The sequence below is a fragment of the Mixophyes fleayi genome, chromosome 6 (genome assembly GCF_038048845.1).
Source record: "Mixophyes fleayi isolate aMixFle1 chromosome 6, aMixFle1.hap1, whole genome shotgun sequence".
In the NCBI taxonomy this organism is placed as follows: Eukaryota; Metazoa; Chordata; class Amphibia; order Anura; family Limnodynastidae; genus Mixophyes; species Mixophyes fleayi.
In genome coordinates this window covers 137,738,993-137,811,081 of record NC_134407.1, presented here as the reverse complement: position 1 = coordinate 137,811,081, position 72,089 = coordinate 137,738,993, and the positions used below count along the sequence as shown (strand labels likewise).

General features: G+C 41.4%; 2 protein-coding genes across 4 annotated transcripts in view; both read right to left on the bottom strand.

The window, feature by feature from the left end:
• Positions 1-33,858: 33,858 nt before the first annotated feature.
• On the bottom strand, positions 33,859-52,495 carry RBM38 (RNA binding motif protein 38). The gene is made up of 4 exons (XM_075176499.1): positions 52,052-52,495; positions 47,305-47,428; positions 46,664-46,718; positions 33,859-37,607 (listed from the first exon to the last, which is right to left on the bottom strand). The coding sequence occupies exons 1-4, from the start codon at positions 52,217-52,219 to the stop codon at positions 37,307-37,309; spliced, it is 648 nt and encodes a 215-aa protein (XP_075032600.1). The 5' UTR covers positions 52,220-52,495; the 3' UTR covers positions 33,859-37,306.
• A 13,602-nt stretch (positions 52,496-66,097) lies between these two features.
• Positions 66,098-72,089, bottom strand: part of RAE1 (ribonucleic acid export 1) — an 11,077-nt gene continuing 5,085 nt past the window's right edge. For 2 of the 3 annotated variants that reach the window (XM_075176496.1, XM_075176498.1), the window contains exons 8-13: positions 71,104-71,211; positions 69,354-69,460; positions 69,173-69,248; positions 67,829-68,023; positions 67,614-67,741; positions 66,098-66,474 (exon numbers count right to left, since the gene is read on the bottom strand). In XM_075176496.1, coding sequence (XP_075032597.1) covers positions 67,655-67,741; positions 67,829-68,023; positions 69,173-69,248; positions 69,354-69,460; positions 71,104-71,211 — 573 coding nt within the window. In that variant the 3' untranslated portion in view covers positions 66,098-66,474; positions 67,614-67,654. The remainder of the gene's footprint in view (positions 66,475-67,613; positions 67,742-67,828; positions 68,024-69,172; positions 69,249-69,353; positions 69,461-71,103; positions 71,212-72,089) is intronic. The other variant, XM_075176497.1, reaches the window with a different exon arrangement.

Sequence of the window (72,089 nt, the reverse complement as noted above, 5' to 3'; positions counted from 1 at the left end):
AGCACCACTGGACTCAGCAGGACAGAGCACAGGACAAAGCACCACTGGACTCAGCAGGACAGAGCACAGGACAAAGCACCACTGGACTCAGCAGGACAGAGCGCAGGACAGAGCACAGCACCACTAACAAAACCCAACCTCCCGCTTCCCTGATCAATGCAAGAGTGAAGATGGCGGTGGCAAGCGGGGAATTTATAGAATCCGAGTATCGCGAGATTCGACGGCGGGATTTGGACTCAGAGCCTCGTTTTCAGTGTTTCTTAGCGGCGGAAATACCCGAACAGTGCTCGGATCGCCCTCGGATCCGCACTGTTCGGGTGGGCTCGGATTGCGATAATCCGAGCCCGCTAATCGTTAATCAACATACACACCATGTGACAATAATAATAGTTAACATACAATAACAATGACAATTATGCAAAAACATTTTCAGGAAGATTTGTAGTAACACAGGAACATCATCATCATCACCATTTATTTATATAGCGCCACAAATTCCGCAGCACTGTACAGAGAACTCACTCACATCAGTCCCTGCCCCATTGGAGCTTACAGTCTAAATTTCCTAACACACATATACACAGACATAGAGAGCGACTAGGGTCAATTTAATAGCAGCCAATTAACCTACTAGTATGTTTTTGGAGTGTGGGAGGAAACCGGAGCAACTGGAGGAAACCCACGCAAACATAGGGAGAACATACAAACTCCTTCACAGATAAGGCCATGGTCCGGAATTGAACTCATGACCGCAGTGCTGTGAGGCAGAAGTGCTAACCACTTGCCTCACAGCCACCGTGCTGCCCCATAAATGACATATTTATCAATGGGTGAAAAGTCCTATGGCTGGTGTAAACAGGTGTTGGTCCGGAATTGAACTCATGACCGCAGTGCTGTGAGGCAGAAGTGCTAACCACTTGCCTCACAGCCACCGTGCTGCCCCATAAATGACATATTTATCAATGGGTGAAAAGTCCTATGGCTGGTGTAAACAGGTGTTTTTGCCCGTGATAGGGCTTCACCCTATTCATCAAGATGATACTGCTGTTGATAGTTTCCCCATGGCCAGAATGAGGAGACCTGTTTAATAAGCATTGCAGTTGTGTATGTACCGCCTCAATACTTGTTCTGTTATCGCCATCGCAGAATGTCATACAATAAATTATATTATTATAATTTGAATACAGCATTCTTATATTGGTCAATAGTTTTTTTAAGGGCATGCACAGCTGTTGAGACTGGCCCGGTAAAGCGGGACGTCAACTCTTAATGCTCCAGGATAGTATCGACCGGGTAGCTGACAATCACTAAGCTGTCCAATGATATATTTTTGGTAAATTATAGAGATAAAAAATCAGCCTTTCTGCTAGAGAAAGTGATGTATTGATAAATAGGTCTCTTAGTTGGGTACATTTGAGGAACAGAAGCTGTAACACACATCAAACAACCACATATTAGCAATCGCTTTTCTAATAAAGATACAATATGACAGCAAATTTCTAATTGGTGGCTATAGTTTACATGTAGAAAAGTTTTCATAAATCCCTCCCAATGTAAGAACCCAAAGTATTGATTTGATAGACAGAAGGGTGTTCATTTATAATACAAGATCCATTACAGCCCAGTATATACCCACCACTGAATCACACCTATCTGTAACAGTTCCTCCCTCCAATCTTTACAAATGTATTGCACATTGAAATGTAATTATCTTCTAGGCTTAAATGCAGAAAACAATTGATTGTTTATTAAGAAGAGTGACTGCGGTACTTGGTTTAGTGCCTTCCATTTCAGAGGAAGCTTCGTTTTTTCTATTATTAATAAGTGACACTGACAACTGTGAGATTTTGTTAACCCCAGAGCTACCAGAAGAGAAGCGCTATAGTCATCACTCATGTCAGGCATCATCTGAAATCTTCCTAAGATGTAATTATTGCTGTCCTCCCATACATTCCACTGAGCTGGCAGTGTCATCCCACATGCAGAGTTATACCTTTAATTTATGTCCCTGTGTGCCACTAATTATCTCCAGTTCATTGATTCATGTTTGATTCATGTTTCTGAGATAATGTGTGATGTCTACTCTACACAGCATCAGACCACACCATATCCCACCAAGGGAAAACCAGAGAGTGTGGTCACAAGAAGATTTTATAATGTACATGTAACGTTCTTTCCAAACAGGAGCTCCCGATAACAACCTGTTTCAGCATATTGGAAAAGGGACATATTGGTACCATCGTCCTAAACAGAGCCATGATGAGGGTTAACCGGATAGAGCAAAAAAATCAACATCTCAGTGAAGAAATGAAGGAGACGTGTTTGCAAGGTGCGCCAATACAAGCATGCCTTTGCCGGTTGTGGCCATAGTTTTACAAAGCCAGTGAAATGTAGAAAAAGTTCTACTTTTAGATAAATGTAATGAAATCCAAATGCAGCCCCATTGGAAAAGTATACAGGCAGAGTCCAATTTGACGAGTAAAATGCAAAGCACAACACATACCTGTGGTTAGCATTTGCGCTTTGGACAAAAGCAGGAAAAGATGCACGCATAAAAGAGTACATTTACATGCATATGTTTAGTCTGTGCATGTCAAGATGCTATTAAAGTAATTCTATCACTTTCAAATAAGCATTGTGTAAGCGATTGTGTTGTGTTTCCAAAGCGCAAAGTAATTTATTTTAGCAGATGTAAAATTTAGCAGTTCAACACATAATTATAATACAGTACAGCCAATACCAAAAAGATACATACATACCGCGCCCGCATGCACTCGTTACGCTGCACTCCACTGGTACCAGCGTACAGTACTTCACTCCAGAATACTGTGGTCAGAGAAGACTGACTTGGTACCAGTTATAGCTGAATTATATACACTCAGAGTTACAGAGAAAACAATGCAGATGATGTGGCTTGCTTCTATTGGTCCAGGTATCAAGAAGGTCTAGTGTGCTGTAGGTCATAGGCCAGTTCAAACCAAAATATCCAAAGGTGGGGGTCATCTCGCCAGGGGTTGTGCTCCGACTTTCCTGCCAAGACTCCAGTTTCAACTAGTCTATTAGCATTTTATAGTCAGTATCACTTTAAGCATTTATTCCCTAACATCACTAACTAGAGTATGCAATGTGCAATCTCTTCGGCAAAAGTACATCACAACTGCTGATGAATAGGGGATTAAAATGATACTAAGCATGACACCGTTCCTGCAACCTGAACCTCAAATAACACTGAAGTGTATAGTGTACATATAATCATAATATATAAACTAATAATAAACTGAACACTATCTGCTCATAAATCACTGTAGAACGGAACCAATATGAATATGAATTATATAAATAACTAAATGTTAGAGTACGAGTGTGTGTGTGCATATTTTACCGTGCGATCGCGCTATGCCACGTGTTACATGGCATACTGATCGCAATCGCATGGCAAAACAATATTAACCAATATACTTTCGTTCATCCAATTAAACGACTTCGACAATCCATATTCGCCAAGGATATATTAGAAGTAAGAAGACTGTATACTTACACCCCATAATAGCATTGAGATGGCATATATATGTGACTTGATAGTGTTACTAGTAAATGCAAAAGTCGCATTGCCCTAATTGTATGCAATATGTTAATGTAATGAAGTTTAAATACACAGAAAAGAGAATAGTTATTTTTAAAGGGTCTATTTTACAGCTTTAATGAGGATTTTCTATTGCTGCTGATCGTATTCTTACTGCTCACCGGGCCAGTCTGCTGTCAATCAATGAAGGCGTGAGCTGGCTTCCCGTCTCACCAAGCGCACTGGAACTGGAAATCCAGAGTTGGGTTCCAGATTAAATTTTCATCTGAAATTGAACCATTCAGCTTGGCGATTGGTATTAGAGGTCTCTATCTGGCATGGCCTCAGTAAAGCAATTTAGCACGTGTTTCGTGCTATCCTTGGCGGCTATTGCTGTTATCTTGTTTATTGTCAGTGCAAGAGGTGTTATACCTAAAAATATTCCAGAAATAAATCACTGATCAGTTGCACTTGTGAGAACTTTACCCCTGGTAAATATCAGCCCTAAGTGCCAGCTAGACTATTTTCTGATGCTGGGTTCCCAATGGAAGAAAGAGTGTGTGGATAGTAGACACATGCAGGGACCGGGATCATTGGTACAGCAATACAATCAGCTTGTGAGAGCTCTGTAATAGATGCCATAACATAATGTAACAGCTGGCCAAACTGGTACAGATACAGCTACTTAATGTCTGGCATCTGCGTCTATTTATCCTGGCTCAACCCAGGGCTGTGGGTCACTTTCTGCTGTCATCAGTTATGGAACATTTCTATATCAGGTGACAATGTCATTCTTTCCGGAGAGTAATAGTTAAACACAGTCAGTCACTATTCATCTATAGCCTGTCAGCTGCATCCAGATTTATCTCACAAAAAAAGAGCACAAATGCCAGACAAAGGGTAAACATTTACACATTCTGGATTATTCTGTAAAAGTGGAGTAATTGTCATTTAAAATCATTGTTTGAATGTGAAAGGGTTTATGTACAAAGAGCATCTATATATGTGTGAGTGCGGCTACTTTTGAGTTCGAACAATGATAGTCCATTTGCGCATTGAGAGTGTCTAACATGAGTGGAAATGTAAAACCTTTATTAGTTTAATTTTTCAATTTATCTCCCAACTGTTATATCACCCTCGTTTATGCTTCATGTTCAAGTACTGAATAGTAAAGGGATAGCGGGGCTGTTTCCATTTTTGGTTCACATGCACACAGGGTCAGGCTGGGCTGTAGGGCAGGAGGGCAGGGGGCAGTCCCATAGTGGGCTACCTTGGGCTGTGTCACTGGGCCACCTGCAATTTTTTCCTTTAAAATTTTCCTAATAAGCTAATGAGTCGAGTCTTGCCCCCAGGGCTAAAGTTTGCCAGCCCTCCTCTGCATGCACATATCTATGTGTATTGTGCATTATTGTGCCTAGACGGAGCAAGGGAATGTTGGCAGGTCTGATAGTTATGTTAGACATGTGACAATTCTACATCTGTTAGGAACCACCCCCCGCCCCCCATATAAGCCTGCTCATGATCCACAACAGGACTTGCTTGCTGTACTGAGGATGCACATCTTCTGTCTCTGCTATGTATACAGAGCTGCACACCCCACAAGTGACATCACAATGCCACTTTCAGGACTAATGCTGCTTAGTAAATCACCGCCATAGTCTACTAAGAAAAAGTAAATCACAGAATTTTCATTGTCAGTGGCCAATAGTGTGTTTGGTTTAAAATAATCAAAGAAGAAAATGGAGATATTATACAAACTAAAGTCTCCCCATGGGACTTACTCCAGAATTGATTACAGCCGCCTTAGCCATATGCACTTATACATGTTACGGGAGACAACAGAACACATGGTTGGACTATGGCTCACATTTCACTTCCCTTGGCAAAAACTCCCTTTAAACACTGGGTCTGAAAATTGAATAGGTCATTAGTACAGGACACATATTGATCCCAACTAGTGGTGGCTATTGGTGAATGCTTATAGCACAATAATACTCTAAAATCGCTGTTTGGGTGGCACATAAATGTGTTGCATCCAACTGGACACCCTACTTCTGAAACCCAATGGGAAGCATTATTGAAGCAGATTGAAATCCTAGAAATTACCCATAAAACCTGTTTCTCCATGGACAGGTTTGCAGAACTGGTATCTGCTCTCAATAAACTACTTACTGACAAAATAAATGTGTCATATCCAAAATGTCATAGCATGTTCTTCTGCTGTGGTAAGAAGCAAAATGCTATCCAGGGCCTTAGAACTGAAAGAGTCACTTCCTTCATTCAATTGATTAAGGCTGAAAAAGACAAAACGGTCCATGAAACAGAGGATATTGCTTCTACAATTTAACTGAGGCTATGACCCCAAACGAGGAAGCAAATAAGCAGGAGGCTATTAATATATATCTTGTTAGAATCAAATATACAGGGCATTCAGCAGAGTTCATGGACCTTCTAAACCTCCCTCTAGAATGTAAGCTCTCTCGGGCATGGTTCTCTCTACCTATTGTCCCACGTCTGTCTACTGTCTGACTCCCTCGTACATCCTATCACGTCTTTTGCTGCACTCTGTGTGAGCCCCCATAGCATTACTCACACTCATCTGTGCTACTTATGTGTATTATCTCTTCTATTTGTTACTTGCTTCTGTATCTGGCGTAACGGAATCTTTGGCGCCTTATAAATAAATAATAATAGAAGCCATTTACTCTCATGGAGTTGGGGGGAGCAATATCTTCAATCCCTACAGGCAAGAGCCCGGGACCCGATGGCTTCACAATAAGCTATTACAAAACATTTAAAATTATGCTTATGCCACTCCCATGAGAGGCTCCAATGCAGTCTCAGACCAAGGGCTATATTTACTGCCGACTCTACTTTGATAAATAAATAATCTGATAAAAAAAAACAAAATACTGGTTTACTTAAACCAGGGGTCAGGGAACTTTTTTACCTTTTACCCCCAAATATATTTAGATACGCCGACGTTACCCCCTTGATTTGAAAGGAAGGAAATCATTTATTATTAATTATTGGAATTCAAAATTTTATTGAAAGCTTCAACTTCAAAACTTCAGGTTTTGGAGAAATGATGTTGCTTCATTTTTGATACGAGAGCATCAATATTGGGGCATTTTGATGTCAGAGCTATTTGGATACAGTCTTCAGCGTCCAATTGGTTTCTCTGCTTTGTTTTTATGTCCGTTAGAGTGCAAAAATCCTTGTTCGCAAAGGTAGGTTGTTGCAAAAGGCAGCAACTTTTTGACTGCCTCCTCATGTGCAATTTTGAATGCCTTTGCAGCTATTGACATCCAAAAATATGACAGATCTGCTTTGTTTTCAAATGCAATACGTGCTTCATTATTGCATCGAAGCTCAAAAAGTCCCTCTGCCAACCCTTGAGGCTCTTCTGGTACAACAGCAATTTCACATTTAAAGGGGTCTACAATCCAACTGACAGCATGAGAATCGGCAGCATTACCCCCAGGAATTTCATTTTTACCCCATTTGGGGTAATTTACCCCTGTTCCCTGACCAATGACTTAAACCATTTTACATAGCATCTTTTCGATTGTATTTTGCTGTTTTACAAACTTTTTTTTTTAAATCTAATTAAAAAAAAATCTACCCAACACCTCTTTTATGAATTAGCTTTTTTCCCATCATATGCAAAAAGATATGGAGACTATCCGGCGTCCAAAAACAACACCCATCTTACAGGTAACCTGGGGCTGTAGTCTCTGAACTCGTTGACATAACCATATATATACATGCAATTTCCCATTAATTTCCAGTCCTACTATGCACTGAATATTTTGAATCATCAGCTGCGTAGAAACCAGTAAATTAAATATATATATAACTCCATCTAATATGTGTGCAGGCTTAAACACATGACAGGTCACTAACTGAATGATCTCTGGTTATTTTCCCCTTATTGGCGAGATGTGTAAATGTTTTCTTTTCTAGTCGCTTAACGTATTAGTTGGTTTTAGTGAGCCTAGCTCCTAATACATTATTGTTTATAACTACTTTATCCCAGGAACAGATTCCTACATCCCTTAAAATCCCTTGTAACCCCCTTGTTTTCTGCGTTTTTATGGCCGGGACCCTAATTGTTCATGCAGACCAAAAATGGCTTGGAGAAAAAGCATGAAAGTATTTGGACATCAACAAAATTAATATTCTAGAGAGAGCTAGAGCCAAGAAGTGTGTATTTATAGGCGGTTGTAAAAAAAATTGTACTAAGTTGAAGACATACATTAATCTGTGGAATGAACCCTGCTGTACAACAACCTTCTCCTTACTTAAAGTGGACTTGGTAACTCACAGCGGAGGCAATTATTTTGTGGGCAGAAGAAATATTCACAAGATTGAAGCCTATTAATTCACTAGGAGCTAAAGACATCACTTTGTGCCTCATGCCTACTCAGTAATGTCACTAGTGAATACTGACATGATAGGCTGAATAACACAAACTGAAATGATCTGGGAAGATGAAAAATATCAGTCTGTTCACGCAGTCATCTTCTGACCACACTTATGGGCACAAGTGTATCCTGGAATTACTCCAAACATCAAGCACATGAGCCTTGTAGAACTATAAACACCAGCCTGCCCTGGCATCCAGGGCCACTGGAACCTGTAGTGCAATATGAAAAAATAATATTAAATAAAAATTCTGTCACAGTGAAAAAATATTTTATTAAAATAAACACTCCTCAACATCCTCTTATAGCAATTTATTACATGCCTGAATCCAGAGGGAATCCTCTTCAGTCTCCCAGCTTTTGATCCTTTAGGAATTAAAAAACAACCACTTAGACAATAAATATTTGCACCTTGCGAAACCTAAATGTGAAAGACAGGCTGTTCGGGCCTGTCAGCTACTAACTAACACAGCGCCTTTGTTCTGATTGGTCAGAGCACGAGAAAGCCGCACGTCGTGTGTAACAGCAATTAACTACATAAATACAAACTATCCAACCATAATTGAGGTTATAAAAAAATCTGCTGCACCAGCATACATTGTAATTATCATGAACTAGCATTACGGCAGCAATCAAAATAAATATCCTCCCAAGGCTTCTATACCTATTCCAAACACTCCCTGTAAGAATTCCCCCTTAAAATTATAGATTAAAATGTATCTGGCCAGGTTGAAGACAAGGATACATGTTCAATTCTGTATTAACACCCTAGATAGGATGGCCTAGGTATCTCAAACCTACAAAAACACTATCTGGCTGCACATTTGACACAGGTAATCCACTATCACACTGGCTTATCACCCAAACTGTGGGCTGACACTGAAGCAGACATGATAGCGCTGCTCTTTCCATACACAATGTTCTGGATCTGACCTAGGGAGAGACCTTACCAAGCACAATTATTCCCTATGCTAAACATCTCACGCACACTGGATAGTCTACGACTAAATTAATATTCCTGAGAGAGCTAGAGCCAAGAAGTGTGTATTTATTAGAGATGGGCGGACTCGGTTCCCCGAGATCCGAATCCATCCTAATATCAGCTATCCGAGTACTGAGCCAAGTAGGCTCGGTACTCTCCGGCCCATTCGGAGTCGAAATCGAGGCAAAACGTCATCGTGACGTATTCGTATTTCTGAGCTCGGTTCTCGTGAGATCTGAAAAGCATAAATACCAGCCTCCACAGCAATCCATCGCCATTTGACAGAGGGAGAGAGCAGGGTTAGGTCACAGGCTATATTAGCGCAGGGACAGAGCAATTAGTGAACACATAACTGTTTCTATCCTAATCTCTACAATTACAATATTAATACCATTTGCATTTATTAGAGCAGTAATAGAGGAGGATAGAGGAGGTTTTTTTTTCTTTTGTGGGCACTCCAAGTGCTTTTGGGGTGTCTCATATTCTGCAGTGTTTTACACTAAATTGTTCTGGCTGTCAAAAAAAAAATCATCTTTGTCAGCAATATCTATCTAATACATTATTTTGCACTACAAGTGATTTGGGGTGTGCAATATTCACCAGTGTTTTATAACTACTTTTCTGGCTGTCAAAAAAAGTCATCTTTGTCAGCAATATCTATCTAATACATTATTTTGCACTACAATTTATTTGGGGTGTGCAATATTCACCAGTGTTTTATAACTACTTTTCTGGCTGTCAAAAAAAGTCATCTTTGTCAGCAATATCTATCTAATACAATATTTTTCATTACAAGTGATTTGGGCTCATTAAAATGGATTCAAAGCAGTCCACATATGAGCAGAATCCGCAACCAGGATCTGTCACCAGTCCTGATGGTAGTGTTCCCAGTACTTCATCTGGGAAAGGCGATGTAAAAGTACATAGTCTTTTGCACAAAGAGGAGAGCTTCATTGCTCCATTGCTAATTGTCATTGCTGAAATACAAATACTAGGGCTGGCAGGCTTGGTCTTCTGAATTTGCAGTCAAACTGTACGGTGTCATATACGTAACACACTAACAGGAGAGCTCCATTGCTAATTGTCATTGCTGAAATACAAATACTAGGGCTGGCAGGCTTGGTCTTCTGAATTTGCAGTCAAATTGTACGGTGTTATATAGGTTACACACAAAGAGAAGAGCTCCATTGCTCCATTGCTAATTGTCATTGCTGAAATAGAAATAATAGGGCTGGCAGTCATGTTCTTAATCTGCAGTCACATTGTACTGTGTTATCAAAATGGATTCACAGCAGTACACAGAAGACCAGGAGCATCAAGCAGCTGCTGGCACCAGTCAAGACGATAGTAATCCCTCTACGTCATCTGCTAAAGCCTATATTAAAGTGCATAGTGTTTTTAAGTCAGAGAAACAAAAATGTAAAAAAACACCTTTCACCTTGGTCAAGAAAAAAAGACCTGTAACTATCAACATCAAAAGAATGGTGGAGGATTATTTTTAATTTTTTTTGAACGGTATAAAGACAACAGTTTTATTAACAATGTTGCTTGCAGAAGTAATGTAAGCATGGATGTCTAATTAGATGTGTATATGTATTACCTTCCACTTAAAATGCATAGCAGGGAAGTTTTCCCCAAATAACACACCTGTGACATAACCTTTTACCCAAGCAAATAAAGACACGGACACCAAATTAAAGTTGGAATGAATGACGGTATTTATTTATATTTAAACTAATAGGACTGTAAGGCGGACGAGAGCAGGGCAGTCAAGAACGCAAAACCAATAAAGGTGAGAACATAGTACCACCAACCCAGGATCATACCTTATCTATTGGCCGGTGCTAAGATCAAGTCCAACGGCAAGACTATGCCCCCTAATAACTCCGCCAGTATAAACCATACAAAACTGGCCCAATGGTCCTCCTAACATACGGACCAACCATGGTATGACACCATAACCACAGAGGGGTAGTGACCTATGACAAGATCACCCGAGCACCATATGCACAGTTACAGACTGCACTGCTCTCCTACTCTAACCAACTACAAATACAAGATACCTCCGAAATTGCAGGGAGGGCGGGAGGAATCCGGAAGCAGGAAGGACTGTAACCTCTGAGCACTGACTTATAACTGTGTATAAGTCCCATCCCCTTCCTGCTCCCATTGGCTGAAATTCCAGGAATCCACAGATCATAGGTTCTTTGGCAAGTCACTCACCCGCATGATTTTAACTGCGTTTAGTCTAATGGACACACTTCTCTAAAATGCATAGCAGGGAAGCTTTCCCCAAATAACACACCTGTGACATAACCTTTTACCCAACCAAATAAAGACACGGACACCAAATTAAAGTTGGAATGAATGACGGTATTTATTTATATTTAAACTAATAGGACTGTGAGGCGGACGAGAGCAGGGCAGTCAAGAACGCAAAACCAATAAAGGTGGAAAGGTCAGACCATAGTACCACCAACCCAGGATCATACCTTATCTATTGGCCGGTGCTAAGATCAAGTCCAACGGCAAGACTACGCCCCATAATAACTCCGCCAGTATAAACCATACAAAACTGGCCCAATGGTCCTCCTAACATACGGACCAACCATGGTATGACACCATGACCACAGAGGGGTAGTGACCTATGACAAGATCACCCGAGCAGCATATGCACAGCTACAGACTGCACTGCTCTCCTACCACACCGCATGAACTTAAACATGCGGCCCGCCAACTACAGACCTAACAACGCCTCTTAATCTCCAACACAACTGGTCAATAAAATAACGGACCCTTTCGTCCGACAGGTGAACATCGTCTAATCTGAATAAGAAAGCGAACTCTGTTTTCAACAAAGGGTGCTTGATAACAGAACCACCCACATCACGGAAGATTTTGCTAGCCACCTGATTTATCTTGCGGACAGCCCCTGCCATGTTAACAGCAGACATAGAAGATCTCCAACGATGTCTAGGGACAATACAAGAACAACATAATTTAAGATTAGGCCATCTACTAGAAATCACAAACATGTCCTCCCGAATTCTAATGATAAGCTCCAGGGTTTTAATTTGGCCCACATCATTACCACCAGCGTGAACGACCAACACATCAGGAACACCATGTAAGACAATTTCTTCTGACAAGACAGGGAGAAAATCTACCCATTTTAAACCTCGCTTCCCTATCCATCTAATGGCAATGTTATCCGATAACCAGGGACAAATATGGTATAAAGCGTGTCTGTTAGCCCAGAAAATGTAGGAGTGACCCAACACCCAAACGGAGATCTTAGAAGAATTCAATCCTAAAACGAGATAATAATTGGGGGAAATAAGCAAGAGACCACGAAAACAAACAAGCAACGGAAGAAACACATTATAACCTATCTTGAAATGACTCAAGGACCAATGAATAAAGATATTATCCACAATAACAAAAAACACCTATTTATAACTAGTAGGAGGGGGGGGGGTGAGGTGAATACTGGGATAAAACATTAATTCCAACCTTAAACCTAACAGAACGAAAGGAAAAGCAGCAACCCAGGTGAAGGTGAAAACCTGTAAGGAAAAAGCCCTTCAACGCCCCCGCAAATAGCGGCGAGCAGCCTAGTGCCCTGGGTTAACTAGCTTAGAGGAGAAAAGTGGTAGAGAAGAGCTGCATAAAAGGAAAAAACATGTTAAACATCAGGACAAATATAGGATTTATAACAGTCAGACTTCCATCTTCCTAGCCTTTGAATAGAAGCTACAGAAGCCCCACTTGCTGCAGCCGCCGTGACCGCTCCAATCCGAAACGAATGTGTTCCGAAATCAGATGATGATAAACCAAGGGCATTTAATGCTCTGCACATAACTGAATGAAACTGGAATTTAGTAAGGGGGGGAGCAATCCTCATGAACTAGCCAAATCTCTGCCCCATGGGGCCTAATGCTGGCAAAAACTTGACAGTTTAACCGGACATATAACTTGATCCTGATGCCTACTAAGGGTAAACCAATGACCTACACCCACCTGATTAGTTTTAGAGCGCTTAATTTTTACTTGAATGTTGTCGTCCGACAACACCACGTGTTTAGATAGTAAAGCAGCTTCCCTCCTATTTTTGGACTGTGCAACTATCTCACTGACTCGCATAGCGCCGTGAAAAGCCAAGGAGAATGCTGCCGCAAACAGGGAAGCTTCGAAATGGTCAGATGTCACTACAGGTAAAATCAGAATCAAACGGGACAATAATAATGGATCTATGGGCTTTCTCCTATCCATGGGGGTGGGGACCAACCTTTTAATGCTCTGTTAATGATGAATGATTTAGTGGGATCTTGTAAACCTTGTAATTTAGCCATGAATGCTATAATAGCTGCCATAGATGTTCTACTAACCCCCTCCTGGTAACACTCCCACATGAAATCCACAATACTGTTAGGATCCCCAGGGGCTCGAGAGGGACCAGACACCAGAAAACTCTCCCATCGCTTCCAGGCTACCCGATAGGATTTCCACGTGGATGGAGCTAAAGACGCCTCTGCCAAGAATCTTAAGCCGGCCCGACCATCTGCCAAACATAAGATGGACAGGCTGTCCCGACTGGGTCAGCATGAGGGGCCAGGAGTCTAAAGCGCTTCCAATCAAAACGGGAAAGGGAGTCAGCTATACAGTTGTCTACACCTGGAACATGTTTGGCGTGAAAATTTATGTCGCAGTCCAGGCAACGAAGCACCAGAACACACAGCAAGTTTACTGCCGGTTTAGAGGAAGCGCTCTGACGGTTAATTGCCTGCACCACGCCCAAATTGTCACACCAAAAGGACACATTACGCCCAGACAGCTGAGGGGCCCACAACTCCAGCGCTGCAATTATGGGAAAAAGCTCCAGTACCAATAAATTCTTTGTAAGCCCACTCTCTACCCAAGATTGCGGCCAAGATGAAGCGCACCACCGACCTTGGAAGAAAGCACCAAATCCTTTAGCGCCTGATGCGTCCGTGAATAGATCTAACTCTAACGTGGTAATGGGAGGCGAAGGCCAGATCCTAGAACCGTTGAATTTCTGAAGGAATGTCACCCATATAGCTAAATCCTCCTTTATCTCGTCACATAGTGTTAATTATGCGTGGGGTCTGTTTCTTCCTGCTGTGGCCAACTGTAATTTCCTGCAGAAGATTCTACCCATGGCTTGAACCTGCCTAAGTGTACGAGAAGGAGAGGCCAGAGTGCTGGATAACAAACTCTCCATTTTTTCTATTTTATCGGCTGGCAAGCGACAGCAGCCTGCCAAGGAGTCTATTTCTATCCCCAGGAACGACAAGCAAGATGTTGGCCCTTCTGTCTTATCCTTGGCTATTGGTACCCCCATAACCAAGAACAGAGCCTGAGCTGAATACAGCGTATCCGAGCATAATGAAGAACTAGCCGGGCCTACGAATAGAAAATCATCCAGGTAATGAGCGATGCCCTCGTGCCCGCCTGAATCGCCCAGTGAAGAAAGGAACTAAAGACTTCAAAGTAGGCACATGACAGGGAACACCCCATGGGAAGGCATCTGTCAATATAATATTTGCCTTTGATCTTAAATCCCATGTAACGGAATGATTCCGGGTGTAGGGGAAGCAACCTAAAAGCCGACTCGATATCTAATTTGGCCATAAGCGCCCCTGGCCCAAACCCCCGAATGAGCATCAAAGCCTCTTCAAATGACTGGTATACCACTGAACTTATGTCCTGGTCTATGGCATCATTGACGGAATTGCCTGCGGGATGTGACATGTGCTGAATTAGTCTAAATTTACCTGGTACTTTTTTCGGGACTATACCTACTGGGGATATGACTAAATCCGAAAAGGGGGGGTGAATCAAATGGGCCAATCATGCGGCCCAGGCTTATCTCACCACGAATTTTCTCGTCCAGGATATCAGGGAATACGTATGTTGATTTTAAGTTCCTAGAGGCCCTACCACTAACTGATGTGCTGATAGGGAGCCTAAACCCGTGACGAAAACCTTCGCTTAGAAAGGAAGCCTGATCCGCATTTGGGTACAGTCTAAGCCATCTTTCCAGTGCGTTATTACATATAGGGGACTGGGCTTTACAGAGCGCTGTTATCATTGCCGCGGTTTCTGGAGAGGCCGGGGGCACTCCTCGGACACTCTCTGGCTGTGTGTGGGCCACGGCAATAGGAGCAGATGTGCTTATATCTGCAAGACTCACCTCTGCCGCACGCCCCGTTGTTAAAAGCGAAGCACCTGTTTTTTGCAAACTGGGGAGCTCCACGTCTCCCCCCTTGCGGAAACCTATTTCACTGTGCCCCTGAACTGAAGGCTAAGCTAGCCCGGTTTAGTTGCATCCAGATCTCGACATCCTTAACGCCTAAGGGCATGTCCACCCGACCTTCTACTCTCACTCGAAACAATTCGTCGTACTTGCGCCACGTCCCCGGGCAATCGTTAATAAACATCTCGTTTATCATATGCAAATATTTCCAGACCTCTTCGGTGGCCTGAGGTCTCGTCTCAATATAGCACGCCGCGAAGGAGCAATAACCTGCCAGCCAGTTAGGGAAGGTTTTGTATGCGTCCTCCCCTATACACCCTTTCCCACGGGCCGCTTATAACTCTTTCTTACTAGACTTAGTGATCTCAAACATGTCTACCAACCAACCTTTCTCAATCCTATCCCTAATGCAGGGGCGAATGCCCGCTAAGAGGGCGGTGTTCTCACATAGAACCATGGGGGTATTACTCAATGACGCTTTCGTTACTATCCCTTGTCTTTCCCCTTTTGATGCTGACCTACTGAAGTGAGTATTAAGGATCTTAATCAACTTCCGGGGACCCTCCCCCAATGAAGAGGGAGAGTCCTCATCAGTGGACGACATTGGAGGGCTATGTGTCAAAACGTGTGGCAGACTGACATCCAGTAACTCACCGCCTGTGCTCGCCACTGTTTGCTGCCCGGCTCCCGCCGCCCCGGAAGGGCCTGGTACCGCTGAGGCCTCCATAATACCCGACAGTTGTGATGCCGGTCCCGACGAAATTCCTGGCGACCCTGCTGCAATCGACTCTTGTGTCTCCAAAGCGCCCTCTGCCCGGTCTGCGACTCTGACCGTGTTCCTGACCATGTTCAATGGCTGTGTCGATGAAACCTCTACTGGGGCTTGTGAATCTGCAAATACAGGCATGTTAAAATCGGAAACAACCTGATGTATACCGGTAGGTAGTCCACACCATGCACCTCTTGAACCGCCCCCAGCCTGACCGTGACCTGCCCCGACAAAACCTGGCTGAGGGGATCTGTATAAGGGAGAATCCTGAAGGCCTGTACCGCTAACCCCCGTTTGAGAGGCCGGGACTGGATAATAATGGGCGTAAGATCCAGATGGGACGGGATAAGGAGGAGCCGACTCGCTCGCGCTACTCGAGGCTGACATTCCCCCGGCCGGAGGATAGGGCAGACTCCAAACCCTCTGTATGTTGCTGTTGGGCTGAACATAATTATGAACCAAGAAACTCCCCCCATGGACTGCCGGGCTAGTAGGGAACTCTCAGTGTCCACCACCCCCACCTTGATAAAGGGGAAAGGCCCTCGGGACCGAGCCGGAAAAAGGCTGAGAAGGGAAACCTGAAGTACCTGAAGCGAACCCTCCTTCCCCCTTAGTACCCGAGTAGACCCCAAAATTGGGGTGAAACCCATCTGAGCTCTCCCCCCCAGCTGCGTCTGCCCCGGGACCGTGAACAAGGCTACCCCTTCCTACCAGGCCAACCACCATGTTACCCAGACTCCTTTTACCCCGGGACAAATCCAGCCCCGAGCCCGGGACCAGAGGGTCCCAAATAATCGGCCCTAACCCCCTATAGGGCGAAGGGGCTACCTACCCCCTGCCTGCTACCTCCTGCCTGACTCCCTCAGACCCCCCCTACCGCCTCCCAGCTCCGGAAAATGTTAGAACTAGTTCCACCTCTAGCAGGCGGTGGAGCCGCCTGTTCCCCGACATGGGACCCCTGCGCGCTCCCGCTGACAACCCCCGCAGCCCCCCCGCTAGTACCTGCTATAGGGGCTACACTCATGCCCACCGCTGGGAGCTGACTCTGCACAATGGCGGCGGCGCTTCCTGCCCGCCGCCCAACGGAAGATGACCTACCCCGGAGACGCCTGCACGGGGGAGCGCTGAGGGTCCCCCTAGCGGGCACGCCGCTACAGAGAGGGGACAGCGCTACCTCCACGTGTGCCACAGCGGGGGTGGAGAGGGACCGGGCTGAGGGGACTGGATCCTGAAACCTGGCAGGGGGGTTCCTAACATGGCTGGGACGCGACATGTTAAATAAGGTAAGAGGAAAAAATTTAAATGAAAACGGAATGAGGAGGAGAGGGGGGGGTATATAGAGAGCGGAGCCCCGCGAATAAGAAAAAAGGGGGAAGGAGAAATGGATGAGGGAGAGGAGGGAAGGCTGAGGTATAAAGCCAGACAGAAACAAAAAGTAGAAAAATATACCACCAGAGCAACTCACTAAACACAGAAATATACCACAAAATGCAAAGTTCACTACTCAGCCTGACTCACGAATCCGGAAGCAGGAAGGACTGTAACCTCTGAGCACTGACTTATAACTGTGTATAAGTCCCATTCCCTTCCTGCTCCCATTGGCTGAAATTCCAGGAATCCACAGATCATAGGTTCTTTGGCAAGTCACTCACCCGCATGATTTTTACTGCGTTTAGTCTAATGGACACACTTCTCTTGTTGCTGTTTCATCAAGTGTTTGTAATCTGCACTTTACATGAAAGGTACCTAACTATATTATAATTTTGTGGGAATTGGGGCTGATTCGAAGCTCAGTGATGAACTTGCTTTTTGCTGGGAATTACAATGGCTCTTTTTAATGCATTGCCTGGCACCCTGGATTGGTCTGGGTCTGATAAAAGCACGCACCCCGGGGGGGTCAGCGCTCGTTGCCATGTATCAGCTGTAGAATCAGGGCCGCCGAGAGGGGGGGGGGGAGCGGGTACTAATTACCTGGGCCCGGGCAAGCCAGGGGGCTTTTTTCAAAACTAACTATTTTCGTTGTTGTTTTGTTTTTTGTTTTTTATTTTGCGGCGGGGGGGGGGGTTGTCGGTCGTTGGTGGGGGGGAGCAGGGTAGTTAAAAAAATAAATAAACATACTCATGTGATCGCGGCGCTGGCGTCCCTCCTCTCTTGTCCTCTCTGCTCCATTCAGACTGAATGCCGGGTGTGACGTCGTCATGTCACGCCCAGCATTCAGACAGTCTGACTGGAGCACAGAGGAGCAGAGAAGACCAAGAAAGAAGAGAGAAGAAAAGGAAAAGGTAAGTAAAGAGAGGAAAACGGGGGTGGAGGGGGGCATGGCAAAAAAGGGTTAAAAATGAGGGGGGGCAGCATGACACAGAGGGGTTAAAAAAAGGGGGGGCAGAATAACACAGAGGGGTTAAAAAATGGGGGGGGGGCATGGCACAGAGGGGTTAAAAAACGAGGGGGGGCACGGCACAGAGGGGTTAAAAAGTGGGGGGGGCATGGCACAAAGGGGTTAAAAAATGAGGGGGGGCATGGCATAGAGGGGTTAAAAAACAGGGCAGCATGGCACAGTGGGGTTAAAAAACAGGGAGGAGCATGTCACAGTGGGGTTAAAAACACAGGGGGCAGCATTTCACAGTGGGGTTAAAAAAACAGGGGGGAAGCATGGCACGGTGGGATTAAAAAACGGGGGGGGGGGGCATGGCACAGTGGGGTTAAAAAACAGGGGGGAGCATGTCACAGTGGGGTTAAAAAACGAGGGCAGCATGGCACAGTGGGATTGAAAAAAGGGGAGGAGCCAGGTGAAGGGGGCAAAAGCAGCATGGAGGGCGCAGTGTGATCATAAGGCATGGCGATGATGAAGGGGCACATTATTGTAATGTTGGAGCTGGAGGAAGGCCTAAATATTAATCGTGGGTAGTATTATTTTAACGCCAGGGTTGTTTGGAATGGTCTAAATGTAGCCATTTTTTTCCAAATAGGGCTCCCAGCATTCCAGGATCCAGACAAGCCACAACTAAAGAAACCTGCAGCCACAGGTGGTGAAAGTGAGAAGAACAGGTAGGAGAGAGCAGGACAGTATGTGAAATGTTGTGATTCTAGTAGGGACAATGCCAATTTTTGGTGAGTGTTGTGCCCAATGTAAGGTGCAGGCCAAGACTGAACTGTTTGTGTACACACTGCATTCTTTGTATACTACACTGTGGTGCTAGATGTCCTGAAAGTCAGGAGTGCTTGGACATATGTGACGCTCCGGCGAATTGAGAGCCTAGTGATTTTGATGTGTTAGCCACGCCCCAATGGCACATTTGCCACGTCCCCAAATGCATGACCACACCTCCGAATTTTTTTTAGCATACTCGACTATAAGTGGGACCCCATGAATTTGTTGTACCGGGGCCCTGAATTCCTCTTGGCAGCCCTGTGTAGAATTACCACAGTTATCCAAGAAACGGGTGGAGCAATCAAATGAACCATAACTGGTTTCATAAGCCAAGGACAATTCCACTCCATCTCGCACCACTTTTCTTTTCTGCCACTGCTGTGTGCTAATGTGTCCTAGGAACTGCTGTGTGCTTGAGTCATTGCTCTGTCGCTTACCATCCAGCCAGGTCGCTGCAGTATTTGTCCGAATGTGTATGAACATAATATTGTGACCTGTGAGGTGGTCGAAATTGACTGCAAATGACTGGAAATTAGTGAGGTTAATAATAATGTAGGAACAAAAAAAGAGCAAAATTATGTGATTTTAGCATAGTTTAGCAATTTTTCTAAAAAATACAGATCCAAAACCAAAATCAAAACACACGAGGGCGGTTTTTCCAAAGCCAAAACACGAAGTTAATCCAGATCTAAAACCAAAACCAGAACACGGGGTCAGTGAACATCTCTATTTTGACTACACTAGTCATATATTTTAAACATGTGTTATAGGTGTGAACAGGGCCGGTGCTAGGGTCCTTGGCGCCCTAGGCACACTTTCAAAATCGGTGTCCCCCCCTCCCCACGTCTTTTCTTACCTTAACTTGCCTCCATAAAGCTGCGCCTCTCTGCTCCGTCTCCTACCCTCCACTCACTGACACTGTCGGGCCGTGATAATGATGTCATGCCCGACAGTCAGTGAGTGGAGGGGAGGAGATGGAGCAGAGAGGTGGCGGTGGTGATCAATAGCCCCTTCCCCCTCCCCGTGAATTTATCTGAAGCTGTGCGGCGGCCGTGAAAGGTATTGTCAGCGGTCGCCGCACAATTTTAAGGTCATTTTCATTCTGTGGCGCCCTCCAGAGCCCGGCGCCCTAGGCAACTGCCTAACCTTGCCTAATGGGAGCACCGGGCCTGGGTGTGAATGTGTCTCAAATAACTGCTTATAATTCTTAAATTATTTTAAAGGACAATTCAGCTTAAACTGTAAAACTGTCAGCCTATTTTTGGTAGTTAGCATGCTACATGTATGACACAAAACTGCCAGGAACAAGGAGCTATGGGGGCGGGGGAATGAAAATGTAAATGATTATTATTCGGTACTGTATTATTTTTGTATTTATGTATTATATATTTATGTACTTTTTTTCAATTAAAATTAAGCATATTTTCTTTGTCAGTTGACTCAAAAATAGATTATTTTGATCTCTTATATTATAAGGTATGGGGTATTAAGTGATTAGGGAATATAGTGGTCTAGTGCAAATTTAGAAGTGGCGGAATGGAATATATAGGTGAATGAAATTTGATTGTTTTTTTGCTTTTTTTTTAGTAAACACTTGTCCCCCTCTCTGCCCGCAATATCCCCCCACCCTCCCCCAAGCAGGGGTCATTTTACAAATTTCAAGTGTGTGAGGGGCTAGGAAGTCGGAATTGAGGGGGGGTGGGGCGTTAGATTCAAGACCTGCCTAGGGCGCCAAGAAGTCTTGCACCGGCCCTGATGGTATGGGTGTGCTGTTCTAGCTCCGGAGGTATATGGAACCACCTGGTGCACGGATCGATAGCATTAGTGTTAAGGTTAAGTTAAAGCCAAGTATTTTATTTATTTACATGTGCCTTTGCCAATTTCACAGCAGGTATCTTGTACAGTTGGAACAGGTTGGTCTACCAGATATGTGAAATAACAAAATACATTATTGTAGTTAAAATGCTATGGAATACTCAGAAGTCACTACCTATGATCACTCAGTCTCTTTTGTTTCCCCAAACTGAGTGAAGCCTGAAATGCAGGACCTTTTGAGTCAAGGTTCAAGACCTTCGACTTATTAAAAAAAACTGTGTTTTTTCTGTTGTTCCAAACCCAAAAACTATTTTATATAGTTTATTAATTACTTATGTATTGTCCTTTATTTATACAGTGCCAAAACATTACACAGCACTGTCAGGGCCGGATTAAGGGAAGGGAGGCCCCGGACTAAGGATACTGTGAGGGCGCCCCCCCCCCCCCCCATGAGGCCCCCCTGTGAACTTACCTCCTTCCGTTGATCCACTCCCCTGTAGCAATTATAGGTAAGTCCTATAGTGACAGCAGGCAGTTAACAGCATAACATTTGCTGTTAGCTGCCTACCATTTTCCTTGAACAAGTGACAGTCAAAGACCCGAAAAATGTCGGCGGGCCCCCGAGCTGCCCGAGGCCCCTGGGCTGTAGCCTCTTTAGCCCTATTGTTAATACGGCTCTGAGCACTGTAGAGAGAATGTATTATTTCAGATTGATCTCTGCCCAGTGGAGCTTACAAAATAATTTTCCTACTACACTAACACAAACATACACACATCAAGGCCAATTTCATAGGGAGCCAAATAACCTGTCAGTATGTTTTAGCACTGTGGGAGGAAGTCAAAACACCTGGAGGAAACCCACACAAATCTGAAACATACAAACTCCATGCAAATAACATTCTGGTCCGAATAAAACACAAGCAGTAACACTGCACCATGAATACCATGATAGTCTTCTTATTTCATGGTGGTTAACCTATGTTCTGCTTTCTTATGCTGTCTGACTGATACGAGACTACACAAAAAAACCCTACCTACACACAGGCCAGTCAGTTACACACATCACTCAGTCAGTCTCACACACATTAATCGGTAACCTACACATCAGTCAGTTTTACACACGAGTCAGTCTCACGTACATCAGTCAATCAGTTACATACATGTCAGTTACACACATGTACTTGATCAGTTACACACACATCAATCAGTCTCACGCACATCAGACAGTTACATACATGTCAGTTACACACACGGCAGTCAGTCTGTTAAATACACATTCCTATCTTTTTTTCTCATTTCTCTTATTCCTAATAGCCCTGCGCCCTTCACCCACTCATTTGCTAGTCCATTCAACTCCAACTCTCGCCTGATTTCTGTGATGGTAAGAAGGTTTTCTTCCACTGACACTACATCCCCCTACTGGGGCCTCTCTTTCATCCACTCCATGAGACCTGATGACCACCCCGGCGGTGTGGAGGGCATCCTCCAATCACTCAATTGTAGCTTTCATGTCATCTCCCCTGAGCGACCAATTTCATTCTTCCCTTTGAAGTCCACTCTATGTCTGTCTCTTCTACATCATCCATCTCCGTGTCTCAGTCATCTACCGGCCTCCAGGTTCCACTTCCCAATTTCTTGATAATGATGCTGCCTGACTTCACTATTACCTCTCCTCCATCATCCTAGGTGACTTTAACATCTCCATCAACAACCCAACAGACCCAGCATCCATTAAACTTCTTGCCCTTTCTACTTTCTTTGGCCTCTCACAATGGACCTCTTCCCCCACCCAATGTCTCGGTCACTCCCTTGACCTTGTCTTCTCCCATGAATGTGCTCTTTCTGACTTTTCCCAACTCCCCCTTCCCACTCTCTGACCACCAACTTGTCTCCTTCACTCTTTCCTCATCTAATGAGCCCCTCCCCTCACCCAAATTGACCCTTTCTAGATGCAATCTTGATACTCTTGATCCTGATATTAATTATCACCTCTTCACTTCAAACTCTCCTCTCCCTCTATCCACCCTGGCCCTGCCCCAACCACAACCTCACCACCGCTCTTGATTTTGCTGCCCCCGCCCAGCTTTTGTGCTCCAAATTTACCCGGTTCCAAAAATGTACACATACCGCCGAACGCCATTGGAGGAAATCTCGTTATTTGGCACACTTTCTTTATTTCAAGCTTATCCTCTCATCTTTTTGCTACTTTCAACACACTCCTTTGCCCCCCTCCCCCCTTCCGTCTCTTACTGCCACTGACTTTGCCTCCTATCTCATTTCCAAAATTGAGGCTATCAGACACAAAGTCTCCTCCTCCCATCACTCTTCTGTTACCCCTACTACTCCACCCTATTCTCCCTCCAGTCACAACCTCTTGTGCTACTTCTACCCCACTACGTGTGATGAAGTCCATTCTCTTATATTATCCTCTCCACCCTCAACCTGCCCCCTGGTATCCATTCGCTCTCAACTTGCTCAGCTTTTCAATCTTCATCTCCATTGGAAACTTCCCCTTATCCTTTAGACATGCTCTTTTTTCACACATTCTTAAAAAACCCAATCTTAACACCACCTCACTCTCTACCACCCCATTTCTCTTCTCCACTTTGACTCCAATATATTTGAGTGGCTTGTCTACAACCATTTCAGTAGCTACCTCTCTGACAACTCAATCTTTGAGCCTCTCCAATCTGGCTCCCACCCACTCCACTCCATAGAAACTGCCTAGACCAAAGTCACCAATGATCTTCTCTCGCCAAATCCAGGGGCCATTTCTACCTGCTTATCCTCATGGTCCTCTCTGTGGCCTTTGACACCATGGATCTCCCTCTCCTATTTCACAATCTTCACACCATTGACCTTTCTGACACTGTAATTTCGTGGTTTACCCGTTTCTACCTTTGATTTACCCACAGGGTTCTGTCCTTGGCCCTCTGCTTTTTTCTCTGTGCACCTCCTCCCTGGGTGAACTTATCAGTTCCTTCGGCTTCCAGTATCACCTCTATGCAGATGAGCACACAACCTGACCCAAATAATTTGAGGTCAGTGCATGCATCTCCTGGATCTCTCTCTGCTGCATTCAACACTGTTGACCACTCTCTTCTCATACAAACGCTACAATCCCTTCAACATACTGTCCTATGATTCCTAATCGCTCTTTCAGTGTTAATTTCTCTGGATCCACCTCTGCTTCCCTTTCTTTATCAGTAGGAGTCCCACAAGGCTCAGTACTATATCCTCTACTGTTCTATATCTACACCTCTTCTCTTGGAAAACTAATAAGCTTCTTTGGATTTCAGTATCATCTCTATGCGGATGATACCTAAATTTATCTATCTTCTACTGATCTCTCGTCATCTGTGTTGTCCCCCGTTACTGACTGTCTTTATACCACTTCATCTTGGATGTCCTCTCGCCAACTCAAACTTAATCTCTCAAAAACAATTAATAATATTCCACCAACCCCACCAACAGAAATTACCTGAGATTTCCTGGACTCACAAGTATCTTTTTTCCCCCATATTGACTCTATATCTAACATCTATATTACATACATGTAAAAAACATTTCCAGAACACACACATCTTATAGAAAACACTGCAAAAACTTTAATACATGCACTCATCATCTCCCGCATTGACTATTGCACTCTCCTCCTTATTGGTCTTGCCCTAAACAGACTCAAACCCCTACGATCTATTTTGCATGCAGCAGCCAGACTGATTTTCCTTGCAAATCGTTACTCTTCTACTGAGCCACTATGTCAGTCTGTATATTGGTTGCCTGTTTTTACAGAATCCAATATAAGTTTCTTCTACTAACATAAAAGGCCATCAACAAACCTGCACCAACATACATCTCCTCACTAGTCTAAAAATATCTCCCAACTCGACAACTCCATTCTGCCCAAGATCTGCATCTCTCTTCCACTCTCATCACATCCTGCCATTCCCGGTTACAAGACTTTAGTGCTGCATCCACTCTGTGGAATTCCCTCCCTCGCACAATAAGACTTTCCTCTGGTCCACAAACCTTCAAGCGTTCTCTGAAAAATCACTTCTTCAGCAAGCTTATAATATTCCTCAACCATCCTATTACCACTCTTTACACAATTCACAAAAGACAACAACCCTCTGACACCAGACCAACATTGCTGTGTGACTGGATCACATAGCATACAAATCACTTTTTACCTTTGCAATCTGGCTGGACCATATATGCAATATGTAAATTTAACCTAATGTATCCAACTCCCATTGACCTATAGACTGTAAGCTTTGTCTGTTTTACCCAGTATTGTTTATTACTGTGTTTGTCCCCAATTGTAAAGTACTACAGAATTTGATGGCGCTATATAAATAAATGTTGATGATTATGATGATGCTTTGAGGCCTACCTGGGGAACATTTCCAGATCGCATTACTCCACTTGTGAACAGAGATAAGAAGGGGGAAATAAGGAAGAGAATGGCAAGAAAGCCTCAGAGAAACCATATGCCCACTCCTGTCGCAAATGTATGCTAAAGTCATTGAGACTTTTTCAGTACCAGAACAAAGGCCTTCTTGTCTATTCTCGTACAGAATTTCTCATCTGGACTACTGCGTCAAATGCTCTCTTATTCTTTTTTCAATATAAAAAAGCAGTTTTAACCTTCCACCCTCTCAGCCAGTGAAGTTGTAACGTTTCCACCAGAAATAACAGTACTGTCTCTCTAAAGCAGACAGAAACACAACCATATAAACACTGGCATCCACCTACTATCCAGTTACCATTCCTGAATGATCAGTCCAGTGGTTGTGTGATGCTCTCCTAAGCCGAAAAAACACTGACCTGCTTACAGCTGCTAACAAGTCTGTTTTGTTTTTTTTATAAGAAACTGTGACAATCTACCCAAAACACCCAAACCGTACAAAGCTAGGAGATCCCCAAATCTGTAACTCCCTGCAGAAGAGTTATCAGGAGTCTAGAACCCGATAAACTTATTTCAAGACATTAGAGCTGCCTTTCAAGTGGAACTCCAACAAAAATTTTAAACTGAACTTTAATAGAATGGATACTTTGCAGGTCAAGAAGATGAACTTACATGAGACCATGAAACAGGACTTGACTTACCTCCATTCGGAAGTTACTGCCAACAGAAAACTGATAATATAATAATAAAAGATGTCAGGGAATATATTGATTACTCTGACCTGCCTATCTCTGCTGTCTATGTAAAACTATTCTACCAGAAGCACCAGAGGATCTTCCAATGGATAAATCCCATCACTCCCTGAGCCACAAATCGACCCCTGACAAGGGTCTCTGGAAATAATCCTCAGGATGCTCCGCTTTCACACTGAAGAGAAACGGAGGCAGCGTTGCGATCCTCTACTTCCTTTAAATGTGATAATGCTTTGGGGTCTGCGAACTGCAATTGCAGATAGCTGCACTTTAAATCAAATCTGTGCTCCACATAATCATCTTCCCACAAATATAATACAGCTAAAAATGTGTAAAGCCTGTGTGAAATTGTTGCGGTGGTGCCAAGAAGTGTCATCACACCAAAAACAAGGTATTCTACTGAGTACCATCTCAGTTCAGCTGCTGTTCATCCTTGGGTAATCATCACTGCCTCCTTGGTGACAGAGCTGCCGCCGAACATGGGGAACAACTATTTCCAGCAGCAAGCTTGACATTAAATTAAACTACAAGGCTAAAATCCAATTGACAGTGCTTCCCCTTCAAACTACAAGTTATAGTCTCCTCTTCACAAAAACTCCAGAGGAGAGAACGGAGGTCAGAGGATTGGAGAAAGTAGAATTGTGATGTACAGCTAATCAAAACAAGTTTTCTTCAAAGCACAAGTTGAAAAATCCAAAACAAAAAACTTTGCTCCTACAGAGGTTTGGTAGAACTGAGGAACTTTATTAAGGCCACAAACTAGTGAGAAAATTGTTCTGATTGACTTGCCCTTTTCACTGATTGCAGAGTTAGGAAAGCTGTGCAGTATTCCAGCTGAGGTGACTACCTAGATTGCTGTTCTTAGCATAGTGCGTATTACAATAATTGAGAGAATGTTTGGAGCGCCCATTGTACACTGTTTTCTGACAGCTGTTATCTGAAGGTAGTGTTGTGAATCCTGACAATTCTTCTGTGTATTGTGTGTGTATGTGTATATCATCACTACCACTCAGTGATGTGTAACAGCTCTTTTTAAGAGTTACTATTGAGCAATAAACAGTCCTCTTCTTAAAGATCATGCTCTATTTATGCACAACACTTATCTGCTGAATCCCTGTCAGAAGAGCTAACCCTGTAATCCATATCACGTTGTCCTGGATTGAGCTCAGAACCCTGCATCAACGCTCTGCCTGCTACCCTGCCTGAGTCAGCGTAATAATTCAGGAGGAATTAGCAGCAACCACCAGTAATGAGGTGCTGCAACAGCTACACACACTAATCATAAATTGCAGAGGATACTCACATGGAACTGGTCCGCAGATGACACTTAGAGCTGGGAAGTGTCTGGTGGCCTAGTAACACCAGCAGGAGTGGTCATAATGACAGGTTGCAGACATTAAGGGGATCCCCAATACAAATCTGGAAGGCCATCTTCCTTCCAGAAAGGATGGCAGGGTAAGGTCATCTTACCCCAAATTCAACTGGTGTCAAGCATTGGGATAGTTCCAGGCAGCTGTCCAAAGACCAGTAATACCGCTTTCATACTGCCGCCCCGGCAATATACCGGGTTTTTCAAGCCGGGTTTTTGCCGGGGCTCGGAGCGTCCCAGCTCAGAAACACCATTCATACTGCACCTCGGACCCGGGAATTTCCCGGGTTTACCCCATTCATACTGCACAAGTCTATGCCCTGGCAATTTGTGGGAGTCATCACCAGAGCAGTTTTCATTGGCTGAATTTCATTGCCTTCGAATTTCTTCCTCCCCTCCGACATTCAGCAGCTCACGCACCTCTTCCTCCATCCAGTGTGTCATAATTGCTGTTGATACACACATTTTCAGTGAAATAAAAGCAATTTTCTCCAACTAACTCCGATTCTACTTCAGCTTGATCTGCACTCCACCATCCACTCCATTTCTCCTAAACTCCTTCTCGAATCTTCCACGGGCTCCCACCGATGACATCATCCTCCAGAGACAGGCAGACAGACAATCAGCTTGTTTTCTGTGCAACCCGGGTTGAAAAACCTGGTTTGCACCATTCATAGTGCAGGCAACCCGGGTATACCCCATTCATACTGCACCAAAATCCCGGGTTTTTGCCGGGGCGAGCTCAAACGACCCGGGTCTTGGTGCAGTATGAATGGTACAAGTCAAAAATCCCAGGTCTAAAAACCCGGGTCTTCAACCCGAGATTTATCGAGGGGTAATTCCCAGGTCGGACCCGGGTTGCCTGCACCATGAATGGTGCAACCCGGGTTGCACAGAAAACAAGATGATTGGCTGTCTGCCTGTCTCTGGAGGATGATGTCATCAGTGGGAGCCCGTGGAAGAAAAAAAAAAAACAGTCACCTTTCAATGACATCACCATTTTTCAGCCAATGAAAACTGCTCTGGTGATGACTCCCACAAATTGCCAGGGCATAGACTTGTGCAGTATGAATGGGGTCAACCCGGGAAATTCCCGGGTCCAAGGTGCAGAATGAATGGCGTTTCTGAGCTGGGACGCTCCGAGCCCCGGCAAAAACCCGGCTTGAAAAACCCGGGATATTGTCGGGGCGGCAGTATGAAAGCGGTATTTGAGAGAGTGGATTTACACAGGAGAAGACTAACTGCAGTAGAAGGTGATGCACAGTATGTCCAAGTACAGAGAAAATCCAAGGTTGGTCTCAAGATCCTGTGTCAAGCAAAGGACATTGACATCCCTTATTCAGCAACCAGAGGCAATATGAAACCACTGGGATGAACGGCACAGGTCAGTGGCGGAGAAAGCCGATGGCCTCAGTGACCAAGAGACTAGCCCAGTGGCAAACTCATAGGGAACTGCAAGAATCTCACATCAGCTTAGCTTAGCTTATCTTCCCCTCAGCATGAACCACTAGCTCCTCAAATTCCTAATGATGGCAGGGCTGATTTGCTAAGGATGGTGCTAGTGGCCTTAGGCTACAATGCACCTTTCAATAAGAGGATGCTTGTTATCTAGATGTGGCGCAAAGTAGGGGCGCCAGGCTCTACAGTGCCCAGTAAGGAATTACCCAGATAAGGATTTCTGCACTTAAAAGACGTTTGAGGACAGTTTTGGCGATATTGATGGACATTTGCAGGTGTTTCAGATGACCTGTAAACTCCATGACTTGCCAGAAGGGAATTGGTAAATTATTTGGTCCCTACACTGCAAGGACTGAAGTGGAGGCCTATTATGGAGTGACAGTAGTAAGTATCTGCCTGGTTCATGGACCACTATGTGTCAGTTCAGCCACATTGGCAGAAGTGACAGTCCAACAACCAGCCCCAAAAGACAGTGGAAGTTTACACTTTTGATCACCCCCCCCAAGCAAGTACCCACACACTCTGGTTCTTCTTGCCAGCCACCTCTTCACCCAGTCCCTGCGAGCTATGAGAGATCACTTGAACCCAGTTCTCTGTTATGGCTGCGGGAATACTGATCACCTAAGGACTGGCCCCACAGCCCAAGCACTCCAGAATTATGCCCCTAATCTCAGTACTGAAGCCCGATTTGCTTGCCTGACAAGTGGCGGTTAGGTCACTAAGAATTATAGTACTACAGTCATCCCAGTGGAATATGGTAAGCGATTCAGCAGAGGGAGTCATTTTTTTTTGGCAGGAGGAGGCAACTGCATCTGGCCCAAGATGGACCCCTGCTGCTGTATTGCAGGATCACACTGTCACAAGTTATAGAAGGAGATGGACTACAGAGAGAAGTGCCCCTGGTAAGGGCACACTTTGACTGGGTTGCTGGCAAAGAGGTCCAGGACTCACCAATCATTGATGGTCTCTGAACAGATGTGGTCCTGGTAAACGATCATGTCCAAGGTATGTGGACAGACTTTGTTTAAACCTATTATCCTGAGCCAAACTATAGTCTATGCCAGCATCACATAGATCAGTATAAAAGATCCATTCTACCAGACCATGAAGACTACAAGGCAAGCTCTTTGATTCTGGAGAAACAAAATCCCCTAGCAATGCAGAGGATGGGGCTTCCAGTCAAGTTAACCTTGTAGGGCTTCCCAACGATGCTTCTACCCTTAGCAGAATGCCAGCTCCTGCAAGGAGAAGTGATCAGAGTCAGGGCCACCTTTACTACATTATGGGCCCCCTGGCAATGCAGTGCACCAGGGCCCCTAAATAAATAATATATATTATAGTGTGTGTGTAAAAAAATATATATGTATGTAAAAAAAAGTTAATATATTATTTTTTTTATTTTCCAGCACTGCCTCAGACGGGCCCCCAGGCACCTGCCCATTGTGCCCAATGGAAGAGATGGCCCTGATCAGAGTCCTGACCTAGAAAAAAGTGAGCGCAGTAGGAGGGAGTTCAGGTAAGTCTTGTAACGTATATCAGCAGCTTGGAAACCCCATGCTTTTGGTCCAGTCAGGTCCAATACTAGGGGAACCTTTTCAGTGAGTGGTTGTTGATATATTAGGTCAGGAAAGAGCGATACATCTTCCTTGTGGTGGATTACACCACAAGGTATCCTGCGCCTGTGGCTCTGTACGAGATTACTGCAGAAAAGTTAGGGGATGTGCTGTTATAAATATTTAGCAGAGTGGATTCCTCAGTGAAAACTTAAGCAATCAAAACACAGTTGATGAGTGAATTAATACAAAGTCTCTGGGCAAAAATTCCATAATCAGGCAACTCCACACTCACTGCCACCTACGATCCTCATACTAATGGGCTGTTCTGAGCAGCTTAATGAGACAGACGCAAAAAAACCTAAGTAACATTTATGTGTTGTCATTTGATAACGAAGGTAGGTGGCAGCACAACTACCATGTAAACGTTAAAGGCATGGCACAAGCGTGTGAGGTGGTAACCAAGGTTTGCTGCTTACTGATGGAACAACCAGGGAGAGAACAACTACCTGACCTACTTGTGCTTGCCAAAGGTGAAGGTGGTGTAGAGGTGGGGTGAGCAACATTGTGCCCATAACAAAGAGTAGCTAGAGTCAGTGCTGCAGTTCTCCAAAGCATAGTGAAATGAAAAACCAGGCCGGACATCCTTAGTGATGCATAGACCAATTAAGCAAACCGCTTACCAGGTCTCACCAAAGGCGAAGGCGCATATATACAGGGAAGTATAGCTTTAGATATAGATTGAGCTAGGCATTATTAAGGCTGGCAAATCAAAGTACATGGGCATCCTCTGTATAGGTCCCCAAGAAGGACACGATTTTGTTTTGAATCATTTACATGTCTTCCATGTGCGATATCTATACACTGACCTGTATTGATGCTTTGCTAGAAGAGTTGGCTTCTGTAAGCAGTATTGGCAGATACCATGCCCTCCTTTTATGGCCAACACTTCATTGAGGTGACATAATCCTTTAAAGTGGCTGGAACACATCTCAGAGAATAGCAATTTGTTGTGGTGAAGCCTTGCACTAAAGATTTGATTTTCACATTATTCACAAGCAAGGAAAGACCCACAGCAATGCACACTGGCCCATGTCCTCTGACTAACCCCAGAGACTGCAGGGCCAGGAGCCAAATCATGGGGAAGAAGCACTTATGGACGAGGGTGGCTGGGACCTCCTACTTCAAACATGTGCTGCACTGGAGCCCAGAGGACTTCGGTAGCAGCAGCAGGAAGACAGCTACCCTGGGCCAACATACCTCTGAAGCAGTTTTCCGCTACAGGATGGTGCTAGGCTCCGGAGCAGGTCTTCTGAAAGGGAAATATTTAAAGATTAAATCTCCCATCCAAAACATAGTGGCACCAGGTTGGAGGGTGATGAATAGATTGGTAGAACATCGCCACCCATCAGAGTGTACAATGTTAAACGTGTTAAAATGTCCAGGCAGTCACAAACAAGATAAGCGAATCAATGAAAACTGGTTAGTGCAGTGGTTCCCAAACTGTGTGCAGCAGCGATCTCACATGGGTGCCTCCGCCAGAGCAGTTTGTAAGCAAGGCAGGGTGCTTGCTGGTAAATATTTTGGCTTAGGGGTGCCTTGAAAAAAATTATGCAGAGCCGTAACTTAGAATTCTAGCGCCCTGGGCGAGAAAGACAAATGCTGCCCACCTAACCCTCAATTTTAACCAAATTAACCCAAAATATTCCTAAATTGCGCCCCCCTTCAGAGTTGCGCCCTGGGCAGTTGCCCCTGTCGCACAGCCCTAATTATGGCCCTGCCCCCAAGTGTGCCTCAAACTGAGAGTTTGGGATCCACTGGTTTAGAGGGACAATAACTGGATTATTACCTTCCAACATCCATGTAAAAAGTAAGATAAAAAAAAATGTCAAAGCCTCATCTAAAAGTAGAGTCTTCTGTGTATGATTACTACCTCTCAGTGGTGTGTAACATCTCTTTTAAGTAGTACTATTGAGCAATAAACACTACTCTTCCTAAAGATGCGGATTTATTCCTGCACAGCAGCCATTATCTGCTCAATTGCCATGACATACAAATAAGCGCTAAACCTCTAATCTGTCCCCTGGCTGTGTGGTTTTGAACCCAGCATTAACGCTCTGCCTGCTACCCCACAGTACTGAGACAGAGTAAGGCATCAGGAGGAACAAATGTCAGCCACCAGCAAAGAGCACCAGAAGTGGTTTCAGGTGCCACTAAAGTAGTCTGGTGTGCAGTAAACACAGGTTGGTGGCCAACTAAAAGCAGTAGGAGTGGTAATGGTTGATTACTGACAGTTAAGAGAAATCCAATACAAATCTGTAAAACCATCCCACTCTAGTGGGAGGCCAATCGGTCACATTTATTAACACAAAACAGAAGGCAGGAAGGAGTTTGCTACAAGTAAGAGCAGCTTAGAGCTATCAATTACCTCTAGTTAAGACCAAGGGAAGAGAAGGATATTTGTGGTGGTCCCACTAACAAGTTCCGGTTTCCTCTCCTGCAGGCAGCCCTGAACCTTATCCAATTGTCTGTGTGGCCATCTAAGAATTTAGCAATTTTGTTAATGCTTTGCATAATCTATCAAATACTGCCCTCATGTTTAATTATGTATGCATAATACTTGTAAGTCATATTAGTCAATTAGGAGATCTGAAAGAAATTGAGCCGTTCCATTTTTCATCTTCCTCTTATGTGGCAAAATGGTGAAGACACTATCTGAACAGCACACAAGTGGAGACATTGCTAAAAGGGTCCTATTGGCTTAAATTTCTTGCCAGTAAAAGAAAGACAAAGTTTCTTAGAAAATTGATAAAGAGGCACGCTACTTACCAAATAAAGTACACATATATACACACACACACACACACACACACACACACACACACACAACTTCCAACACACTGCCAGCCTGTGTTAACAGACTAGTGGCAGGCATACTTAAGGGGACCAAACGTACAGCCTGCACATATAGGCCTTTTGGGAGTGTATTTTACACTGGCACAGTAGACTTCCAACCGTTCTACCCTGCCATCAATCAATATGGCAGGTTTCACTAATAATGCAATTGTGGGGATAAACTCACAACAGTTTTACTCAATTTTAAACATACATTTGTTACCACAATAATCCCATATTTCTACTCTGCCATTTTGAGTGTGCAAGATATTAATAAATACACCAAGTACTAGGACCATAGTGGTAGTACAAGATCTACAATATAGTATAATTCACCTTTAAAAAAGAAATTTGAAAACGATCTTAATTCAGGGTAGATCTTCCAAGCCATTTAACATTTGCAGTAAACCAGAAACTATGAAGGAATACCACACATTCAAAAGTAAACTTTATTTTTCTTTAAAAAAAAAAAAAAAATTCAAGTCATAGTTGAGGATAAAATGACTTACATGAAGTGTATAACAATTGTTTCAATTTAGCATCAATACATGGCAGAAAGACCAAACTTGACCTCTTAAAAATGTGGTGGGGGAAAATTCACATAGGAAAGCACAGTTGTGGTACATTCAGATGAGAGTATGCAGAGAATTTTCGTTTGGAAATTGCACATCATATATTTGTACCAACTTTTAAGCACAACTACAAAAAACTGGTGCTAGAATGGAAGACAGTAATAAAGGGTGGAACTCCAAGCTGTAGAAGGTAGTCTAGAAAATATTTCCCACAATTCTTGGGGAATATTTTCCTTTGAATACTTGAATAGCTCAGTGCACAGCCTTAGACAGGTTTTCTCCACAGTTGAGGTTACATAATGTGTTCTCTGAATTCACGGTCAAGAAAGGATCAATGCTCTATGAGGCAATTCAATTAGCTGCAAGTTTCCATAGTAATCTCAAGCCGATGTGTAAGTAATGGTCTTTGCTCATTTTTGCTCTTGCCTCATAGGGGTGCAAGCAAAACTGAGCAGTTATTAAAGTAATTTGCAGACAAAGTGCAAGACTACTACAGAACCCCACAGCTAATTGAATGGTCCCCTTTAGGTCAATGGCTGGTCCAGTCACATTATCCAACAAGTCAGGGCTCTCCTGACCAGGCTATGGTGGAGACGCTGTGTAGACACAGTATTTGTTATAGGTTTGAGAGGTCATTATTAGTCTCACTGCTTTTGTGAGCAGATCTGATACAACAATTTGGCATTTTAGAAATGAATTTCATTAACCCTATTAACGATATTTAAATTCTCATCAGGTGGTAGTTTTACTACACAATTATGTGCAAACATGCAATTAAAGGGAATCCACTCTCTAATGGTTTTATTTTTCCAGTATCTAAAAGGAAATATTAAGTGAGGATTTTCAAAAAATAAAGTTATAGAACTTCCTACTTTTTATGATGGCTGGTCCTAAGACAACTACCTGCAGAGGTCACCATGCAGTACAGGTTCCCCCCATAATCCCTTTAGCTTCTCCCAAAGCTTCCTGAACTGTGCGCTGCGGCAATCTCACAGGGGTGCCGTGGCCAGGGCTGGTGGTAAGCAAGGCGGGGGACTATTTGGTAATTATTTTGGCTTAGGAGTGCCTTGAAAAAAATTGAGACCCTAAGGGTGCCTTGAACTGAGAAGGTTTGGGACCCACGGCACTAGATATAGCTTGGGGTGTGGCCTAAGAGCACATGTCACTGGGAAGGTGGCAGGGTAGAAAGAGGTGGCTTCCACTGCCTATGTTGGTTTTTCACCTGCAGCAAAGGACAGCCTCTGTGTGCAGGAGAGATACTTTTTAGCCTTCATTCCTTTCACCCTATGTCACTCTCTCCACCAGATCATGGGAAACTAAGTATTGTCCCTGTGGTGCAGACAAATACCAGAAGTGGAAGAATATAAAGTTATTCTGGCCATACCAGCATTTGCAGTTACCCATCAGCTCCCTGCAGAACATCTTTCTTTCCTTTAATATGGCATCCAGCACTTTCCAGATAACTGACAAAAGTATCCATGCCTTATAGCACCTTCTCAAAACAAAATCCTCACAGATAAGACATTTAAACTGAAGATGCAAGCAAAGATACATACAATTGCATCATTTGAGGGTTAATCTAGTCCAGTCCTTAAAATCGCAATTTCCATAACATTTTAGGACCATTATTGCAATATACCATTGTGAGTGGAGTTAAATATGTCCTTGAACTCCATTTCTCCCAGCCACAATCTTTCATAATAGGTTCAGCTGCTAGAACTAAACTAGTGGTATCATAGGTTAGATCTTCTCGCTGTAGAGAAAATTAAGTCTCCCATTTGCTTAAACCCACCAATTCACTTCAAGACCAACAACGTCCGAATTGGGTCAAGGCACAGAGCGAAGAGCTATAAAGGTTACAGGGAAACTTGAATACTTTGCTCACTAGCAAAACGACCATATTTTGATTGATTACAACACCGCTCCCACCCCCCTCAACTCCACATGGGCCTGTACCCAATTAATGGTTAAATTCTGGTTTGCATTATTTGTTCCACTAATTTCCTCATTCAATACTTGGAAACAAATTGTACTCTGTAAAAGATATACTATAACAAGACAGACTCAAAGAGTTTAATTTTGTAGCAAATATCCATTTTTCTCAGTTTTGGGGATGCTGTAGATCTCTGCATAGACTTCAAGGCACACATAGGGATACTTAATTATAGCCTTCATGCTGTGCTTACATTATTACGTGCAGTCATGTGACAGAATAATGGAAGCTTGAATACCACAAACATCCACTGCGATGGTCACTTTAATTAAATAATGGCTGCCTGAAAAGTTGACCTGTTTTGAAAGAAACAAGTTGGGGAAAGAGGGGCGTCCAGTAAATTGAACTATTATATTAAGAAAATTAGTATTCCCCCCCCTCCTCCGCAGTTATCAGATAAATACGTAACCCAGATAGTGACTAAATGCAGGTTGTGTTCTGCAGATATAAAATGTTATTTTTTTGCACTTATAAGCACATCCTAGTGGAAATCACTGAGTTTTGCGTCTCCATAACCTCTTTACACGTAAAATACTGCATTACCCTCCATGTTGCAGCAATGACAAGATCTCAGCAGTTATACAATGTACTTTTTTAATATATCTATCAGAACTGAATAAACACTTACAATAAAATATTACAGTGCTGCGACTACAGAGGTTCCTGCTCTTAGCACTCCCATGCTGGACCAGCACAGAGAGTTAAAGTCCAACTCTACCATTTGCATATTGAAATAGTCAGCAATTGTCTAGAAAGAAAAATTACAATAATTTAGAGGGGAAAAAAAAAAAAAAAAAGGAAAGAAAAGGATATATGAGAATGAAACAAGGTGGATATTTACTCCTGGCCTTCATGTAGCAATTCACAGCTCAGGTGAACATAGAAAAACAAAACAAAAAAAAAAATTGCAATAAATATTCAAAATTTGTTACTTCTATAAGGCATCACTGAGTATTTTAGTTTTTATAAGATATCCACATAAAGGAAAATATATTTTTTTTTTTGCTTTTTAAGAGTACCTCCTTGAGAGGCATATTCCTTTTATTTGCAGAGAAATAGAAGGCGAGAACATGATCTATAGCCAGCTTGTATTCCTTTCGAAGTAGTACTCCGAATTCTCTTGTCAGGATGCCAATAAACCAAACACAAAAAACAGCCTCCATTGTTACTTGTAATACAACTGAAAGTTTAAGGGCGCAGTTTAGGAGAGTCTTTTGCGTTCTGTAAGTTAATACATGGTTTCTGTGTTGGAGCTGTATCAAGGTCAATAAAAAAAAAAAAAAAAAAAAAACAATGATAAAGAAATCTAGTGTTCCCTTCTCATTGCATCCTGTCAGGTTGGAGCTGTGTAGGCTGGTACTGGTAGTACGCAGTAGGAGGGGCTCCTGTGGCTGTTGCAGATATTGGTTGTTGGACAGCGCTGGTGTATCCGTAACCCACGTAGCCAGCAGTGGGTGAGGCTGCGTAAGGATACTGTTCATAGGCAGCAGTGGTGTAGTGAGTATAGGCTTGCGTAGCAGTGTTGTAATCAATGTACGGAGATTGCAGAGACTGGATTGGTGTTGGAATTACCACACTTGGCTGGATGAAGGCGGATGGGTAAACATACTGTGGTGTCAGCCTGTGAAGAAATGCATGAGAATTAGCACTTTTAATTTAAGAAGAAAACTATGGGGGTTTGTTATTGCTCTTTAGTGAGCTTTGTTTCAGAGGCACATTAACACTAGCAGGAAAAGGCATTATACTAGCCAATTATACCAAAATCATTGACCAATAAATAAGTACAAACAGGATTTGCTGTCAAAAAAAGGATTCCTCTGTATCTATGAAACAGTGGACAGGTTAAAAAAAAAAAAAAAAAAAAGTGCAGTGACCAGATAGCAACTTTTTCCTAGTAGACCAAGACAAAGATCACGTCTAATTGGTTGCTATGAGTTATAGCACATTACCCTCCTGCTGCAGCTGTCTTAAAAACGTCCCTTCCTTGAAAGACAACACATGAAAACTATCCCTGAAAAAGATCATACAGCCTGACATTGAGCCCAGAGGCCACTAATGACTAACACAGATTAGCATTTTGAAAGATAAAACAAAAAAAACTACACTGAAGACTTATATAGCAGGAGCCCGTTTGTTTACCCTACCCTTTTTTTTTTTTAATTGACTTATATGGACATTTATTTGCTTGTAGTCCTTCCAGTGTTTGAAAAGGTTTGTACAGAGAGTGGCCTTTATCTATTCTGGCTCTGATGGCGGCAGCATGATAACCAAGCAGGGTATATTTGTGCTTGTAGATACAGACCAGATTAGCCAATCTAAAAGAGGAGGAGAGCCAGGGATAATGGGTGACAAGGTATTAACACTAGTTAGAACCATGTAGAAGTGCAGAAAGTATAGAAATCATAGCACTGCATACTAGAGGAATGCTCCTACACAATTAACTTAAAAAGACTGCTAAACCAAAGTTACATTAAAAAACCCCTACAACATTCAAATATTTGGAAAGGCTTCAAGAGCTTACTGGAATTAAATAGATGTTTAAGATGAGGCTTGTGCATAGTCAAAAAAAAAAAAAAAAAAGCTTTCCCTGCCATGACCAATCAGCCTGTAGCCAAGTCTAATGAGAGACCATACAGGGAAGATGGAGTCCTAAACGGCTGATAGGTTTTGGTTTGGTTTTTTTAAGACAGTAAATTAGAACACAAGGGAACTTCCAAGCATTAGCACAATTTTTTTTTTTCTGCTGTTTTGCAATTTAGTATTGATATCTGTTCTTACCATGTCCAGCTGCACAAGTATTACACATACAGAATTTAAAAGAATGATGCTGAGAAAAGAAGCATTCTAAATCTGCATTCAAGATATATCGATACATACAAAATGCCTTCATTGAGCTCTAGAATTGGTTTTGCTTATGCCTAATCCCTATTTATGACGCTATTTTGCATATATTATCTGTCTATCTATATATCCACCTATCAGAGGGCACCTGACTATACGTAGCAGATTTCTTCCTAAGCCACTGGGTTCTGTGGACACTTCATGTCAAATATATTTAATCCCGTCTTGCCCTCCTTAACAAAGTTATTTGTCCCATTCACTGGTCAGTGCAAGTCAGTTCCTTGCTGCTTTATCAAGTTCTTTTAGTAAATGGGGGAAAATATCAATGTATTATAAACAAGTAAAATGTTCCTCCCAGTATAAAATTAAAAAAAGGATATTAAAAGTCATTGAGGACCACAGGCAATGTACTTTTATAGACAATTAAATTGGAGGTGAAACATGGACACCATATTGAAAGAATCTTTTTTCTTTCTATAGTATATGATCAGAGTGTTATGAGGCCAGAGTGAAGGAACTAACATTTTACAGCTTGGGGTATATTATTCCATGTAAATTAGATATTTTACTTTGAAAAATGTTTGTTTATATAGAGTAATTCATGTTAGTTTATCTTCAGAGCGTATGCCACCATGTTATACACTTATAGCGAATCATAGGATCTGGACAGTTCTCTACCCTCAGCCTATCACTTTATTACTACATCTACTCCTGCCAATCATATTAGAATTATAAATACATTCCCTCATACCTTCACTGTCCAGGAGAAGAGGCATTCTGAGGGCTCAGAAAGGAGGCCAGGTCCTCCAACAATAAAATCTTGTAAGCACTGGTAACATACACAATATACAGCCTAGCAGTGTGTTGGAATTGGAGGTATAGTGAAGCTTTAATGACAAAACACCTACACGTTACAGGAGGAGGTAGTTAAAGTCATCACTTTAATCTCATGGCAATAAGGAAGTTACACTTTGCACAGCAACAACTATCAACACAACCATTCACACATCGAGCAACTGACTACTGAGCCACACAGTTTATAATTCATCATATACATAATGTGTGCTAGAGACACTGAATGAGGGACAGGGGGGGGGGTGTATTTACTATGTCTTAGGGCCACAGAAAACAAGTCTAAAAATCAACTGACCTGCATAATAAATTAATCATTGTAAGGCAGCCCAAAACTCTGTAGCACCTTACACAAAAAAAAAAAAAAAAAAAAAAGCCATCAGAACAAAGATGTACAATGTTGGCATGAGAGCATTGCGCTGCTCCCTCTTATACTGGATGATATAACGAACAACAAAAGATTCTTTCCCTCATGTTGACAACTCCATCACCACCTGCCCCCTTCCACTACTTAGAAGAGCTAGCATCCCACGTCTTGTGTATAGGAGAGGCCAAAAGCACCAGCCAGTTAGTTAAATAGTTAGATCTGTCCAAGATGAAGATTTAACCATTTAAAACTACATCCTTAAACGTTTACCATGCAAAAGTAGGCAACAAGCAACATTAATATGCATTACTACTATAGATTTTTTTGGGAAAGGGGCAGCGATAAAAAGATTTCCCAGACGGTTGGCATAAGCTCCATACCCTGTAAACAAACCATGCATAAAGCCAAGCTGACATTCTAAGCACTTTGCACACACTGCACCTTGATTTGTGTTTACAATACAGTTCAAGCATAAAAGACAAAATTTTGCAGCCATACTTTGCTGTAAGATTACAAACTGTAGGCCGCCCTGCTAACAGGGACAAATAGTGTGCGTTCTGCAGGTCATCAAAAGAACCTATTTTTTTAGGTCAGGGGTTGACCAAACTGTGGTCATCTTTCAATATTCAGGATAATGATTTGATCAAATTTGTATTGTATTGTATTGTATCATCGGGCTCACTTTTGGGGGCAGAAACAGGACAAGAGCAATTTGTTTATATCACTGTATGTGACAGCTCAAGTGTGGATGGTCTTGCACAAGGTAAACATTTATTTCAAGGTTCCCACATAAGTTTTGTCTTTGTTTGATAAAGCCACAGAATATCAGCCAACTGATAACATCCACTGAAGGAGAGCACATACAGACAGAAGCCTAGATCCACCATATGGGTGGGGTGCGCATGGATGACAACCTACTTACAGGTAGCACAAGCTATTCTAAATCTTAGTTAAATATACTGGTAAATTCTAACTAATTCGGCAAAACTAAGTGAGGACCAACTCCTATGGAATAAACATTTAGTTGCTAACTTAAACTATGAAGTATTCTGCCATTTTCAATAACTTGTCTTTTTAGGAGATTTTAAGAGTCTGTGGATTTTTGTTTAAAAATTAACCATTGTACTTAACTGTTTTAATCATAGATTCCTTTTTATAAATTTAACAGCTGCAAGTATGGACATGGAAAACAGAAGCAAATGCAGGGTGTTTATTTCCACTCCAACTCACCCCGTTATAGCAGACACTGACTCTACTATTACTGAGCAGACTTAATATAAAACTACAGATTTTTACCATTACATCTCTAGATGAGGACTACTGCATATATCAGTCATTGCTTACAATATATTTCATGTACTTGCACACAAAGTCAGTATTGCAAAGTACTCTACACAACATTTATTGCTCTGCCCTTTAAACTCCCCAAAGCAGAGAATCTGAAGGGGTTAATGTCCCAAAATGACAAAACAGTCAGCTCCAAGCCTTGTAATGCAACAGGAAGACGGGGAGGGTTTGTGGCTACAGAAAGCACCTTTTGGCGTGGGACATAACACATCTAGAGAAGACAGATAAAAGGATGCATGCAACTGTCTTATCTGGTTCACAGCTTAAGGACACAGCTGCCTGAGAGGAGGACCCAGATCACTTCCTGATAACAGGAATGGATTCTCACCCCACTGGCGATAGGCACCAATATTACAGTCTTATTTAAACATCAGAAGACAGAGGGCTGCTAAACACAGGAAGCAGATTGGCAACACTCACAATACAGGGTGTGGATACATGCTGTGTTTCTCTGCTTAACATACAAACACAATGCAAGACAGCAGACTTTAATGAGACCTACGTGCACAAAGATGGCTGAAGTTATCCAGGAGAACGCAATATCTCCATTTACTGGTAACCAGAAACCTCACTGATGTATTGGTGGAAGCAGCAGTTTTGTGGGCTGAACCATATTCCTGAGAGTGTAAATTGTAAGGGTGCACTCTACGTATATCGATTTGTGGTTCAACCTACAAAATGCCTGCCCCATCGAGTGCCAAAGTAAAGTCATTTCTGTGTAAAATAGGCCGCAAGGAACTAGTGGCCGCACATTGATAGGCATACATTATCTGACCCATGTCACCTGAAGATTCAAGCCATAATATTTTAACAAGCAAAAATAAATGGTAGTAACGAGAAGAGTTGGAGAAACCGATCACAGCTTATCCTGTTAGCCTGCAAGCAATCCTTGTCTGAATAAAGGGAAAATGGTAGATATTTCAAGTACACAAAAAAAACTGGACTGTCTTTGGTAAAAAATTGTATACATAGACCTTCAGTCATTTTGCAGCAATACCAAACGGATAAAGTTATAGGTAGTGAATTGATAGGACTATATTTTCATGAACACCATTTGGTTCAAAAGGAAGGGGGGGGGGGGGGGGGGGGGAATAATTAAAAAAAATGCCCCACTGTCCTCAGGCGATTGAAAAGCTAAAATTAGTCAGGGATTCATGTCTGAAGTTTGACCAACTACAAACAATACTTACACTACACAACTCCAGAAAAGCTCTCCTTTCTTGGCCTTCTACAGAGTAAGCCATTACAGGGAAGAAGTAAATTAGAGATTCTTTAAAACAGTTACCAAATCACAGCGATAAAACAAGTTGGATGGGACAGAGCAGATTTGTATTGCACAGTACTATGTTAATCGTCTAGGGATATACGATTTGTTTAGACAATAAAGGTTCTGGATGAATTGCCCTGTACATCATCTTTATTATCTGTGTCCAATTTCTCAAAGGAGTCGCTGAACCCGTCGGCTATTGTCAAGCTTTACATGCTATAAATGTGTGGGATTTTCCTCGCAACACAGACTTACTACATACATTTTTAATGATAAAAAGGACAACCAGGTAACCATTTGATATTAAAATGTAATCCCTTAATCACAATAAGATCAAAAAGCTCATATATATTGGTCATGCTCTATAGACAAAAATTTTCTGGCATAAAACAAGAGTATTTAGGTCTTACTGCAGTACTATGGGGGGGGGAAAGAGAACCTGAAGGAGGCAACTAGCACTCAGAAACAGGTCTCATCTCTGCAACCTAATCTAATGAACAACCTGTATACTAAACAAGTGGCTAACAAGCGTTCTAAATACATTTCACATTAAAACCTTAGTATGTCATTTAGAGAAAGCATAAGATACTTCTAAAAACAAAATATTTATATAACTTTCCATAATAGTTTAACTGGGGTGGTGGCATTTATTCATTTATAAATATGGATCTCGCAGGTTTTGTTTTAGAATAAAATAGAACTAACAAATCAAAATATAGAAGCTCCAGGGGCTCACTGCTATTTAAGATTATCTTTCCTCAATGTAATGCCATTTACATGGGTAGGGGGATGTTATGTGTCAGCATAAGCATGGTTCATGCACTGATAATCCAGGGAGTAAAGCACAGTACCAAAGCAGTGCCATGTAAACCACATTACCCAGAAATCACCCCATCCCCCTGTATCCACCGATTCACACTCCTGTCTGCTCCCTACGCTCAGCCAATGACCGCTGCCTCTCCTCCACTCTGATCACCTCTTCCCACTCCAGAATCAAAGACTTCTCCTGTGCAGCCCCCTTCACTGGAACGACCTCCCTCGCTCCATCCATCTCTCTTCTAATCTGTGCTCCTTCAAACAAGCACTCAAAACTCACCTGTTCCTCAAAGCCTACCAACCATCCACTTAACCCCCTCATCTTCTCCACTCATTCTCCCCCCTCTCCTACCGGCCCCCCCTTTTCTCCCCCCATACTTCAACTGCCTCCCCATGTGCCTGTTTTGTTTACCCTCCCTTAAGATGTAAGCTCGTATGAGCAGGGCCCTCTTCCCTCCTGTCTCCACACCTGTTCTTCTGCTCCACCTCTACTGCATTAGCCTGCCTGGAGTTTCTAAAGTATTGGTATTCTTTTGTTTATTATTCTATACTGTCTCACCCTGTATAGTTTACTGTTTGTTCTGTGTACGGCACTGCAGAAATCTTGTGGCACCAAACAAAAAATAAAAATTATTCTCCAAGATTGGAGAGCCTTATTTGTACAGTTGTTACAAGAGAGTTTTGTCTTGAAAATCTGTCTGGCTCATCCAGAAGGTGTTAATTTTAATGCTTTAAAAACACACGCTTCGATGCCAATAGTCCCCAAAAAAATAAAAATCATGTAAATAAACGGACCCGTACTTCACGGCAACATCGTGTGCAGCGTTCAGAAGTATTAAGATGCAATATAATGATGTAGAATAATATACCTTCGTTCTGGCACTAACAGGTTAGAGGCACATTCTCCTTGTACAAGATTTGCTCCATGTCCCAACTTATTCATCAAGAGACAGCTCTCATGATCACAAGATGCCGCCCCCCCCCCCCCCCAAGCTGAAATAATCAAACTATTATATAATCAAACTAAACAGTGTATTTGCTCCTAAATCCAAGTCACCCACAAATTATTTAGAGACCCACTTTGAAAACTTCAGTTTAGGTCAAACTGAAAATGCCACAGGTTTGGACCCCAAAAATTGGTACAGAGGTTATCCCTGAATGGGCCAGGCAGCAATTCCTATTTAATATCAGTAGAAGCCTGCATGTGATTATTGGACAACCAGAACCACTGTGTCTCTAGCAATCAGTTTGTTTGTGCTGCCCAAACTTCCCAATCTGACCATACTGAAAGACAATATTATAGTGTATGCATGCATCTTAATAGTACAAACCTGCTCAAAAGTTATTTTACATAATCAAAAATCATTATGTGGATCCCACAACTTACTAGAACACCACCTGGTACTTGCAATAGAACTATTGCCTGATGTTATCTGAAACACTGTTACAGCCATTGAACCAACTCGCCTTACCAAAATCTGTAACAATAGAAACAATCTGCACAGTCCCCAGCAGACACTTGTGGTTACAGATGTTGCCAAAGAAGGTCAATTCTTCACAATTTGTCAGTTGATGCTATTTAGCAAAAGTATGTTTCTCAGTTTTTAGCTGACAATTTCAGGCAGAAGTACCACAACTTACAGAAATATGAATGTTTATTAGGCAACATAATTTAGTAGTTACCCTTTAAGTGTCTGGTAGCCTCTCCTGCGTAAAAAAGGTAACCAAGACTGCTTACACTACAAATTCTGTAAAGGAATGAGATACCTTTACGGAATCAACTTTTTTTTTTTATGTTTAGCACACAAATAAAAATAATTTGTTATGTATAATGTATATCTGTCTGATTGGATGAGTCATGTTGTGCTCTAAATTAATATCAATATATCAGATTTCATCCCCAAGACTGCAATCTCGGTCAGCAGCCCACAATGTCAGAGTTTTATTTATTTTTTGAATTGTGTCAGTGTCTATATTATTCCTTTTGTAAAAGACACACCCAGCCCTTCAGAACCCAAAATGATACATAACAACTGGGAATAAGCTTTAGTTAGTTTGGCAGCACACTTAACCATATAATAACTGGTTAAACACTTTCCATTTATACACCCAAGGTGCGGAAAACTAAACAAGCTTTGGAGAGGGCACCAGGTCAGAAAGAGTTAAAGAGAGACATTGTACTGGGTCCTTTGTTTTCAGAGATCACCAGTGCTTTCTAGAACAGCTGCCGTGTCCAATTAGAGGACTTTTCTAGTGTGCTGGGTGGGGAGGGGGAGCAAATAAGCTATTGAAACAGGCCAGACAATAGGCCACTATCCGATGCAGTCAGAGATCCCGTAGAACATCTGTCTGATATCAGTTCCAACGGCTTGTGTGCCTTCAGAGACTGCATGGTCTGCAGAAAAGAACAGGTTCATTTAAACATGATCCCATTGGAAACGCTTAGGCACTGTTGGAGAGAGCAACAACATGTCAAGTATCTGAAGCCACCAAGACCAGAGGTCCTCTTGTCACTGGAGATCTGATATATAAAACCAAGTAGATAATATATTAGAATATTCTAAGTATTTATACTGCCATCCTTTGTTATAGCAATATCCTATCAGGGTTCTCCCATATAAAAAAAAAAAAAAAAAAATTTACCCTGTAATTGCAACAGAAGGAAAAAAAAAAAAAAGACTTTTGAAAAGAAACAAATACTTCATCAACCAAACCTCCTCTGGAACGGAGGTCATAACTATGACAAATAGAGGACACCATGGCGTTTCCAGATGGTTCAATGTTTTCTTCAGTTACATTTCTGTTCAACTTATTTTATGTGGTATTCAGCCATTTGCACCAACAATCATTTTTCTCATATCTGTTTGTACAAGTATTTCATAGTCTGTTATATTTTGATAGAAGGCTACAATAGTAAACAGGGTGTAAATCTCCAGGAGGTGAGCAGACAGTGCTAGGAAAATAAATGTCCGTTTCTCGGAGCCCAAATTATGGCAAAGCTCTTAGAGGCATACTGTCAGTACTCAGGCGAGTGCTTGGCTTCTGTTAAATTAGTGGTTTGTTAGAGAGACAATATGGGGCAGGTGTGGTAAACTAATACATAGATACAATCAATATTTGAACAACATTATGGAGAACAGCCCCAAGGTGAAAAAAAATTGTAACTGGTAAAGAAACAAAAACTTACCCAATGGGTCTCTGGATAAAGGCGGGATGTAACTGTTGGACACCAATCGTTAAGCCTATGGAAACAGGAGCAGTTTATAATATATCGGTCCTGTAGAGCAGATCATGTGACACCTAACAACAATGCCACTAAATTACATAGACCTACTCATTGAATATCATGATAGTCTGTAGCATTACTCTCAACTTCCTTTGTTTGTAGTGCATAAACAGACTTACTTTCATTGTCCAAGTTGTACTAGGCACACCAAAAGCAACTACAGAGCAGCATCTATGAATTATGGTTATTAACCAGTCTCCATTTTAGGACTGGTGCCCCAATGACCCAACTAGTTCCTGGTGAGTGGATATTGGTTTAGTCTGAAAAATAGCGGTAACATGTAAACCCGAAAACCAACAGGTAATACTAGAGAGCAGCACACCAACATTTTTACTCCTGTGTCGCAGGTCAGCTACGCACAGACAGCAAATGCCTTACTGTAGACAAATGCCTTATTTACCAACTAGTTAAGACTCCTAGTGCGTGTATATGCATACACAAACTTCCTTATGCTCATGGGCTAGTGGTTCAGGTTCAACCAGACATTTTATTTTAGTGGGCAGAGCTACTGAAAATAGGGGTGAAGTTGTGTGGCTTCTTACCACTTTGTAGGCTCCTTGGCTTGGCTCCTAAGTAAGCAAGGTTAACATTTGCTTTTCGGCCATCAATAATAGGGTTTGGGTCCTTACAAGCTCGATCAGCAGCTGCTCTGTCCGACATGGTCACCTGCAATAAAAAACAACCAGGTTATTGCATTGTCTGAAGAGTCAGGGACTTGGGACTACGGTGCTCAATCTTTGTTAAACCAGTCCATAATTCTCCAGTTACTTGGCTGTTGTCTAACCTTGTCTGGCTCAATAGGTCATTCTCATGTACGACCATTAGTGAAGCTAAAAACATGCAGGTCACAGTATTACCTGTGCTCAAGCACAACTTTATTCCACTGAGGCACATTTTCATACATACATACATATTGTTGCCATTTATATTGTAATCGTGCTGTTGTAAATGTTCATGCTCCAGATTGACTAAATGCTGATTTGAGCTCTGCCTACAACACAGACATTGCTGAGGGAATACAACAGTAGCTCATAAACTAGTAGGATGCTATAGAATATATAAACAATGATCTATATCTTTAAAGAAAGCAAAAACTGCTTTGACTAAGAACAGCAGACCAGCTAGGATGAGTGAGAAATATGACATGTTATCAAACAGACCACCTAACATTAGACCCTGAACGTTTGAGTTACATTATAACATTCAGAATGAAAAGAGTTTGGGCTATGTGTAACAAAGATTTAAAGAGTTTTGCCGGGCAGTCAATATGGCCGCAAACTTACTATGCAAATTAGAGACTTTATAGACTTTCAAATATCTGTGCACATTGAATGCAGCTGGCATGATCTACAAGGGCTAACAAGAAGGACCTCTAACTAGTTAGCCAATTTATACTTTATTGGAATCTACAGCCATATTCCATTGAAGAGAAGCACAAGCAACTGCCCGTTTTCCTTATTTAAGTATCTGCTTAACCAAACAGCCTTTCGAGACAAAATCCTAGACTACACTGAAGATGCAAGAAAAATACCCCCCAAAAAATAATTTGACACAATAAGGCATCACTCCTTTCATCCGTACACCACAAACACTGCCCACCTATTCCAACCATTTCTGAACTACTGCACACTCAATAGCTGGCTGGGTGGCAGGGGCATCTGCCCGCCCCCCCCCACTGGAACATCCCATATTGGGCTACCTGCATTTTCTTCCCCTTTAAATTGTTCTTAATAGGCTGCTGAGCAGAGTAAAATTTGCCAGCCAGTCCCTGTGCATACTCACTCTACCAATACACTGGCCCTGATATAGCCACATTGCCCAACCTTTATTATTCTTAAGAAACCCCATCTTAAAGCATCCCTGTCCTCTGGATACTAACCCATTTTGACCGCTTTAATAATTTTTGTGAAAATTAGAGTTATCAGTTTATAGTAGGGTGATCATTTTTCTTCTTACCTTCAACTCCCTTCAGGGCCCTATTCAACCTGGGGTTCGCTCAACACACTCCACATAAATTGTGCCTACAAATGTAGCTAACAACCACCTAGCATCCAAATCAAAGCTGTATCTCCCCCCCCCTCCCCCCCCCCTATTTATCCTGGAACTTTTTCATGAATCAGACACTATAAACCTGTAAGTAGTGACATACCTCAAGGATAATCGCAAAGATATATCTTTTCTTCACACAAGACACCAGTAAGCTACTGATTCATGCCCTTACAATCTCCCACCTTGACTATTACCTTCTGTCAGGCAAGCCAATGACAAGACTGTCCTCCGGCAATCAATTATAAACACGACTAAACTAAATTACAAGTCCACTCATCTGTTCCCACTCTTCATTAATCCCTTCTACAATATAACAGACTTCAGGAAAAAACAAAAGCGATGACCCTTGCCTACAAGTCCCTTCAGAAATTCTGCCCCACCTATATTTCCAACTTCAACCATAAATAATCACCTGGTATTCCTTCAATGGCCTTGGAGACTTCTATACAGCCCCCATTTTAAAGGAGCTCTACACTGCCCAATCAGACTCATCAACCTTCATATTCTTAGAACAGTCCCCAACTCATTTGATCAAAGAAGCATATCCTGCTCCATAGTCATCGTTCTTACACCGCCTATGCTATACCAAGTGTGTGCAGCTGTTACTTTCATTGAACCTTTAAGAAAATTTTCAGACATACAAATACGTTTCAGGGCCGATCAGAACTAAACATCAATAAAGGCAGGGGGGTTATGGAGGAATAATTTACTCTATGCCCATTAGCTCCAGTCACTATTAATTGGCATCGGGAGATCCACTACATCATGTGGAATGCTAGATATTGGATAAAATAGTGTGTGTGTTGGCCACTCAGATAACACACATGCAGCCAGCATTATGTCAAAAACATTTTATCTTGGGTCAGATTATTTAGAGGTGCAGCCAATTCTAACCCAGAAAGTTATTTCTCACATTTCAAATCGTATAGTCATTTCACTTAGCAATGCAGATTAAATGTTGTTGAAGTTAATTACCAGAGTTTGCAAACAGGGGGAACAAGAAAAAAAATAAAAAATAAATCCCAAACACCATTTGATCTGTATAGAACGGAAACCTCCATTGGTGCAATATAAAGAGATTGCAGCCAAAGCTCCATGACAATGCCATTTGATCCCAGAAAGAACAGGATGTGCCACCAAGTTTGGCACACTCTGCCATTATTCGTGCTTAGAAGTGTGTGTGTGTGTGGGGGGGGGGGGGGTTCTCTCCCTCTTCTTAGTCCAGAATATAAAGTGATCTAAGCAGTTATTTGTGCCAGTTTGGCATGAATTCAGATACAGAGTTCAGGGCATTGCCCAGGCTCCAGTGATGTCTTAGGTTTTCTGGTATTTGACAAGGATTGTAAGAAAGCTATTAAGAGGTAGAGATCAGACCACAGTGGAAGAACACTGTTTCACACTGTAGAATGTGGGCAATTCCCCAACACAACAAAACTAATGTTTAGTCATTACTTAGGAATAGGCAACCTGTAACTTTAGAGGTTGTTGAACTACAAGTCTCAGCAGAACCTGACAGCTTCTAGCCCATAACTGGTATAAAAAACAAAACAAAAAAAAAAAAAAAGAATGTACCCAACATTACGGAAGTTATAGTTGATACATATGATCACCACACAATTAGTGCGCTAGAAATCATTAAGCAAAGCTTTTCTTTAAAGCATTTAATAGAGATCAACACAATGAGTATCTGTAATCAGCTTTTGTCAAGGAATATTTATACTAAAAAACAAAGAGTACTTCTATGCCAAATATACTTTTCTAAAGAAGACTTTTCAACAATATTATGCGAGGAAAAATGTAATCACTGTGGACCCCGTTTCATTAGATGCAAACAATAAGACTTCAATTGACTGAGCAAAGAGCTGGAAGCACCCACTGAACGACTGTCAGGCACATAAAGAAAGAAAGCCCATGCAAATTTTAATGAATATTAACAGCAGAGAAAGTTACTACTTAGATAAAAGGCCTAATTTTTACATGGGCCACGTCTTGAGCAACTAGAGGCTGTTTATTTCTGGCTGAATAGTAGACACAGACCATACAAAACATTTCACTGCATAATCTAAATATTCCAGCACTGGCAACAAACAGTGTAAGAACTAGAATAGACAATCAGTTTTTGCTTTCACTTAGCAACTCTTACCAGCAGCAGCTCAGCCACAAACCTACCAACCTTATTTTCAGTTATTCTGTTTCCCTGCAGTTTCTATTGAACCAGGCTGTACACTTACTTCAACACTTTCACTTTATGAAAGCCAAAATATCACCTCCATGGTTACCACACACTCAAGGATCTACTTTGATATTGTGTGTATTGCTTTTAGGAAGGGACTCAAAAGGACAAAACAAAAATCCTATCGTAAAGCATATTCCACTTTTCCTTAAAACAATTGCCTTCAATCACATAAAGCTAAAATGTATAAAAATAAGCATGCAAATAGAAGACCAGAGCAAAGCAGAACAAATAATTCCCACTATACATTGAAGGTTTATGAATGAAAGGTGGCAGCAGATTAAACAACACAGATGGCTCATCTGCACTGTGTATCACACAAACACACACTAGCCAGTGGCAGGCTAGGCTGGGGGGCAGGACAGCATCTGCACCCCGAGACCAGTTCCATAGTGGGCTACCAGTTCCATAGTGGGCTACCTTGGGCTGGGTCACCAGCACTTTTTTCCCCTTCAAAATGTTCCTAATAGGCTGAGTCAAGTCTTGCCCCCCAGGTTAACATTTGCCAGCCCTCCCCAGACACTAGTCATTAACATTGCACAATGGCCATCTCCAGCAAAAGCCTTCAAGTATCTAGAGATGTTATCACACTAAACATGTTTCTTTATGAAACTACCTGTTGTGTAGACTAGCAACAAAACTTGTGTTTTTAGCACAGCGACACAAAGCAGCCAGGCCATCAGAGAACACTGACCTTGGACTAAAGTACAGGCTGGAGGGGCCCCGACAACAATCACACACAGCCCTGAGACAATACATAGACTATGGGATATTGACGCTGCAATTTACACAGTAGAGGGATTGTTTCATAACATGTTGACTGCAAAGATGAAGCCAGCCTGAGCTAAATGCTGGACCACTTTCCCCACCTGCTGGAAACCAGACCCCCCTACTGGAGTCAATATTAGGAATACACCAACATATTTCCAGACTCCCTATAAAGGAACAATCATGACATATTAGAACAGAACAAGGACTCGGGTCTTTGCTCCATCGCAGATACTTACAAACCCGTATCCCCTGGATTTGCCAGTCTGCCTGTCCGTGATGACCACAGCTTCATCAATATCCCCAAAAACCTCAAAGTATTTCCTGAGGGACGAGTCTGTAGTGTGATAAGGAAGCCCCCCCACAAAAATCTTGGTGAAAGTAGTATCTTTCTGCACCGTGTGCATGGTGGCTGGTCTTCACAAGCACGTATCCAACATCCAAATTGTCCCAGAGGTTGCTCCTTCTCAAGGCTGGAACTCACCCGCTTAGGCAGGCATATAGACATAAAATAGAGACAATTCTTAAATAATAATAATTATAAAAAAAACTAGCAATAGTTAAAGAACTAGTAGCTGATGAGGTAGTTGGTTGAACTTTGCGTTGTACAGCAGGTATCAAGCAGTGGGGGAAACAATTGCAAGGGTTCCCATACAGCAGCTGTACAGCTCTGCTCCCTATGAGCTGTGTCGGCTATAATACCAGCTAACACATTGCTCAAAGCTTTGTACTCAGCCGTGGCCCCGCCCACCCGAACCCTCCCTGGAAAAAAACAGACGAGCTGCATCATGGGAGTTGTAGTCACCGAACATCAGCCACTGTTAGGAAAGAGGCACATATCACAGCAATAAAACAGCTAATCATTTAGTGCAATTATATTATGAAACACAAATATCAATTTAGAATAAAAAATAATCAGTTTCAATCACAAAAGGCACCACGGGATATACTTAATTAGAATTCTAGCATCAGGGGTGGTGTGTGTGTGTGTGTGTGTGTGTGTTGTCTGACAATAAGTACGTTTTTGTAAATATTATAATAAGAAAAAATACTTTGAAAAAAAATACTTTGAAAAACGTGTTTTGTCCTTTTTTCTTTTTTTAAGTATTTATATGAATTAATGCCGTTAGCAGGATTAGGCAATATATGGTTCTCCATCACTGGTGGCCAGGGAATGCTGAGAATTGTAGTACCACCCCATCTGGAAGTACAATTGTATTATGTTCAGGTCAAGTGGGCCCATGGGGCTTGATTCATTAAGGATCTTAACTTGAGAAACTTCTTAATTCAGTCTCCTGGACAAAACCATGTTACAATGCAAGGGGTGCAAATTAGTATTCTGTTTTGCACATAAGTTAAATACTGACTGTTTATCCATAAGAAGTTTGATAGAGGCTTGACGAATCACATCATTTTGATTAAGATGATGCAATATTTGCACCACTTATCTATTGCGGGGGGCGAGAACTGGGAGGTTGCCCTGCTCTCCCGCGAGGTCTCTCAGAAATGCAGGAGTCTCCCGGACATTCCGGGAGAGTGGGCAACTATGCTTTAAAGAAAAGCAGTTAATGAATTTCTAGAGACTGAAGTGTCTTTTACATTTCTGTCTCCATTACTGAAGTCATGTTGTCTTACATGTCAGTCTTTGATTAAATCTTGGTCTCCATGAAAATGGCCACCTCCATAGGCATCAATACATGGACATAGGACACGATTTCTGAACTGTGCCATCATGCCACAGATGGCGAAGCCAACCACGTCTTGTACTGGCTCAGCATCAGGGAGAATGCCAGACTCTTCAGGGAGTGAGGGAGATCACCCCTATTTCATGGAGTCTCCCTGACATTCAGGGAGAGTTGGCAAGTATGATGTTCTTTGCTCCACGGTTCCAATTCAGTATTTGCAAAGGTTGGTCATTTTTTTACGTTACAGCGTCAGAACTACACATTCCATGATGCTTTGCAATCCTCTGCTAACACTATAAAAGCAGAGCTGTGTTGTTGGGAGGGGCTGTGCTGTAAATGCTCGAGGAGGGTGGGCCTCTGGCAATTTGACTAAGAAATATACTTTTGCAAAGCAAATAACCCAGCCACAACCCGCCACAAAAAGCCGCTGAAACACACACTTGTTCTCTGAAAAAGAAACAGCAAACATGATGCCCTGATACGTTGTTGATTTATGAGCCAGGCGTGACGAGTTCCTTGTTTCCTAGCAAACAGATAATGTGAATAAAAACAGCTTTCAGGTGGCAGGCACAGTTTGTACGTCTAATATTTTATCTTTGCATAATAGGGCACCATTTGACCTAATGAATATTTTTTACTTGGTGCAATAATGTGTTTCATTAAATTCTTTGCAAACATATTTCAAGGGAAGTTGATTTATTGTCAGTGCCTTTGTTCTGTACTGGACATGTTATAACTGCTCTTATCCTTACCGTTAAGAGAAATCCAGGTGATTTGATACAGGACACACACAGCAGAAGGCACTAAATATACCACAATGATCTACTTTTATTGGGTTTCATATATTCCCCTTCACTAAATCTTAACATTTAGAATGTGGAAGAAGAGAAGTGGCACTGTGCAGTTGTTCTTATACAGAATAAAAGCAAATACACACTATACACATAATAAATCTGGCCTGGCCAACCTGTGGCCCTCCAGGTGTTGTGAAAGTACAAGCCCCAGCATGCAGCATATGCAGGGACTTGTAGTTTCACAACATCAGGAAAGCTACAGGTTGGCCAGGACTTTAATAAATGGATAACACAAGACATGGACAGGCCTCAATACATACTATTTGGTCTTTTTCTTAAAGGAATCTCTGTGAAAAATGAATATATTACCTACACTGGTGGCCCCTGGCTAGACCAATGTGCATTAAAAATTGTCCCTTGCGCACTTGATATCCTACATAGCTGTTTTAGATTGCTTTATTGGGAAGTGGTGGCAAATTGCAGCACCCACACAGAATATAGGGAAAATTGTGCTCCCTCAATGACATCTAGAATTCTGGGCCTGATTCATTAAGAAAAGTTAAGTAAAAAATCGAGTATGTAGTCTCCTGGACAAAACCATGTTACAATGCAAAGGGTGCAAATTAGTTTTATATTTTATACATAAGTTAAATACTTTGTTTTTTCATGTAGCACACAAATATCAACTGTTAATTTTAGTGTACAAATAAGCTATCAAGTATTTGTGTGCTACATGAAAAAACAGTCAGTATTTAACTTATGTGCAAAAAAAAACCCTAATTTGCATCCCTTGCATTGTAACATGCTTTTGTCCAGAAGACTACTTACTCAATTTTTTACTTAACTTTCCTTAATGACTCAGGCAGGCCCTATATGTGTAGTATTGTGCAGTCTATGAATTAATTGCCCAAAATTATGACAATCGTTTAGGGGGTAAGGCCAAAATTATGTGATTCATTAAGCTGTGTCCCCGCACGTCCACCTCCCCCGGGATCTCCCTGAAGGCAAAGAAGAAAAGTTGGCAAGTATGAGTTAAAGTACATTATTCAAAAAAGCAGGAATATTGGGGGTTGATTTTTTATGGGATTATTAAGGTATATCATCATATGTACACATGTACACAGAGGAGGCATCCATTTTGTTGCCAATATTCAGCCTATCAATTCACCAGGAAATAGTAACTTGACTGAGGCACAAAGTACTGTATGCCTCAGTGATGTCACATAGCCCCAATGAACTGATAAGCTGCCTTCTCATCAAATCAGTTCAGACCACTGGTCGAAGTGGGGGTGCATACGGTGGTAGACCATACTGCCACTTCTCCTGCTATTATTGTAACACTATAATATTACATTCACTTCCATTCCCATAACATTTTCATACCATCACTTGTAAATTTCCACTTCAACCACTGGTTCAGACCACAAAAACTGCCTCCACTGTGTGTAGGTGATGGGTGAGCTTTAACTTGTGTCCAGACGTCTGTTGAAGTATGTATATTGTTGGACAGCATGCTAAAATGCTTCTGTTTAGTAAGTAATATTACACGTTACATTTTCAAATTTAAATGATGGGGGTGGAAAATGTGCACAAGAGATTAAATGTGACACTGCTTTTGGTCTAGGTACAGGTCATTGACTGGGAATTTCAGCAAACCTCATGTGCAAATCCTTTATTGTGTAAATGCATTCATTTTCACACCTTCCACTTCACACTGTGACAGATACAACAGCCTCTACAACTGGACTTCAAACAGTGATAAGTTAAAATAAACAACCTCAATCCAGCAGGAAGCACTTGCTGAGATATACACAGTCACACATCATTGACATGAAATTACATAGTACATACTCACTGCCAATCTAGACATTCAAAAACTCGAATTCTTGTTTGATGACTGACATATTGCATGACATAAAATATAACATACTAAAGATACATAAACAAAACAATTTAAGTCTAGAGCTACAGATATGATGTTGGTGTAATAAGAATGCCCTGCAATTTTTCTACTTATCTGCTTAACAAAGTATACAATGCTCCCAATGCCCATTGTATACTCTGCAAAATGTGCTTTCCCCTACTGCGCATGTGCAGTAAAATGGCGTACATCTCAGTCTGTATGCAGACTGGGGTCTTACTGCCAGGGCAGTAATACTTATATCCAAAGTATTTCCCACTCCCATACTTCATATTTTAAAAATTATTTCTTTTTGGTGTTTTATGTTTGCCGTATTAAATTGGCCCCTATGAATGTTAGAAATATTTTTTTTCTTTGAGGTGGAAAAGCACTAGTACTCATAGCACCTGTGTGACATCACTTTTAATATAGAGCAAGTGCTGGAGATTATTACAAAAAAAAAGACAGCGCATCCCTTTTTGAATAACAGTGTCTGTAAATAATCACACGTGGCCTAAGCGCCGAAAAAGAAAGGTCAGGTTTGTCACCTGTGTACGTACGTGTTTGGCCAATTCTAAAAGAGATCCGGCTGCTCGACTGTTGATCCCAGCGGCCAGATCTAATTTTGCATTTAGTTATAATACTCTGAACTCCACTCGAAACTAAGTTTTATGTCTTACATGGATTCCACTGATAAGTTCTTTTCTTTAGTTTTTGAGCCCAAAACGTTGTTTCTAAAGAATTAAGCTATGCACAATCGATTATTTTGTGCTCACCAGTTGCAGAATGGACCCAGGTACCAAGATGTTTTAAGGAAGGTTTTGCTTCGTTATGATTGCGGTGCATGTGTTTTTTTTGGGTGCACTTTGTAGGTGTTGTTTTACAAATATCTTTTTGAAAAAATAATGGTAAATCCTACTACCATTTTAAAAGCAAGAAAAACACTGGCTGCATTTTTTGCCGCGCCATTGAAATGAAAATATTGTGGCACTATATAAATAGCTGCTGATGAAATATAAAAAAAATTAAGGAACACAATAGAACAAATAAAATAAACCAAAATTGCTTGTCTACCATGCATTGTTCATTTTAATTGAGTGTGTCATTACAGGCAATACTGTCTGGGACTGTACAGGAAATTAACTATTACTAGACTGGTTTGGCCATACCTTCTAATATTACCCTTTTCAATGGTAACACAATTGTCTACTCCCATCTTTTCTGCTTATGGGCTAAATGTTTAACTGATGCTCCATGTGTATGGTTTACTTTACCATAAATTATATCATTTAACCCTTATTAAAGTGTACCTGTAACCTACACACTGTTGAGGCGCCATTTGGAACCTGCAAATTCATGTCAATGCAACCTAGCAATTTACTAGGAACCAGTGATTTCGCCGAGGAACAAAAGGACGTAACTCAGTGCCTCAATGATGCCTTTGGTTGTTAGTGAATTGATAGGCCACATTCACGTGATTATTTGCTCCTAAAGTGATGTACCAAGTCCATTGCCAACGGGCAGGCCACATTCTCATGAATAGTGGTTCAGCACACAAAATAGCTGCCTCCATTGTGTGTAGGTGAAGGCTATATTTCAATTTAATTGAGAAATACTGGAGCAGAACGTTGTTTACCAGTGGAAGGAAATAAGTCGTATGGAAAGATTTGCAAACTATTCTGAGCATGGCAATCCATTAACCGCTGCAGTGTATGCCTCATTTAAAGAGAAGTAGATTAATGACAGCACCATCCAAAAGAAATGGTCTCACAGACATCCAGAAACGTAAATTATCTTTGCCCTCAGTGCTGTAGTCCATCAGTAAAGTAAGGTAGTGAGCTGACAGTAATAGTGACACGTTTCATTCAAATAAGAGCAGGGCTGAGCATGAGAGCACAGCTAGCAGCTGGGAGATTTTCTCATGACTGAGTTCTCACTCTGAATTTAATGGGCCGCTCCTTGTGGAACACATCCCTGAACCAATTCCTTTTTTGGTAGCCTGCCGGTGCATTGCATATAAACAAAATAAAATTAAGAAAGGCCTCATCCAGCTATTCATCAGAGAGCTGTCAAACTCCTGGCGATGTGTGTATTTTAGGAAAAGGTGCATACACCCAACTAACCTCCTAAAGTCCAGCTGCTTTGTATCGCAGCCCATAAATGAGAAGTTATTGCATCAATTAGCCTATTTATTTATCCCTAGGCCAGAGCAGAGACATTATTTTATACATGCTTTTAACATTGTGTCATGTAGAGAACTTTCATTTGTTTATATTTTATTTTTATTTGTAGTTAGAAAGTAAAAATGAAAAATGTTCAAAAACAACACAACAAAAAAGTAGATGTATCTTACAAAATATTTACATTTTTTATTTAAAGCGACTATAACAATTTGTTTTCATTTTTCTCTCTGTATTTGTAAAAATTAAGGGATTCATATATAAAACTATCCATGCTATAGCACAGAGAATTTTTATACTAGATTTATAGTAATTTCATGTAATCCCCCTGCGCAGTCTACGAACAAACTCGAGGGGTTGTGTCTGCCACATTTCATATTTATGCACTCTTCTGGACACCAATCAACACCAAAATCATACCCTGTCCCAATGATGTCCCTTGCTATTAGACCAGTCCCCTATAACATTGTACTGTGAGAGGGTTAACATACCTTACTTAGAATAAAAGGATTATGTGGAAAAGAAAGCAAATAATGACTGTATTAAGCTGGGTACACACTACACTGTTTTCGTCCAATAATCGTCTCAAACAGCCGACATACGACCGCTCATTCAAAAGTCGGGTCAGTGTGTGCAGTGACACGATGGTCGAAAGTCTGCCCAAATGGACGATTATCGCCTCATTTGGTTGGTCGTACCGTTTAATATTTTCGTTCCAATCTCGTTTCCGCTGTGTAGTGTGTATAAACTTCCGACTGATCCACAACAGTGAGTACGAAATTACAGTCATTGCTCACGACAACATGGCTATAAAAAGTCGCTAAAGGGATGTCCGCTCTTCCCTTTATGGTCCTAAACAAGGCTAGTGTGTATGCAGTCCATGGACCGAGCGATCGGACCATCGATCGCATGCAAAATCGCTCGGCATAAAAAGTTGGTCGAAATTTCTGTAGTGTGTACCCAGCTTTAGTGAGCTCTATAAGCAGACTTACTATCAACATAGAAACTAGGTAGTCATATAGCAAGAATATTTTTACACAGTCATCTCTCAATTTTTTGATTCAATACAACACTAAAGTAATAAAAATATGGTTAGAGTCTCACGCCCCTGATTGGTCGGCCTGGAGCATATTGGCCGAATAACTTTGACCTGTCTACAGCTCGAACCCACCCAATAGCTCAGCAATCACTGCTCTAGCTACGCCTACTTTATCTAGCTCCACCCATTTCACTTCCCACCAAATGTGCCATTGCAAATAAATTGACGACTAATCAGAATTTTGTCAGCGATGAAGTACATTCCTGTTATAATGTGTTCATAACACTATACTTGTTCCATAACTTTTTCTTACTTCGGCATTAACCCTTCCACTAGGCCCCAGTCCAAGTTCTTGTGCTGAAAAGAGTGTTTCGGGAACTGTGGGTAAAAGAAAATATTAGGGGAAAAACAGTCTTTTTTTTTCTGATCTGCAATACCAACCTCACTCCCCTGAAATGTTATATTGTGAGAGGATCACCACACATAAATATGACAGCAGAGTTTGGGGAGGAGATAGATATTATGGGGCATATGCTAAAAGAATGGCAGTGGAACAAAGTTAAACTTTCTAAGTGAAGTGGATAACATCTTTACAGAAGATATGAAAATACTTGCAACATGATGAGTATTGTACACTTATCTCTTAATATTTACATTATACAAAATTATAAGGGGGGGGGGGGGCTGGCTTGTGTTTTTACAAGGCACACGACCTCTTATACTTTGCGAGTTGTTTGATGTCACAAATCACCTTTCAGAATTGGGAGCAGTCTTTTTCTATTCTGCAAAATTCCTGTAGGGACACAGCTACATATAATTTTATGGTGCAAAATGACCTACAGGTCCATCCAATCCACCCTTGTCTGTGTGTGGTTAGTAAGTCCTAATATTGTCAGTTCCATGGGTTTTTATATTATTTTATTGTATGGTGGATCATGCACTCAGCTACATATCCAACACTAATCATTGCTGAGCATCCCTCCTCCTGCAGAGCTTGTTATCAAACACAAGTGAGGAGAATCAGTGTGTACTGAAATCATAGCTCGCTATCAGCTCCCTTCCAGCCAAGACAAATAAATGACATTTGGCAGCAGAGAAGCACTTATCTGAAGCAGACAAGTAGGTCTAGGTAATCATTCTATATTTGGTGATTTTGATGAAGGGTGAAACGAAAGGGATGCCTGGGGGGTCTATTGACTTTCCCCAGAATGTGTGGCATTAACTATTTGCATGTGTAAAATATGAGGGCAGGTCACAATACAATAGAAAAGAAAGTGAGTTGTGTTTCAGTTGTACAGATGAATATTAAAAGGCACATTTAGTTGTCCTCATGGATGTACCTATAGATTTCTGCATACCTCCAACATTCCAATTTTTGGACTAAGTGTTAGGGATTCCCTAGCCATAATGATACTGTCATGTCATCATCATCACCATTTATTTATATAGCGCCACTAATTCCACAGCGCTGTACAGAGAACTCACTCATCAGTCAATGGCCCATTGAGGCTTACAATCTAAATTCCTTAACACACACACACACGGGTTAATTTGTTAGCAGCCAATTTACCTACCAGTATCTTTTTGGAGTGTGGGAGGAAACCAGAGCACCCGGAGGAAACCTACGCAATCATGGGGAGAATATACAAACTCCTCACAGATAAGGCCATAATCGGGAATTGATCTCATGACCCCAATGTTGCAAGGCAGAAGTGCTAACCACTTAACCACCATGCTGCCCACACACATCTCCGTACATTCACCCTTCTTGCATTGCTACCCACACGCCACCCAACAAACTTGCCAATTGGGACAAAAGTCATCACTATCGGGACTGTCCCACCTAAATAGGGGCAGTTGGGTGCTATGGAATCTGGGACTAGTTTCAAGATAACAAGGGCCCCCTTTATCGTAGCTGTATTGAGATTTTGCAATTGGAAAATGAAACACCACTGGAAAGCAGACACTTAATAAAAAAAGAACCACCCACAGGTGGAGTTTTCAGTGCTGACAATTAAACCTAGCTAATTACATTGTGACCACAACAAATGGGGAAGCCGATTTATAAGAAAGCCATTCTGAAAAGTAAACAAATCACAATATTTGAAAAACACAGCTTTTATTAAATTCAATAAGAAAACAATTACAAGGCTCTATGAGGGTCCCTATTTGTGTGTGCAGGTGTACACTATAATACTATCAATACATTGTTCTAAGAAAAACTATAGTAGCCAGTATGTTTAGATGAGTTTTATTGGACTCGGTTGTATTTTTCTGCATGAAATAACATTGCAGGAGCTATACTGCCACCTTGGGACAAAACAAGAGTATAGCAGACTCGAACATTTTCTTGGAATAGCACTACTTAATTTTGAAATTAAAAGCTGACACACCTATGTGGCCCTAAAGTTTGTTCATGCCAATTACCCCAAACTTCCAATTACATCCCAAATTAAACTTGTGAAAGAGTTTTTTTAAGGCTAACAAGTGGAATGTTATGCAATGGCCAAGTTAATCACCTGACCTGAATCCGATTGAGCTGCATTTCACCTGATGAAGACAAAACTGAAGGGAAAATGCCCCAACAACAAGCAGGAACTGAAGACATTTGCAGTAGAGGCCTGGCAGAGCATCACCAGGGATGAAACCCAGCGTCTGGTGATGTCTATGCGTTCCAGACTTAATGCTGTAATTGACTGTAAAGGATTTGCAACAAAGTATTAAAAAGTGAAAGTTTGATGTAGGATTGTTTAGTTTTTCCCATTACTTTTGGTCCCTTAAAAAGTGGGAAGCACATATAGAAACCATTGTAATTCCTACACTGTTCACCTGATTTGGATGTAAATACTCTCAAATTAAAGCTGAAAGTCTGCAGTTAAAGCACATCTTGTTACTTTCATTTCAAATCCATATGAGAATTGTGTTGATGTCCCAATATTTATAGACTTGACTGTATTATACAGCCATCTGCTTGCATTCACTAGAACAATCTTGTTTTAAATATACTACTCTTTGTCAAGACTACATCAGTTGTTGAACTCACCTTCTGCTAATCCCCATAAAGTCATTGTGTGGACACTGCACCAGGTGTAGCTGAAAACATTTTGGAAGGTGGAGACCTACGAATATGTAAATGGAATATGGGTGAAGGATGTTTAATCTATTTCTAAGATTTTAGTTTCATTATTTAGTTATACATATATTTATACATTAATGTGTCACTTTCTACATTTCAAATGAAAGGCTGAAACTACTTTTAGCAGGAAGTCTTAGTTCTACTTCATGGCCACCTTTGTCCGCAAAGAAAACCATGAGAGGTTCCCCAATTGGATGAAGCCGCTTAGAGTTAAGGCACTGAAAACCAAAGGCAAGCCTCTTTTCATCACTGGTACTTTTGCCACCGCATGCAGATAGTGAAAATGTGTACAATTTTTGTCCTATACTGTAAACCCTTTTCATAACCTTGCTTTCTAAAGGCCCACTTGGCAAACATCTTCCAGGTTTTATAAGCTGTGTTTGATCTTTTAAATTACACAAAAGGAAAGCATGAACATCTGAGCTAGAAAACCTAGTCTGAAGCTTGCATTTCTCCACCTCCAAGCCATCAAATGTAGGGTTAGCATCTAGGTGAGCCATGTCCCTGTATGAAGATACAATACATCACTAACATGAAATGGGCCTATTGGCACTGAGCTACAGGAACTTATCATTCTGTTCACACCACCATGTATTCTGCAAAAACTCCATTTTCCTCCAGAGACTGGCAACTTTCAGGGCCAGATGCAATTTTTAGTAGTACCCTCATCTGAGAATAGAACTTAACCACTGATATGAAACTGAAGCTTTCCCAATTTTTCAGAAAGTATCAAAATCTCTTATATTGACAGACTTGAGAGAATGTTGACCAACATCAGCCTTACTATGCATCAAAACATTATTTATTGATTTATAACTCCTGCCAAATAAGACCACCTTAAGTATTCCCATACTAGACTCAAACAGTCTTCTTTTTGGTATTTTTATTTAGAATCATATCAAAGATTAACTGACTCACAAAATGCAGATTACACAAATTATTTTTCAAAAATATATCTCCAGCCCACAAACTGAGCTATGAGGCCCCTGCCACTAAACAGAAATGACTGTGGCTTGCGCAGCTGAGTCCAATACAGCTTTAAAAAGAAGACAATTTTCTTCTGCCACATCATTTAGATCTCTTCTCACACCTGTTTTTAAAGAGCTTCTTTAATGTAATAAATCCAGTTGTCCAGTGTTAGGGTAAATATGGTTTGCACTCCAATCTCTACCCTTTTGGATCCTTAAGAGCAGCAATATCATCACAGAGGGCAAGGTTGTAATTACCAATTGAAAAATAGAAGTGTCTATTGCAGGGGGAGACCTCTCATCCTTGAAGTCTTAAGGCTTAAAGGGGTGGATTCTTGAAAATCTGGATCTCGCTTTAGAAACAGAAAACCTCTGTTGATTTGTACACCTGTATGAATGAATTCAGCTTCCTAGTTGTGAAGCTCAAATAGCTTTTTAATCTGAAAAAGAGAAAAGATTACATCTGAGCTACTGGGTTCTTTTGAAGTGTCCCAATTACCGGAGAGCTTCTTGCAGAGCCTATTAAATGAACAACCAAATCAGGGTCAAAACCTGTTCTCAGATAACACTATGGTTCTGGAGCAAAGTCAATACTGTCCGGATGACTTGGTCTTTATAGGAGTCAGAGCACATGGCAGGATCATTATCCAGACTACTTGGTGACCCCTTTTCCTAGTGGAGGCCCGTTGGAAGTGTCAGGAAACTGCTAGAGATCAGAGAAGCAATCCCTTGTATTCCCTATGCAAGATGGCAAGCAAAGACGTAAAACCACTCTGACCTACAAACCAAATATTCAAGTAACTAAACCTATCTAGCATCTGGCACAGTTGTGTTTGGGGCAGGCTCACTCGTCTTTAAATATAGAGAAACATTGCAGAAGCATAGAACAAAAAATTACTTTCAGTTGTACATAAGAAAAAAAATAAACAAAATATACTGGCAATGAAATCAGTAAAGAAGTTATCCTTCTGTGAAACAAACTTTATCAAAAAGGGCAAAAACAAAACTGCTGGGAAAAAAAAGAAAGAAGAAATGGTCACCATGGAGGCAACCATTGAAAAATATGACAGGCTGATTATCTAAGGTAGTGACTGGAGAAATCCAGAAAATAGAGCACGTGTAATAGTTCCATAGTTCCTGCGAGATGGGAATGAATGCTCAGAAAATGACCATTGGAGCTACTGGATATGCTCTTATGTCTAACCACTATAAAAAAAATTGGCCAGCAGAGGGTACTGCACACGCTCAAATGGCTAACTGCAAGAGAACAGTCACTGGAACTACGGTGTCTGCTCTGAAGGATAAACTTGAGAAAACTGGTTGTCCATACAACTGGGCATTCAACAACTGCAAGTGAATAGATGACAGTTACTGTAATTCCAATGGCTGTTTAAGCTACAAGATAATATATTTTAAGTTAACTCACATTTAAACACACATATATATATATATATTACATATACACACACACAGTCAGTGGACAGCAGAGCGTTAAAAATTGAATTGCGGGTAAAGTTAATCCACTCAAATGATAAAAAATGACAACGCGGTCAAAAAAAAATAAAAAATCTTGCGGTTAATTGAATACCCCCCTTTATGTACCATGGAACACTGTGAAGACTGTCAAGTGAAAAAAATGCAGCACAACAAGACTGGCCAAGATCAAGATGTCCCTCCAAAGCTAATGACAGGACAAGAGGAGAACTCACCAAGAGGCCTACAGTAACATAAAAGGAGCGACAAAAATATCTGTCACTTTACTTACTGTGATTCATGGTGGTGGCAGTATCAAGATTTGTTGCTGCCCCTCTTCAGCTGAAAAAGGGGTTCTAGTCATGATAGAGGGCATAATGAGTAGCTCCAGATATATAGATAATTTTGCATGAAATATGTTGGCCACTGTGTGGAACCTGAAGAGGAATTTCACCTTCCAAGCTAACGACTATGCACATTCAAGTCAACCAAGCAATAGTTTCAGAAAAGGAAGATAAATGTATTGGAATGACCCAGTCAGAGCCCATACCTTAATCCCATTGAAATCCTGTGCAACGACCAACAGCTGAACACCGAGATCTCCTCACAATTTGATGGACCTTGAACTTATGTGCAGGGAAAGTGGGATAGAACTGGAAATTCCAGGGGTACAAATTTGATAGACTTATTAAAAAAAACAACAACTCTGCAATAATACAAGCAAAAGGTGCTTCCACAAAGTATAAGTTTAGGAGTGTGTACAATATGCAACCAGGGTATTGTAGGATTTATATTTTTTCTAAAAATTGTCTATTGGTTTTTCAGATGAATTTTATTGGCTGTAAAGTCACAGTAATGTTGGAAAAAAGGTCCGGCATGATTTATCTTCATTTCAATGAGGGTGTGTATAGTACTTATATCCACTTTATATCTTTTCATACTAACAGTAATCCAGAGAATGAAAAGCGACAAATTATTGAGAAATTCTTGATTAAAGCAAAATCATGTTTAACCCATTACAGCCTGGGGCACACACGTAAGAATGATCGACACAAATTATGTACACATGTGGTAAACAAAATAATGTACAAATGTGACACAGTTATGGCCTTTTGTTAAAAATTACATTTTATTCAAATATGAAACAAGAACCAATGCAACCTCTGTTACTTTTCATTCTACATAAATGGATATGTTTAAGGCAGCTTATCCGCATGCTGAGCCCACGCCATCTCACAACAGTCACTGCTCGGGACAGGAAAATATAGAGTCTGAAGACGTGTGAATGCCGTGCAGGCAGTTTACTGGTTTCCTTACTTACAAGTTGGTCTGTACATAAACATATATTCAAGTTCACAGCCACCAAAAAGGTCAGCATTGAGGTGTAATGTTTGCTTTCCAGTACCAAATTGAATATGGCAGCGCTTGATAGGTAGAAGCCTAGGCTGTGCAGGCAACATATGGACAGATCGTGTTCTAGTATCCATCTGTCAGGAAGAAAGGCAGTTATGTCCAGATTATTTATACAATCCAAGTTACATGGCTGAGGATTTGTAATAACGTTGCTCTGTGCAGTGAATTGCCAAGTTTTTAACAAACATTAAAAAAGAATGAAACCTTTAAGGCATTTAAGTGTTCACAACTCCTGTAAAACCCATGAGAAATCTTAGTTGACAACAAGGCCGGGTTGTCAGAGGGTGGCACTGGTTCTTCTGCATAGGTTACTACTGTCTGTGGCCAATTTCAGAGTTAGTAAATCCTAATGAGATTTGCTCACATGCATAGGCTTAAACTGGAGAACTGTTAAAACAATATTTTTCTTAAGATCAAGGCTTTGAAGTGCATCTTCTTCACACAAAGCTGCCCAGATACATTAACAAATACCACACTTCACATGAGGTTATCTAACTGAGATGTCATACTTCAAGATTACCCATACAGCAGGAAATGTTAGTTGCACTCCATATTGGGCCAGCTACATACACTGAGCTGGTTAGCCCTGGTACGAACAAAAACAAAACGGAAATTCTTCTACTTTTTCAAGATGAAATCTTAAAGTGACCCATTTACTAATTGCTACCAAAGTATTAACTTTTTTCTGTTGGGGAAAAAAAAACAAATGGCAAAGCAGCTGGTCTGATCCAATTTGCTCATATTCTGGTTAAATTGAGCAGATCAGGTCTTGTGATGAGCAGGCCACATAAAGGGAGCTCTAGCAAGACCATGACATTTATCGACAAATGATTGCAAACAGGCTTATACAGTCATTGTCAGACATGATTCTCCACCCTAACAGGCAAATTACGATCAATTTTAAGACTACCAAATCCACCCAGAAATCAGCCATTTCCTAATGAGTAGCTACGGATTTAGGACAGATGTTAATCACACTGCTCCAACTATACTGAATGTAGAAAAATGGGTTCTGCTGACATTATTCCAGGCACTGCTGCAACATTAAATATGCTTACAACTCATTATTTCCTCTATGAATCCTCTATGAATACATGTTGCCAACTATATGATCTTTTCTGTGCATGGAGTGTCTGTGCCACTATGCAGACTTGCCCTCACCCCCTTAGGCATCAGTGTTTCAGAGAAAAATATATAGAATAACTTTACTCACATATAGCACATACGCCCTTTAAGAACAACAAGTTCTACATACTACTTTTTATTCCGGGGTTTTAACTCCTCTGCAGCATTACGTAGGAATATATAATTCTTCTTCTGTGGATTGTAGAACTCGTGGCCCTGGAAGAAAATACTGTGTTTTGTGAAACAGATAAGACAAAGATGGTCATCTCAAGACACATTGCAGTGATGTGATGGAGTACTCACCTTGGACCAGTCGTAACTGGACGAATAAGCAAAGATGTTTCCGTTGTGGTTGAAGCAGCAGGCCGAGATGGGTTGGTCTAACTGTTCTGAAGTCTTCAGTTTGGTTCGTGCATCTTTGTCCCAGAAGCTGAAGCGTCCGTCAGAGCCGACAGTCGCCAGAGTGCCGTGTACCGGATGAAAAGCAATACCATTTACCTAGGCAGGTAGACAGATGTTCTATAAAACCACAAGCTTATATATAAACTAAAAACATTTTGTCTCCTCTTGTATTTTTAGATATTTGAGTAAAATTTCTACATAAAATATTTATTTGCTATATGGCGTGTGTGGAACAGCTATGTAAATAAATGAACTTGCCTTCCACGCTCTAGCGTTCCTGCTTCTCTTTTGCACATGTTTCTGGCACTCTACTCACTGTGGCTTCAGACTACCTTAGAAGCTTTGAATAGAGTCCAGATATGCTGCAGGCGAGTTTAATTTTTGATGTGGTAGAATGCAGTAGCCATGGCAAACCAGCCCTAGCGAAGGGAACTAGAGCACTATGAGAGGCAAGTATATACTTATATGTACAGCTGCTCGCAAGAAATCTATAGCAAACATTTCTTTTTTTTTTGTAGTTACCTATTAATAACATTTCATAATTGGGAATAACTGGGGCTTTCGCAGATTCATTTCATCAACCCAAGATTTCAATGTGTTCCTCACACACTGTCTATGTCACCAGCCCTGCTATTCTCCTCCTCCCCAATATTAAAAGTGGTCTCTGCTGCACAGGAACAGGTCTCAACACAACAGACTGACAGGACCTCTCACATCATACCCAACAGCAGAGGGCAGCCAATCACTCATCAACGTTCCATCTATCACTGAGCCACAACACTGTACAGATTGATTTAACTTCATTATTGAGGACACTGACCCCAGCTTGATGTTTTTTTTCTTTATAAATAGCGAAGTACAAATGCTACTACATACTAATTATATTGCAGCCAAACACTTGTTATTGAGTAAAAACAGTATACATATTATAGTTTAACAAGCAAATTAAATATACTTACACTGTCAACAGGACTTCTACTACTAGTCCACACCATAGAAGTGTTTATTTCAAAAGTTATTAATTGGATATGTCATTTATGAGTTATTACTTGTGATAAACAGAACAGTGTGTCCCAGTTACCGAGTAAAGTCTATGCAGTCATTATTAAACCCACATTTTCAATAACCCCCCCACGTCTGCCATCTTCTATTGATTTATACAAAAAGAAATAAAGAAAACAAAAAGGTCTATTTTTAATTATATTTTCCCCCTAGAACCAGACATGTACAGGGAAATAAACATACCGCATAAATGTCTTGAGGAGCTGCGGTATTTGTTCCGTTGGATCGGTGGCATTTAAATGTGAAGTTGTCTTTAGCTCTGGAAGAGACAGACTCATTTTACAATTTCCAAAGATCAGAGGAAAAAAAAAAAAAAAAAAGACAGAAAGATCACTCAAGCAGTATGTTTTCAGGAAATACTTACGGATTTGAAGGGTTGATGTAATGGATGGCAACTCTACCTTCAATGCTGCCCAACGCAAAGCCGGTTGGCTTGTTTTGTTTATCTTTAAATATGGCAACACACCGATGCTGAAAAATGAAAGTATGGTGTGCGGGTTATCTAACCATTACTTATATACAGACAGCCAACTACTAAACAATGCCAGCATCATGTGGACATGCCTGGAGGATAAGGAGTAATAGGGAGATTTTACAGCAATTCTTATTTGAGGAGAACTGTGAAGTGTCAGGACTAGACCTGTATGACTGGGATTTAGTAATACCCCTGCTTCCCAAAAATGTACATTAAAGATGGTGATCAACAAAGTCTCGCAGGGCACGACCTGCCAATTCAGAATAAATCTATTTTCCTGAGCTGTGACCTAATAAAACGTTGCATATCTTCTATGTAATCAGTATGAAAAAAAAAAAGGTTATCTGTGCAACATCTAGCTATGCAGAGGTTATGTGTACTCAGCAGGCAATGTTTTATAGCAAGGTCATCATTCCCTGGCAGCTTGAGGAAGAAAGCTGGTGTTAATAAATCTGTACCATTAAATGCAAATAATTTACAAAACTAACACCCCCTTCCCCAAGATGCCAACAGCCTCATGCTGTAATAAGAGAAGGACCACAAGGTTGCTGCATGCAATGTGTACAAGGGGTTCTCCCCAAGAACCTTCTCTATCATACCTAAAACAAAGTAATAAAAGACAGACACCTTTTACAAAAAAATAACTTTCACAAGACACATTCCACTACAAAACTTGAACGAAACCAAACCTTTTCTTTCATCCTGTGTGTTCCAATCAAAATACACCACCCACTGACGCACTCATCAAGTATTATTCTATCTTGACCCATACAAAAATCGAAATAGCCAAAAAGGATTGAAGACTAAGTCCTGGTTCCATAAGGTGGAATATAAATACAGGGACTGGGCGCAGTACCCTGTTCTCTTGGTGAAAGAAAAAGAAATTGAGCTGACTGCTCTTACCTCTAAGGCACTAATACGTTCTTGGCTGATGCACGTACACGAGAACTAAATTGAAATGCAATTGGGTGCTCTAAAGAGGAAAAGCCACATCGGCATGCCTTGTACCAACATGTGGGCATGAGAAAGGAAAGAGAGGACACTAGAAAAGGATTGCAATCATGCATACCTGAACATACAAGGAGCTAAGGCTCAGCCAAAAAACAAGGCTCAAAGGCAGGAACTCCAAAAGGAACAGAAGAAAGAGCCTAGGCGGGTAGGGTTCTCGTTTATAACACAAGAAGTAGGAACTCTGAACTCTGTAGTACCCTGGTGCAGATGATAGATTCCTTGGTTTAAGCATGATTTGGATTACGCAACAGAAAAGCTTCAAGACTCATGCAATTAAGATCATAAGCAGTCGATTAGGATAAAGTACTGGCCCCTGCAATAGCATGCCCAGTCCAATGACACCATGTGTCATCAGCATCAACTTCTGAGTATCAGGCTTTTCTGGGTTAATTTAGAGCTATGAAATCTGGAAAACTCCATTACAATTTTTTTTCATCTTGGGTAAAACTGAATAGTTCTTTATATATGAAATTGTAATTTTTGGGATTCTCCATCCTTTAACTGGTCCCTTATTGCCGACATTGTTAGCTGCTACAAGCGAAACTCGTTTTTGCATATAACTTCATACATGGCTGCATATAGTACCACAGAATATCAGCATATAAGGTGTATTCATGTAAAACATTACCTGGTGCTTTAATGGAGATTCAATTCTGCGAAACTCAGACGGCTGGTTCTCTAGCTGGTAAACTATTAACCCTCTCTCTGCTGTAGCTACAACAGCCATTGGATAGACCTAAATGGAAGGAATTAAATAAATACAAGTTAATAGGATATAGACAATATAAATGAACGTTGGATAACATGCAACGATAGATGTCCTCCTCTCATCCCACATTTAGATTGGTCCTTTCTGAAATTGTTTCTTCATCACTTCACAAACCAAAATACTTTTAGAGGGAGGTTATTTAGGAATTCCACGAAAGTGTGTGTGTGGGAGGGGGGGCACTGACAGAGAGGAAGATAAACATTTAGTAAGATGACATCGCTAGGTATCCTCTGGGCTAATCAGTACTTTTAATCATTAATTTACAAGGAATATTAAGAATGAATTCCTTTTTGCCTCAAGACATCCAGGAAGAGGATGTGGTTAATTTGTTCAGTATCTAGTACCTTGTAATTATAAAAAAAACAAAAAAAAAAAAAAAACAAGAATAAAAACTATAGGGACGGGCTAGGTACACACTGGAGGTTTTTCAGACGATTATCAGGCCAATCACCAAATAAACGACTGATTGGCCACATATCCAGCTAGAGTGTATAATAATCACACGATGGACAGTCGTGCAGATTGTCGTTTCATTTGGTTGGTCGTACGGTTTAATAATCTTGCTCCAATTACCTGCCGATCATGTAGTGTGTATGCACTCACAATCTCCATAGAGTTTACAAAGTCATGGTCTTTTTAGCCGATGCCAGCAATGAACACGTCCCGGTGACTTAAATGTAAAGAGTGCTGTAGATGGAATAGTTTGTTTGTTCACTCTGAGACTGAAAATTTTGTTTCAGTCACAGAAGCTAGTGAATTTCATTAGGACATGTGGATAGCTATAACAAGACACTTTTAATCAGTGTAACAGGAATAAATGAATATTGTGCTGTCATTCTTTAAAC

Coding starts and splice junctions, on each gene's coding strand:
- RBM38 (XM_075176499.1), bottom strand. CDS start 52,219: ATGCACACGGTGCAGAAAGATACTACTTTCACCAAGATTTTTGTGGGG. Junction 46,719..47,304: donor GCCAAGGAGCCTACAAAGTG/GTAAGAAGCCAC, acceptor CTGTTTCCATAG/GCTTAACGATTGGTGTCCAA. Junction 37,608..46,663: donor TTTATCCAGAGACCCATTGG/GTAAGTTTTTGT, acceptor ATTTCTTCACAG/GCTGACACCACAGTATGTTT.